General features: G+C 45.0%; 1 long non-coding RNA gene across 1 annotated transcript; it reads left to right on the plus strand.

The window, feature by feature from the left end:
• The first annotated feature begins 15539 nt into the window (after window positions 1-15539).
• On the plus strand, window positions 15540-40199 carry LOC116978724. Its single transcript, XR_004413520.1, has 3 exons — window positions 15540-15577; window positions 37821-37938; window positions 39867-40199. It is a non-coding gene; the product is annotated as an uncharacterized LOC116978724 (long non-coding RNA).
• Window positions 40200-72089: the final 31890 nt, after the last annotated feature.

Below are 72089 nucleotides of genomic sequence, written 5' to 3' on the forward strand. Positions count from 1 at the left end.
CGGATGGAAAACAGACGAGACTTAAAATTCATCTACCTGATGTTCGAGTATAAGGTAGGGCTGAGTGTGCTGAGCCATCTGCTCTAACATAGACCACTCTAATCACAAGATGCAAGACGTGAATAGGAAAATTGGGGGTGAAGGAATTAAATTCTGTAGCTGGAATGTTAAGGGAATTAATGAACCTATCAAGAGAGGCAAAGTGTTAGCTCATTTAAAATCATTGAAAACAGATATAATATTTTTCCAGGAAACACATCTTAAAAAGGAAGCACAACATAGATTGAAAGCAAAATGGATTGCTAAAGCGTACTACTCCTCATTCTCACATACATCTAGAGGGTTGCAATATTAATTCATAAAGGTATACCCTTTAAACATATATCAATGATAGAAGATATTGAAGGCAGATATATTGTAATAATAGGGGAGTTATACTCAAAAAAGGTGACTCTCCTTAATGTGTATGGACCAAATTTTGATAGCCCCCTGTTTTTAAACAGAATACTTAACAATATCCCGGAATGTACACAACAAAACTTAATAATTGGTGGAGACTTAAATAGCACACTGGATGCTTATTTGGATAGATCATCAACTCAAAGAAAACTAAAATCTCAATCAAGTGAATTTCTAAACTCGTATATTAATACTACCAACATTAAGGATGTTTGGAGAATTGAAAACCCATCGGGTCGAGAATATTCATTTTACTCACCAGTGCATAAAACTTACTCAAGGATAGACTATTTTTAGTAGACTCAAAACTTATCCCATTTACTTATAACTCACAATATCATAATATCATAATCTCAGACCATGCTCCACTAACATTTATGATTAAACTAAACAGAATGGCCGAGATACAGTCACAATGGAGACTTAATCCCCAAATCTTAAAAGAAAAGTTATGTAATGAATACCTCGTAAAACAGATTAATATGTTTTTTGAGGCTAATAATAGCCCTGAAACCTCTGCCTCCCTTCTTTGGGAAACATTTAAAGCATTTGTGCGAGGAGCATTAATCTCTTCCCAATCATTTCTTAACAAAGAGAATAGGGCCAAACAACAGAAATTGGAAATGGAAATAAGGCAATTAGACATAGAAAATGCAGCAGCACCATCCATGATAAAACACAATAAAATTGCAGTACTGAAATATAAGTTAAACAAGATATACTCAGACCAAGTTATAAAACTTTATCAACATACAAAACAATTAAATTTTGAATTTGGTGATAAACCACAAAAACGATTAGCGCGACAACTTCGTAAACTGGACGGGGAAAAAACAATTTACAAAATTAGAATAGACAAGGGAGAAACATTAACACTGCCTAAAGATATTAATGATAGATTTTTACAATACTATCAAAAATTGTACTCATCTAAAATGACAGAACAATCAGCAGGAATGGAAACATTTCTACAGAAATGTAATCTTGCGGGTTTAGATCATAGAAACATAGAAACATAGAAATTAGGTGCAGGAGTAGGCCCTTCGAGCCTGCACCGCCATTCAATATGATCATGGCTGATCATCCAACTCAGTATCCCGTACTGCCTTCTCTCCATACCCTCTGATCCCCTTAGCCACAAGGGCCACATCTAACTCCCTCTTAAATATAGCCAATGAACTGGCCTCAACTACCCTCTGTGGCAGAGAGTTCCAGAGATTCACCACTCTCTGTGTGAAAAAAGTTTTTCTCATCTCGGTTTTAAAGGCTTTCCCCCTTATCCTTAAGCTGTGACCCCTTGTCATGGACTTCCCCAACATCGGGAACAATCTTCCTGCATCTAGCCTGTCCAACCCCTTAAGAATTTTGTAAGTTTCTAAGATCAGAAAGAGAGAGAATCACTTGGTGCTGAAATTACGATAAAAGACATCGAAGAGTCAATTAAATCTTTAAAAACGGAAAGGCTGCAGGTCCTGATGGCCTAAGTTCTGAATTTTATTTAAAAAATTATGATCTGGTTTCACCACGCCTACAGATACTGTACAAATATGCTTACACTCAACAGAAACTCTCAGAAACTCTAAATGAATCTACAATCATACTCATACCAAAAACAGATAAGGATCTTGAAGACCCAAGTTCATATAGAGCAATAGCCCTCTTAAATACTGATCAGAAAATATTAACTAAAATTCTATCTCATAGATTGAGCTTAGTGATTAATAAATTAATACACCCTGACCAAACAGGTTTTATTCCAAAACGTTACTAATTTTATAAACTGAGAAGACTATTCAATATTATATACTCCAATAGAATTCCTAATGTAGATATAACCATATAACCATATAACAATTACAGCACGGAAACAGGCCATCTCGACCCCTCTAGTCCGTGCCGAACACGTATTCTCCCCTAGTCCCATATACCTGCGCTCAGACCATAACCCTCCATTCCTTTCCCGTCCATATAACTATCCAATTTATTTTTAAATGATAAAAACGAACCTGCCTCCACCACCTTCACTGGAAGCTCATTCCACACAGCCACCACTCTCTGAGTAAAGAGGTTCCCCCTCATGTTACCCCTAAACTTCTGTCCCTTAATTCTCAAGTCATGTCCCCTTGTTTGAATCTTCCCTACTCTCAGTGGGAAAAGCTTATCCACGTCAACTCTGTCTATCCCTCTCATCATTTTAAAGACCTCTATCAAGTCCCCCCTTAACCTTCTGTGCTCCAAAGAATAAAGCCCTAACTTGTTCAACCTTTCTCTGTAACTTAGTTGCTGAAACCCAGGCAACATTCTAGTAAATCTCCTCTGCACTCTCTCTATTTTGTTGACATCCTTCCTATAATTAGGCGACCAAAATTGTACCCCATACTCCAGAATTGGCCTCACCAATGCCTTGTACAATTTTAACATTACATCCCAACTTTTATACTCAATGCTCTGATTTATAAAGGCCAGCACACCAAAAGCTTTCTTTACCACCCTATCTACATGCGATTCCACTTTCAGGGAACTGTGCACAGTTATTCCCAGATCCCTCTGTTCACCTGCATTCTTCAATTCCCTATGTACCACCATGTACGTCCTATTTTGATTTGTCCTGCCAAGATGCAGCACCTCACACTTATCAGCATTAAACTCCATCTGCCATCTTTCAGCCCACTCTTCCAACTGGCATAAATCTCTCTGTAGACTTTGAAAATCTACTTCATTATCCACAACCCCACCTATCTTAGTATCATCTGCATACTTACTAATCCAATTTACCACACCATCATCCAGATCATTGATGTACATGACAAACAACAGTGGACCCAACACAGATCCCTGTGGCACCCCATTAGTCACTGGCCTCCAACCTGACAAACAACCATCCACCATTACTCTCTGGCATCTCCCATTCAGCCACTGTTGAATCCATCTTGCTACTCCACCATTAATACCCAACCATTGAACCTTCTTAACCAACCATCCATGAGGAACCTTGTCAAAGGCCTTACTGGTCCATATATACAACATCCACTGCTTCACCCTCATCAATTTCCTGAGTAACCTCTTCAAAAAATTCACGAAGATTAGTCAAACATGACCTTCCAGGCACAAATCCATGTTGACTGTTCCTAATCAGACCCTGTTTATCCAGATGCTTATATATATTATCTTTAAGTATCCTTTCCATTAATTTGCCCACCACTGACGTCAAACTAACAGGTCTATAATTGCTAGGTTTACTATTAGACCCCTTTTTAAACAATGGAACAACATGCGCAGTACACCAATCCTCCGGCACTATTCCCGTTTCTAATGACATTTGAAATATTTCTGTCATAGCCCCTGCTATTTCTACACTAACTTCCCTCAATGTCCTAGGGAATATCCTGTCTGGACCTGGAGACTTATCCACTTTTATATTTCTCAAAAGTGTCAGTACTTCCTCTTCTTTGAATCTCATAGTTTCCATAGCTACTCTACTTGTTTCCCTTACCTCACATAATTCAATATCCTTCTCCTTGGTGAATACCGAAGAAAAGAATGTGTTCAATATCTCCCCCATCTCTTTTGGCTCTGCAGATAGCTGTCCACTCTGACTCTCTAATGGACCAATTTTATCCCTCGTTATCCTTTTGCTATTAATATAGCTGTAGAAACCCTTTGGGTTTACTTTCACCTTACTTGCCAAAGCAACCTCATATCTTCTTTTAGCTTTTCTAATTTCTTTCTTAAGATTATTTTTACATTCTTTATACTCCTCAAGCACCTCATTTACTCCATGCTGCCTATATTTAATGTAGATCTCCCTCTTTTTCCGAACCGTGTCCAATTTCCCTTGAAAACCATGGCTCTTTCCGATTTTTACTATTGCCTTCCATCACAACGATGTGATGGATGTTTGTGTAAACTGTGTTGTGTCTCGGGTCTTTTTGTTTTGTAATGTATGGCTGCAGAAACGACATTTCGTTTGGACCTCAAGGGGTCCAAATGATAATAAATTGAATTGTATTGAATTGTATTGTAAATTAATAATACTTGGAATATCAGAACAAAGTTTAACACTCACAACAAGCCAAAGAAATGTCCTTGACTACAGTATAATGACTGGGAAAAAATTAATATTAAACATTTATAAAGGCCCTATAACCCCCACAATTAAAATGGGGAAATGTCAGAGACCCTATATCTAGAAAGAATTAGACTTGTCTTAATGGACAAACAAGAACTTTTTGTTAAAATATGGGCTCCATTCATTAATTATCTGAAGGGATAGACTGGCCCAGCACGAAAACCCAACTGAAACTTGAACTCAGGAGTAGATGAAAAGTTATACATTATAATCTACAAACCTATCTCCAATGACGTATTATAAGTAATCCATTCCACCTATTCTGTTTTTTTTTAATATTTGTAACTTTCTTTTCTCTTTCTCTCTTTTTCTATCTATATAAAAAAAATCACTAGAAGCAGAAGTAATCAACAATTGAAAATGTTAATAATGTATGACTGATGTATATGAAAAGTTTTTTTACTATAATATGTAACTATACTTTATAATATGTCTATTTCTAATAAAAATATTATTTTAAAAAATGTGTCTCTATTGGTTCTAAAATGCTTGCAAAAAGTGTCTCTATTGGTTCTAAAATGCTTGCAAATAGTGTCTATTGTTTCTAAAATGCTTGCAAAAAGTGTCTATTGGTTCTACAATGCTTACAAAAAGTGTATTTTTTGGTTCTACAATGCTTGCAGAAAGTGTCTTTTTTGGTTCTACAATGCTTGAAAAGAGTGTTGATTTGTTTTAAAATGCTTGCAAATAGTGTTGATTGGTTCTAAGATGCTTGCAAATAGTGTCGATTGGTTCTAAAATGCTTGCAAATAGTGTCGATTGGTTCTAAAATGCTTGCAAATAGTGTCGATTGGTTCTAAAATGCTTGCAAATAGTGTCGATTGGTTCTAAAATGCTTGCAAACAGTGTCGATTGGTTCTAAAATGCTTGCAAATAGTGTTGATTGGTTCTAAGATGCTTGCAAATAGTGTTGATTGGTTCTAAAATGCTTGCAAAGAGTGTCAATTGGTTCTAAAATGCTTGCAAATAGTGTTGATTGGTTCTAAAATGCTTGCAAAAAGTGTCTATTGGTTCTAAAATGCTTTCAAAAAGTCTCTAGTGGTTCTAAAATGCTTGCAGAAAGTGTGTCTTTTGGTTCTAAAATGCAAAAAGTGTCGATTGGTTCTAAAATGTTTGCAAAAAGTGTTGATCGGTTCTAAAATGCTTGCAAAAAGTGTCTCTATTGGTTCTACAATGCGTGCAGAAAGTGTCTTTTTTGGTTCCACAATGCATGCAGAATGTCTATTGGTTCTAAAATACTTGCAAAAAGTGTCTATTGGTTCTAAATGCTTGCAAAAAGTAGCTATTGGTTCCAAAATGGTTGCAAAAAGTGTCTCTATTGGTTCTAAAATGGTGCAAAAAGTGTCGCTATTGGTACTAAAATGGTTGCAGAAAGTGTCTCTATTGGTTCTAAAATGGTTGCAGAAAGTGTCTATTGGTTCTAAAATGCTTGCAAAAAGGGTCTCTATTGCTTCTAAAATATGTGTATGCGCGTCGTCTGTCTGTGCGTGTGTATGTGTGAGTGTCTGTGCATGTATGTGTGAGTGTCTGTGTGAGTGTCTGTGTCTGTGTGTCTGTGTATGAGTGTGTGTGTGTATGTGTGAGTGTCTGTGTATGTGTGTGAGTGTTTGTGTGCGTGTGCGTGTGCGTGTTCGTGTTCGGCTTGAAATGCTGTGAAATTGGCTTGGTGAGCTGTGAGGTTGGACTTGCGGCCTGTACTCTCCTTGGAGTGCTGTGAAGTTGGACTTGCTGCCTGCACTTCGTGATGACTTTTGAGGTACATTCTCAGATTTGTTAAAATTTGACTGAATCTCTCTATATTAAAATTGTCTTTTTTTAATATCAAAAGCAAAGTGTTATCAAGAGGCAGTGAGCAGCAGAACACAGCAAGAGACACAACAAACAATAACTTAATAAATCTCATCTTTAACATCTTTACTCAGAGAGTGGTAGCGGTGTGGAATGAGCTTCCAGTGGAAGTGGTGGCGGCAGGTTCGTTGGTATCATTTAAAAATAAATTGGATAGGCATATGGATGAGAAGGGAATGGAGGGTTATGGTATGAGTGCAGGCAGGTGGGACTAAGGAAAAAAAGTTGTTCGGCACGGACTTGTAGGGCCGAGATGGCCTGTTTCCGTGCTGTAATTATTATATGGTTAACATTTAAATTGTTGTTATATTTTAAGTCATTCACATTTTAAACTTTAATAAATCCTTTTTCCACTTGCCATGCCTTCGTGCTCTTCATCACAATAGTAACCTAATAGGCAGGAAGGGTTGTGCTGTCGGAAAGAGCCACTAAGAGTGCATGGGGGGGAGATTGAGGGGAGATGGCCAGAATGCGTGTGGGGGAGGGGAATGGCATGGAGCAGAGTGGGGGGTGAAGGGAGGACGGATGACTGAGTGAACTGCCACCACCAGCCATGAGAGACTGGGCTGCCAGTCCACCAGCCATGAGCAAGTGAAATGCCAGCCCACCAGCTGTAAGTGACTGAAGTGCCAGCCCACCACCCATGACTTAGTGAACTGCCAGCCCACCTGCCATGACTCACTGTCCAAAAATCCATTCAGTCCACAATGTCCATACTATCCCTCTGGAAACCAGTCCCTTCAGCGCACAACAGACCGAGTGACTGAGCTGCCCGGCCAGAGTGGCTGAGCTGCCCGGCCAGAGTGGCTGAGCTGCCCGGCCAGAGTGACTGAGCTGCCTGGCCAGAGTGACTGAGGTGCCCGGCTTGAGTGACTGAGCTGCCAGCCCAAGAATCCATTCAGCCCACAATGTCCATACTAGCCCTCTGGAAACCAGTCCCTTTGTCCCACATATACTGTACACATATACTAGTTGTACTTCCCCTTTTCAACTTGACACCATAATCTGCCTTCCAGATTTTGCTACCAAAGTGGATAACCTCACATTTATCCACATTAAACTGCATCTGCCATGTATCTGCCCACTCACCCAACCTGTCCACATCACCCTGCATTTTCACAGCATCCTCCTCACAGTTCACACTGCCACCCAGCTTTGCATCATCTACAAATTTGCTAATGTTACTTGTAATCCCTTCATCTAAATCATTGATGTATATTGTAAATAGCTATGGTCCCAGCACCGAGCCTTCCGGTACCCCACTAGTCACTGCCTGCCATTCTGAAAAGACCCGTTAATCACCTACTCTTTGTTGGCCCTACTAATATAATTTACATGAGAGCAACTATGATGAACAGTTTTGTCTGCGGAAATCATGTGATGGAATAGACAAAAGATAATAGGTGCAGGAGTAAGCACCCTTCGAGCCAGCACCGCCATTCTATGAGATCATAGAGGAGAGAGAAGGTAAATCAAAAATGTCATCGAAATAGAGCATTTCACAAAAGGGAAATCATATATTTATGGACAACTTCAGTCTTCATATAGAAAGGAAACAAAATGCTGAGTTCATGGGAAAATGAATTTGAAACTAAAATGAGTCTGGAAACGATGCATCCAAGACGAATGCTGGAAATTCCCAATTAAGGAAAGAAAAACAGTGTTAACATCTGATATTGACGTTCCAACAAAGGGTCTTCCTCCTCAAACATTAGTTGTGTTTCTCTTTCCACAGATGACTCTGGATATCTTGTGAAACATGACAGAATTAGCTGGTAGCTTCACAACAAAGAATCCTCTGGGAAACCATGTTTAAATGACAGGAATGTACATTGATCTTATAAGTGATAAAGTGAAATTAGAAATTTATATTGTCATTTACTGATTTATTAAAGTCTTTGATGAGGAAATTAGATGAAAGGTTATGACAGTAGGTAAACAATAGTAACTATTTAAAGGCAAGGATCAGTCCAGGATAATATCTTAGTCAGTGCAAAGTTTCCAAGATTACTGCTGATAAGAAGGTGGGTGGCAAAACACTATTTTCTGTGTGCTTAAGCAAAGCAAGAATTTCATTGTCCTATACAGGGACACATGACAATAAACTCACTTGAACTTGAACTTGAACTCACCAGATACCCAGAAAATGACATAACAGGAAAAGTTAAAACAAGAAGATAAAGAAAGAATAACATTTAATTGTTCTTCCCACAATGTACCACAACAGTTTGAGGTCTGTCCACTCCGGCCCCAACCCCCATCCTAGCCGTGTGTTCACCATCCCCCCTGACCTCCCCCTCTCTGATACCGAACGGTCTGTCCTCAGAAGCCTCACCTTTGTTCCCCTCCGTCCCCACCTCAATTAGTTCCGCGCCCGCCACGATGTGGAGCTCTTCATCCGTCGCCTCCGCATCCAAGCGTTTTTCCATGGGAAGGAGTCCTCACCCCCTAATGATGACCCCTTCTCCTGTTCCCAACGGACCATCTCCTCTTGGACCCCCCCCTCATGGCTATTCACCTGCTTTAGACCTTTTTATTTGAAACTGCCGGCGGGACATCAACTGCCTCAACTTCTCCACTCCCCTGTCTCACTCTAACCTCTCCCCCCCGAACGTACAGCGCTCCACTAACTCTGCAACAACCTAGACTGGGTGATCAAACCTGCCGACAAGGGAGGTGCCGTGGTAGTCTGGCGCACTGACCTCCACAAAGCTGAGGCCAGGCGCCATCTCTCAGACACCTCCTCCTACTTACCCTTGGACCATGACCCCAGACGAGCACCAGGCCATTATCTTTAGCACCATCACTGACTTCATCAACACCGGCTCCCTGCCTTCCCAAGCCTCCAACCTCATCGTTCCCCAGCCCCGCACGGCCCGATTTTACCTTCTCTACAAAATCCACAAACCTGACTGTCCTGGCAGACCCATTGTTTCTGCCTGTTCGTGTCCCACCGAACTTATTTCTACATACCTCGACTCCATCCTATCTCCCCCGGTCAAATCCCTCCCAACCTATGTCCAAGACGCTTCACGGGCTCTTCGTCTCTTCCATGACTTCCATTTTCCAGCCCCCATTCCCTCATCTTCACCATCTGCAGTTGTATAGGGCTCTGGTAAGACCACATCTGGAGTATTGCGTACAGTTTTTGTCTCCTAATTTGAGGAAGGACATCCTTGTGATTGAGGCAGTGCAGCGTAGGTTCATGAGATTGATCCCTGGGATAGCAGGACTGTCATATGAGGAAAGATTAAAAAGACTAGGCTTGTATTCACTGGAGTTTAGAAGGATGAGGGGGTTCTTATAGAAACATATAAAATTATAAAAGGACTGGACAAACTTGATGCAGGAAAAAGGGTCCCAATGTTGGGTGAGTCCCGAACAAGGGGACACAGTCTTAGAATAAAGGGGAGGTAATTTAAGACTGAGGTGAGAAAAAACATTTTCACCCAGAGAGTTGTGAATTTATGGAATTCCCTGCCACAGAGGGCAGTGGAGGCCAAGTCACTGGATGGATTTAAGAGAGAGTTAGATAGAGCTCAAGGGGCTAGTGGAGTCGAGGGATATGGGGAGAAGGCAGACACGGGTTATTGATTGGGGAAGATCAGCCATGATTGCAATGAATGGCGGTGCTGGCTCGAATGGCCGTATGGCCTCCTCCTGCACCTATATTCTATGTTTCTATGTTTCTGTGGATGTCCAGTCACTCTACACCTACATCCCCCACCAGGAGGGTCTTAAAGCTCTCCGTTTCTTCTTCGACCACAGAACCAACCAATCCCCGTCTACTGATACTCTCCTCCGCCTAGTGGAGCTGGTCCTTACCCTCAACAACTTTTCCTTTGATTCCTCCCATTTCCTCCAAATCCAAGGCGTAGCTATGGGCACGTGCATGGGCCCCTGCTATGCCTGCCTATTTGTAGGGTACATCAAACAATCCTTGTTTGAGGCTTACCGTGGCCCTATCCCCGAACTCTACATCCACTGCATTGATGACTGCATTGGTGCTACCTCCTGCACCGATGCACAACTCACTGACTTAATCCATTTCACCACTAACTTCCATCGGCACTCAAATTCACCTTGACCATTTCCGACATCTCCTTACCGTTTCTTGACCTCACTATCTTTAACAAACTACTGACCGACATCTACTATAAACCCACTGACTCCCGTGGCTATCTGGACTACACTTCTTCCCACCCTGCTTCCTGTAAGGATTCTATCCCCTACTCACAATTCCTCCCTCTACGCCGCATCTGCACCCAGGATGAGGTGTTCCACACCAGAGCATGGGAGATGTCCTCATTCTTTAGAGAACAGGGATCCCATCTTTGACTATAGATGAGGCTCTTACCAGGGTCTCTTCTATACCCCGTAACTCAACTCTAACTCTCCATTCCCCCCACTCGTTACAAACACAGAGTCCCCCTTGTCCTCACCTTCCACCCTACCAGCCGTCACAAACAACAGATAATCTTCCAACATTTTCGCCACTTCCAACGGGATCCCACCACTTGCCACATCTTCCCATCTCCTCCCCTTTCGATTTTCGGCAGAAACGGCTCCCTTCGTAACTCCCTGGTCAATTTGTCCCTTTCCACCCAAACCACCCCCTCCCCTGGTACTTTCCCTTGCAACTGCAGGAAATGCTACACTTGTCACTTTACCTCCCCACTTGACTCCATCCAAGGACCGAAGCAGTTGTTCCAGGTGAGGCAGATGTTCACCTGCACCTCCCCAACCTCATCTATTGCATCCGCTGCTCTAGGTGTCAGCTGCTCTACATCGGTGAAACCAAGCGTAGCTTGGTGATCGCTTCGCCCAACTCCTCTGCTCAGTTCGCAATAACCAATCTGATCTCCCGGTGGTTCAGCACTTCAACTCCCCCTCCCATTCCGAATCCGACCTTTCTGTCCTGGGCCTCCTCCATGGCCAGAGTCCCACCGCAAATTGGAGGAGCAGCACCTCATACTTCGCTGGGGGAGTTTACACCCCTGCGGTACGGATATTGACTTCTCCAATTTCAGGAAGTCCTTGCTTTCTCCCTCTTTCCCCTCCGCTTCCTAGCTGTCCCATAGCCCACTGTCTCCGCCTCTTTCTTTCTACTTCCCGCCCCCACCCCCACATCAGTCTGAAGAAGGGTCTCGACCCGAAACATCACCTATTCCTTCGCTCCATAGATGCTGCTTCACCCACTGAGTTTCTCCAACATTTTTGTCTACAACAATTTGATTAATATTTTTGGTGATATAAGTTGGTCATTCTGATCATAGCCCTACATTAATAATCCTCAAAGCAATACTCTCTTACTTTCACATCCTTTATAATGTCCCAAAGTATCCAGCAAAGTGCCTTACCTAAATTGGGCATGAACCACACTTTCTTCAAACAGTCACTGTTAGTTTACTGGGGAATCAATGTCAGATTCCAATGTCTGTCAAAATTTCAGAAGCTAACAACAATTACTTGAGATTAATTTTAAAAGAAAAATTAGTTGATGAGCGAACACAAGTCTGTGCTCTTGAACCAAAGCCTGCATTGTTCCACCATTGCCCTGGCTACCAATGCACCGTGCCATCACTACAATGCTCCTAATGAAATATGGTTGCTCTGAAGAAATAGATTGGTTACTTTGGACATACAAAGGTAGTCGACATCACGGAGCTCCCCTTCTTCTGTGTAAATTATTCTCTCCTTATTTCGTAAATTATAACTTATTTTTTCTGTCTCTTTGGTCATTTCCTCGCTTGCAGATTCCAAAGTCTTTCTGGTGGAGACAACTGGAAAAAGAAAGGCAAAAATAAACCTAATTACATTGTTTCAAGTCAGATAAGTAGTTGACCTGTAAAATATGGAAGTTAGTTACATAATATGCAACATCTTCTATGAATTGAATTTAAATGACATGGTGGTTGTCAGATGGTCATTATCTCATCTCAATTATTTACTGTAATGCACAGGAGTCACTCATTTTGAGTTTCACTTTTACAAACAGAATTACCTGTTGCCCTTTTGATTCTTTTAACCAACACTATGCCTTCCTTTGTTTCTTCAGTGGCTCCTCCCAAATCTCTTTTGTCGTCCCCTGTATATGACGTGACCTGTGATGAGACATTTTGTTGAAACTGTGATTCATAATGACACAAATAATGAGTTTCTATTTCTTCTCGATTATTTCTTCCTTCAGGCTTCAGTACCTCCTACCTGATTGTAGCAGCGAGATGAGAGAACGGCCCAGATGAATGGGAACCTTGATGCATCTCGCTGCTACAATCAGGTAGGAGGTACTGAAGGAGGTACAGACAACTAGAATGATGAGGGAGATGGTCTGAATGGCCTCAGTCCCAGATCAATATTAATGTCAGTGATCCATTCCAGAGCCCAGGGAACTCATCCACTGACACCAATCCCTGTGATGGTCTGAGAAGTAGCAGCAGCATCTTCCCCGTTCCCAGGCCCCCGAGAGGACATTTATCCGGCATCTTCTGCCCGCTCGCTCTCCATGTCAAAGCTCCCTGGAGTCTGACCTCTGCATCCCAGACATGGTCTCGTCCCCTTCAGCAGCTCCTCGCTCTCCCTTCCTGACCTCAGACACCCACTTCTACTCACCTTACCTACACTCACTTCTCCTCACCTACACACCTACACCTGGACTAAACCCCTAGCCTTGACGATACCTCACACCTCACCACGAAACCTCGCCTCGACTAAGCTTCACCTCAACTAAACCTCACACCTCACTAAACTTCACCTCACACCTAAACCTCAACTACACCTCGACTAAACGTCCTCAACTAAACCCTCAATTACCTGGACCAAACTTACCTCCGCTGAACCTCACCCCAGATAAATTTCCCACCTCACTAAACCTAGCTTTGATTAAACCCCTCGCTTCAACTAAACCGCACGTCGACTAAACTCCGCCCCGCGACTAAACTCCGCCCCGCGACTAAACTCCGCCCGCGACTAAACTCCGCCCCGCGACTAAACTCCGCCCCGCGACTAAACTCCGCCCCGCGACTAAACTCCGCCCCGCGACTAAACTCCGCCCCGCGACTAAACTCCGCCCCGCGACTAAACTCCGCCCCGCGACTACTTGCCGCCTCTGCCGCTCCCGCTATTTATAGCCCCTCCCCCTCACGTGAGCGGCGGCTCCAACCAGAGCGCGGGTCACGTGACAACTCGAGCCCGCAGATGGAAAAGGCACCAATAGCCGTCGCAAGTTTCCCGTCTCCCCCCATCCTCGCTTTCCCGCCGCCACGCCGCTGAGGGGGAGGGGCTGCGGCCGCCTCGGGCGGGGGGGGCAGGGCTTGCGGAGACGTCAACGTCAGCGTGCGTCAGCGTCTCCCCCCCCGGCTCTCTCGGGCAGTGCGCATGTGCCGCTTTCCGCGCTCGGCCCCTCCCCCCGGCGGCGGGACATCGAAGACAGCTCGAGCTCTCGGCGGCTTTTGGCTCCTTTTCCGGCCGAGGGCTCGAGCTATCCACGGGACTAATGAAATAATTAATATCCAGGGACTTGTGTGGCAGCTGCGGCAGTGGAGCATCTCCTGCAGTGGGGCATCTCCTGCAGTGGGGCAACTCCTGCAGCTGCAGGGAAAGTTCAAGCCTCAACCATCTCCTCATGCAGATTGTCCCAGATTGCAACCACCCTCTGGGTGAGTTTAATCTCATCCACGTCCGTTTTATTGTTCTGTTAGTATAGTCTGGTCTGCAGTTCCTTGTTCCATTATCTTATTCTAATTGCTGACTCCAAATACTACATTTCCTCATCTGTTTTTGCCCCATCAGAGATATTATCCCCTTTGTTCCACCAATCCACCACAACCCCTCTCTACAAGTAAAAAACAACTTGTTTTTGTTGCTGTTTCCTACTCTGGTGAAGGGTCTCTGATCTGAAACTGAACGGTTTCTTTCTCCACAAATGCTGTCTAACCTGCTGAATGTTTTTTGAATTTTCTTCCATTTTTATTTCAGATTTTCAGCATCTGCGGTGCTTTGCTTTACACGTTCATTTTGATGTTGTGACCGGCCAACAACGAATCAAAGGAGATCAGATATGTGTAGGTATGTTGCAAAGCCTACCTGAAGCGTCCTTGAAAATCTGCCATTGCGGGTGTGCGCGATTTTGGCGCCGTTTAGAGGGGGCGGGTTTAAAATGCGATTTTCTCTAAGCTGTTCCAATCGAAAATGTTCAGCCTAGTTAATTATTAACGAAAAATCGCTGGAAGACCCCGTCGCAAAAGCTATTATTAGGTTTAAAGGCCTTGAATAATAGTTATAGTAGTTTAAAAATCAATCTCTAAACCCGCGACCGCCAGCAACCGCAGGGTCTCATAAAGCAAATAGCAGAAGTTAGGTTGTATATTTTTACATTAAAAAGGGCTTCTAAAGATCCCTTTATACAAAGTTTAATATTGCGAGTAACTCAATTTGGGCCCATTATATCCCGCAGTATTTTTCTCGGCATTTGGGGCACAAATCTAGCGCAATGTGAACGTTCTAAACCAGCGCGTTCCACAGGGACCCACTGGAAAGCTGATTTAAATGGGCATTTATTTACAGCAATTAAACACTAAATTCCTTCCATTTGGCCTATAAATTAATGTAAATGAGATTTTAAAATCATGTTTTATTGTGAATTATTTGTGAATATTATTTGGACATTTAGGCTATTTAAAAATGTTAATCATTTATTAAGAAATGGATAGATGTTTAGATCTAGTAATTGAAGTCTGAAATTAGCTACAATTAGGTAACTAACTAATTATATGCTTTAATTTCAGGTCATCCAAGTAAGATTATTTTATATTTGTTTCAGAATGCTTCAATCTATGATAACTGAAAATTTCATTCAGTTCTCTTAATTTTTAAGAAAGTTATGGGCTTTTGACTGTTCACGATCACAGCTTTTTTGTTATGTCCATAGAAAATCAATAGGGAACAAGATGCTAATTTCCCAGTATGAAAATGGCCATAACTTTTTAAATACTTGAGATATGAAAGTGAATTAGGTGTCAAATTAAACTTATTTTTATGCTTTATCTGATGGGATAAATTACAGACTTGATTTTTAAAATCTCAAAATTTTGTAACATTGCTAATATGTGGTGTCGTAATCTACTGGGATTCAAGTAACTAGTAAGTGTTTCTATGGGAAGGTTCTGCCTACTCGGGATGGGACTCCTTTTTTGTTTAGTTTAGAGATACAGCACGCAAACTGGCTCTTCAACCCACCGAGTCCACGCCGACCAGCGATCCCCGCACACTAACACTATCCTACACACACTAGGGACAATTTACACAGAAACCAAGTAGACCGTGGGCCGATGGTGCTTTTTTGTTTCATTTTACATGGAAAATAGGTGCAGGAAGAGGCCATTCGACCCTGCAAGCCAGCACCGCCGTTCATTGTGATCATGGCTGATCGTCCCCAATCAATGACCCGTGCCTGCCTTCTCCCCATATCCCTTGACCCCACTAGCCCCTAGAGCACTATCTAACTCTCTCTTAAATCCATCCAGTGACTTAGCCTCCACTGCCCTCTGTGGCAGGGAATTCCATAAATTCACAACTCTCTGGGTGAAAACGTTTTTTTCTCACCTCAGTCTTAAATGACCTCCCCTTTATTCTAAGACTGTGGCCCCTGGTTCTGGACTCGCCCAACATTGGGAAATTTTTTCCTGCATCTAGCTTGTCCAGTCCTTTTGTAATTATATATGTTTCTATAAGAACCCCCTCATCCTTCTAAACTCCAGTGAATACAAGCCTAGTCTTTTCAATCTTTCCTCATATGACAGTCCCGCCATCCCAGTGATCAATCTCGTGAACCTACGCTGCACTGCCTCAATCATAAGGATGTCCTTCCTCAAATTTGGAGACCAAAACTGTACACAATACTCCAGATGTGGTCTTACCAGAGCCCTATACAACTGCAGATGGTGAAGATGAGGGAATGAGGGCTGGAAAATGGAAGTCATGGAGGAGACGAAGAGCGTGTGAGGTATCTTGGACATAGGTTGGGAGGGATTTGACCAGGTGGGATAGGATGGAGTCGAGGTATGTGGAAATAAGTTCGGTGGGACACGAACAGGCAGAAACAATGGGTCTGCCAGGACAGTCAGGTTTGTGGATTTTGTGGAGAAGGTAAAATTGGGCCGCGCGGGGCTACAATATATAATTTTTATATGTTTCTATAAGAACCCCCTCATCCTTCTAAACTCCAGTGAATACAAGCCTAGTCTTTTCAATCTTTCCTCATATGACAGTCCCGCCATCCCAGGGATCAATCTTGTGAACCTATGCTGCACTGCCTCAATCACAAGGATGTCCTTCCTCAAATTAGGAGACAAACTGTACACAATACTCTAGATGTGGTCTCACCAGAGCCCTATACAACTGCAGAAGAACCACTTTACTCCTATACTGAAATCATCTTGTTATGAAGGCCAACATTCCATTAGCTTTCTTCACTGCCTGCTGTACCTGCACGCCAACTTTCAGTGACCGGTGTACAAGGACGCCCAGGTCTCGCTGCACCTCCCCCTTACCTAACCTCACCCCATTGAGATAATAATCTGCCCCCTTGTTTTTGCCGCCAAAGTGGATAACCTCACATTTATCTATAGAAATAGAAACATAGAAAATAGGTGCAGGAATAGGCCATTCGGCCCTTTGAGCCTGCACCGCCATTCAATATGATCATAGCTGATCATCCAACTCTGTATCCTGTACCCGCCTTCTCTCCATACCCCCTGATCCCTTTAGCCACAAGGGCCACATCTAACTCCCTCTTAAATATAGCCAATTAACTGGTCTCAACTACTTTCTGTGGCAGAGAATTCCACAGATTCACCACTCTGTGAATTTTCTTTTTCTCATCGCAGTACTAAAAGACTTCCCCGTTATCCTTAAACTGTGACCCCTTGTTCTGGACTTCCCCAACATCGGGAACAATCTTCCTGCATCTAGCCTGTCCAACCCCTTAAGAATTTTGTAAGTTTCTATAAGATCCCCCCTCAATCTTCTAAATTCTAGCGAGTACAAGCCGAGTCTATCTAGTCTTTCTTCATATGAAAGTCCTGCCATCTGGATAACCTTCTCTGTACTCCCTCTATGGCAAGAATGTCTTTCCTCAGATTAGGAGACCAAAACTTTACGCAATACTCCAGGTGTGGTCTCACCAAGACCCTGTACAACTGCAGTAGAACCTCCCTGCTCCTATACTCAAATCCTTTTGCTATGAATGCTAAAATACCATTTGCTTTCTTCACTGTCTGTTGCACCTGCATGTCTACTTTCAATGACTGGTGTACAATGACACCCAGGTCTTGTTGCATTTCCCCTTTTCCTAATCGGCCACCATTCAGATAATAGTGTACTCTCCTGTTCTTGCCACCAAAGTGGATAACCTCACATTTATCCACATTATACTGCATCTGCCATGTATTTGCCCACTCACCCAACCTATCCAAGTCACCTTGCAGCCTCCTAGCATCCTCCTCACAGCTAACACTGCCCCCCAGCTTCGTGTCATCCGCAAACTTAGAGATGTTGCCCTCAATTCCCTCGTCCAAATCATTAATATATATTGTAAATACCTGGGGTCCCAGCACTGAGCCTTGCGGTACCCCACTAGTCACTGCCTGCCATTCTGAAAAGGACCCGTTTACTCCTACTCTTTGCTTGCTGTCTGCCAGCCAGTTCTTAATCCACATCAATACTGAACCCCCAATACCGTGTGCTTTAAGTTTGCATACTAATCTCTTATGTGGGACCTTGTCGAAAGCCTTCTGAAAGTCCAGATATAACACATCCACTGGTTCTCCCTTATCCACTCTACTAGTTACATCCTCGAAAAATTCTATAAGATTCGTCAGACATGATTGACCTTTCATAAATCCATGCTGACTTTAACCATATAACAATTACAGCATGGAAACGGGCCATCTCGGCCCTACAAGTCCGTGCCGAACAACTTTTTTCCCTTAGTCCCACCTGCCTGCACTCATACCATAACCCTCCATTCCCTTCTCATCCATATGCCTATCCAATTTATTTTTAAATGTTACCAACGAACCTGCCTCCACCACTTCCACTGGAAGCTCATTCCACACCACTACCACTCTCTGAGTAAAGAAGTTCCCCCTCATGTTACCCCTAAACCTCTGTCCCTTAATTCTGAAGTCATGTCCTCTTGTTCAATGATTTCACCACTTTCCAAATGTGCTGCTATCCCATCTTTAATAACTGACTAGCATTTTCCCCACTACTGATGTTAGACTAACTGGTCTGTATTTTCCCGTTTTCTCTCGCCCTCCCTTTTTAAAATGATATTATACTGCACCTGCCACGCATCAGCCCACTCACTCAACCTGTCCAGGTCACCCTGCAACCTCCTAACATCCTCTTCACAGTTCACACTGCCACCCAGCTTTGTGTCATCCGCAAACATGCTAGTGTTGCTCCTAATTCGCTCTTCCAAATCATTAATATATATGGTAAACAGTTGCGGCTCCAACTCCGAGCCTTGCGGCACTCCACTCGCCACTACCTGCCATTCTGAAAAGGACCCGTTCACTCCTCCTCTTTGCTTCCGGTATGCCAACCAATTTTCTATCCATGTCAACACCCTACCCCCAATACCAAGTGCTCTAATTTTAGTCACCAGTCTCCCTTGTGGGACCTTATCGAAGGCTTTCTGAAAGTCTAGATACCATACATCCACTGGCACCCCTTCATCCATTTTACTTGTCACATCCTCAAAATATTCCAGAAGATTAGTCAAGCATGATTTCCCTTTCATAAATCCATGTTGACTTGGACTAATCCTTTTACTGCTATCCAAATGCCCCATTATTACCTCTTTAATAATTGACACCAGCATCTTTCCCACCACCGGTCAGGCTAACTGGTCTGTAATTCCCCGTTTTCTCTCTCGCTCCTTTCTTGAAAAGTGGGATAAAATTAGCTATCCTCCAATCCACAGGAACTGATCCTGAATCTATTGAACATTGGAAAATGATCACCAATGCGTCCACTATTTCTAGAGCCACCTCCCTGAGGATCCTGGGATGCAGATCATCAGGCCCAGGGGATTTATCATCCTTCAGTCCCATTAGCCTACCCAATACTATATCTCGCCTAATGAAAATTTCTTTCAGTTCCTCTACCCCCTTAGATCCTCTGTCCTCCAGTACATTTTGTGACCCAAATTACGTATCTACCTGTATTTATAACATATTCTGTAAAAAAATTATATAAATCATTCCTGCAAACCGCCAGGAACAAAACCTACACATATTTTTAAAATATCAGAGAAACCTTAAAAGGAGGCCTAAAGAATCTGAATCCTTAGGAAAATAAAGTGACACATCAGCTTTGCTTTGGAGAAGCACAGACTGAATCTCAATAGTTTGGATATATCTAATGTAATTGAGTTTGAAATAAGCAACATATAAAAATAAAAAATAGGAAAGGTAAATTTGCACTTAATGAATAACACATTTGGAAAAATATATTCAATTTAACAAGTATTCCACCACTCCAAAGTTAAGAATACAATCTCCCTTGCAACAGATTTCATAGGCTAACGGCCAAATTGATGAGAATCAATTTTATTTGAAACACTGCATTTAATATTTCAAACAGATTTAAATTATGTTGTGGATTTTTTGTCAGAAGTTTAGGTGTCCAATCCTCATCTGACTCGCTGGATTCGTATACTTGGTTTTGACATCTTCTGCTCCGATTTGTCGTGAATTCTGGCTTTGGTACGTCTAATCCTGTGAAAAATAAAACATGCTCATCATCTTTTATGGCCACAACTTCAAGTATTTATCTTCATTGAACTAACCAGTACAAAATATCTGTGGAAACATCACTTTGCAATGTTATCGTTATGACTATTTCCACCAGAGTATTTATGTTTATTCAACTGATCATGTCTACTTGATGAAGTCACCTTACAATTATTTTTTAGAGTTAAAGAATAATCAACCAGCATGAAGAATATGACGGATGAGAATGTGTCTATTTCCAGGTCAGAAATCACAATAACCAATCTTTCAGTTTCACACATCTGTGTGGTAAGTGAAATAGATCAGAATACTTCTTTCCATTCCTCCTGGTTTAAACTAATGGTTCATTCTTGCTGCCTGTACTGACGGTGACACTTTGTGCTATGGTTGGTGTAGATGGGTTATGCATGCAACCTATAATGTAGTTACCTCATCACCACTAACCACGCCCCATCATATTAGTATAACTGTAGTATCCTCCCTTTGTTCCTCCCACTAGGTCCCAGTACGCCTGAAGGCTGGATGCAGTCAGTGCTGGGACGTGTGTGCCATGTGCTATAATAAACTACCAGTAAAGGTTACAGTGTGTCAGCTATCACTCCTTTACATGGCGTCAGAAGTTTAAAACTCGCGCTTCCCGTTTACCGGTTTTCATTTATTTTGTCCCCGTCAGTGCCCAGTGTTGGGTTTCCCTTGACATGGCATCCTCATGCCGAAAGCCATCTCCCCTTGTCTTCGACGCTGACATTGCGGAGCGATGGTCGACTTTTGTGATGGACTACACTCACTACGTCAATATTGCGCACCGGAACGACCCAGCCGCGGTCAAAACATCACTCCTGCTCAACCTGGCTGGTCCCGACGCAATGAAGAGAGCTCAAGCCTTTGTCTACGAACCAGCAGTCCTGGATGACAACGAGCAGCCGGTCGAGCCAGCTGAATCGGCCGACGACCCGGTATGTCTTTTGCGCAAGTTCGCGGAGATATGTGACCTGCCCTCCAACCGTATACTGGAGCGGAGGTACACAAAATTGCTGGAGGAACTCAGCGGGTGCAGCAGCATCTATGGAGCGAAGGAAATAGGCGACGTTTCGGGCCGAAACCCTTCTTCAGACCAGAGCGGGCCAGGTTCTTCTCACGCAAGCAACAGCCGGATGAACCTGTTGAGTGCTTCATCGCCGACCTGCGACACCTTGCCCAGCGGTACCGATTTGAAACCATGCGCGACCAGCTCACCAGAGACATTCTCGTCACTGGCATGATTGATCAGAAGCTACGTGCCGACCTGCTGCAACGGCCTGACCTAACCCTGACTCAGGCAATGCATGCGTGCCGCATTGCCGAAGTGGTCACCCCTCCGCATGGGCAGAGGGGGTCTGACAGCCGAGCCATAAATCTAACTGGTGTTGCTGGACAACGTCGTATGAGGGTCAACTTTCGCCCTCCACCGCGGCCCGTTCGTACATCCCGGGACCCGAGATCTAAAAAGTGTCCAAACTGCAATTACGTGCACTCCACAGAATCACAGTGCCCAGCCCTTGGGAAGACCTGCAATTTCTGCGGGAGAAGGAACCATTTTGCAGCTGCCTGCCGGTCCGTGGGAAAGTGCCCTCAGCTCCCAGACAACTCCTAAACAACCTTCTGCAAGTTGATAGCGAGATAGATTCTCAGTCCTCTGTTGACGCTGCCCCCGACTCTGAGCTCAGCTATTCCACGGGAGATGTAAGTATTTACACTCTCCTCCACAGCCGATCTCGCCTCCCTGATCCTTCTGTGAATATAACTGTAAACAACAAGTCCTTCTCTGCTAAGCTGGACACGGGGGCGAAAGTGAACGTAATGTCAACAAAGCTGTTCCACCAGATAAGGAAGAATGAGCTGCTGATTGTAGATCGCTCTGTTTTGCGTGCATATGGGGGAGAGGAACTAACACCTGTGGGGAGGGCGACCTTCCACTGCGTGCTGCAGAAATCTTCCCAGGACCTGTCTTTCTTTATTCTGGACAGTAACTGTGTGACGTTGCTGAGCAACCAGGCATGCCAGGATCTTGGTCTGGTGTCGTTTGACCGTACGGTCCACGAGGTGCAAGCTGTGATGGATCCACTATCCGAGTACCCAGACTTGTTTGACGACAAGTTGGGGAAGCTGCCGTTGGTGTACAAGATCGTGACTGACCCATCTGTGATCCGTCCACCCCATAGGGTGTCGTTCGCAATGAAGGGCAAGGTGGAGAGTATGCTGAAAGACATGGTCAACATGGGAGTGCTGGAGGCTGTCAGCGATCCAACCGAATGGGTCTCCACCATGGTCGCCACGTTGAAGAAAGGAAAAAATGAGATACGGGTATGCATCAACCCCAAGGACTTGAATATGGCGATTAAACGGCCCCACTACCCCATGAGGACTGTCGAAGATGTTGCCGCCCAGGTGGGACAAGCCACAGTGTTCTCCGTCCTCGATGCCAGAAGTTCGTTCTGGCAGATACCCCTGGACAAACGCTCCACGGACCTGACCACGTTCAGCACGCCCTTCGGCAGGTTTAAGTTTTTGCGGATGCCGTTCGGCATCAACTCCGCCAGCGAGGTATTTCAGCGTTCAATGGAACAATTGTTTGCAGGTCTGCCCTGCGCGATCATTGTGGACGACATACTGGTCTATGGGAGGGATGTGGCCGAACATGACCGCAACCTCCGACGGATTTTGAACCGTGCTCGGCAGATAAATTTGAAGCTTAATCGGTCAAAGTGCAAGTTCCGGGTGCCTGAGGTCACATATGTTGGCCGCATTTTCACGGCCCAAGGGTTGAAGCCAGACCCGCAAAAGACCAGTGCCATCTCAGAGCTGCCCGCCCCGACAGACGTTGTCAGTCTGCAGCGTTTCCTGGGTATGGTGAATTACCTGGGGAAGTTTATCCCCGACCTCAGCGAATTGAGCGCACCCCTGAGACAGCTCACTAAAAAGGACATTGCCTGGGCATGGTTTCCACACCACCAGCAGGCGTTCGACCTGCTAAAGACGAGGCTGGTCAGCACACCTACCCTGAAGTTCTTTGATCTACGGCGCCCGATCGTGGTCACTTGCGACGCCTATCGCCTTGGACTGGGTGCTGCCTGCCTGCAACCCCACGCTGATGACTCGCTGCTGCCCATCTCCTATGCCTCTAGGACCATGACGGACACAGAGCAGCGCTATGCTCAGATAGAGAAGGAGCTGCTGGCGGTGGTTTTCGCGTGTTCTAAGTTCAAGGACTTCCTATTTGGCACCAGGTTCACCGTTGAGACGGATCACCAGCCACTGGTAACGATACTGAACAAACCTATACACTGCTCCAGCCAGGCTACAGCGGATGATGCTGCAGCTACAGCGCTTTGACTTTAAAATCATATATAAGAGGGGCACCGAGATGCATGTGGCTGATGCGCTGTCCCGGGCCTCCTGCGACCGGCACCCCTTCGAGCAGTCGGACTTACAGGTACTGAACGTTAACTTCGTCCCTTCTCAGCAACTACAGTGCTTGGTTGCACATACCGCAAACGACCCCGACCTGCAGCAGCTTGCTGCTGTCATCAAGGGCGGGTGGCCCACCAAACGGAATTCGTTGCCTGCTAGCGTCCACCCCTATTTTTTGGTCCGCGATGAGTTGGTCCTCCGGGACGGCATTATTATCAAAGGACACAAAGTGGTCATCCCTGCCTCGCTGCATGGCTTGTATTTTGACGCCGCCCACATGGGGCATCCCGGGGCAGATGCCACTATCTCGCATGCCCAGGAACAGTACTACTGGCCGGCCATGGCTAAGTACATCCAGGCCAGGGTGGATTCCTGTCCGGACTGTAACTCTCTTGCCCCGCATCAGCAAAGACATCCGCTTTTGCAGCAGCCTGCCCCGGACATGCCCTGGTCTTCTCTGGCTGCCGATATTTTTGACTGGCGTGGGAAGCAATACCTTGTGCTAGTAGACTCTTACTCAAATTGGTTCGAGGTGGACCTCCTCCCTGCCATCACCTCCGAGATGGTGATCAGCAAACTTCGCCGTCACTTTGCCACGTTTGGTTCCCCTGTCCGGCTGCAGACAGACAACGGACGCCAGTTCACCAGCGCCGAATTTCGTGCGTTTGCTGCAAAGTGGAACTTTAATCATTTCACCAGCAGCCCGGAGTACCCGCAGAGCAATGGTCTAGCTGAACGGGCGGTCCGCAGCGCTAAGCACCTGCTTGAACAAACCCGCCTCTCGAACGGGGATTTCTATCAGGGTCTCCTGAACCTTCGGAACATTTCCAGAGACAGTACCATGGGATCCCCTGCCCAGCGACTCATGTCCCGTGTTGTCCGCCCTCCGATGCCTATTGCCCAGCAGTCCCTGATGCCCAAAGTCCTGCAGCCTGCTGATGTCCAGCAACGTATTGCCCAGAAGCACGAAATCCAGCGCCGCTCGCATGACAAATCCTGCCGCCCTCTTTCGCCACTGATGCCTGGACAGGTCGTCCGTTTGCAGACGCCCACCGGCTACTCCCGACTTGCCACCGTCGTCGGGTTTGACAGCGCGCCACGGTCCTACCTCGTGGATTTTGAAGGGACTGTATACTGACGCAGCCGCCAGCACCTGTTGGCGGTTAACGAGCCCAAACCACCTCCTGCAATTCCGTATACCCCTCCGTCGCGTGTCGAGCCTTCCTCCACTAACGTACCCTCTGCTCCCTGCATGCCACGGTCGGTCCTTTTGCCTCGGGTACCCCCCCCTGCTCCTTCCGGTTTTGCTCCTCAGGCTCTGTTGTCCCCTGCAAGGTCTTCTCTTTCTCCCAACTCTGCTCATTCTACCCCTTCTGTTTCACCTGGCTCACCTGTGCCTCTCCGTTCCCCCTCCAAGCTGGGTTCTCCGCCCACCTCTCCCCGTCCTGTTTCTGTTCCTGTCCCTCCTCCTCTTCTTTCGGGTGGGGAGGGTGAAGGTGCGGTGCGCACTCGCTCGGGTCGGATTGTAAAACCTCCGGCTCGCTACGGAGAGTATGCTTAGCTTTGCAGGTTCTGTATAACAAACCTGCCATTGTCGTAACTTGTTTAAATTGTAAGGGGAAGGATGTAGATGGGTTATGCATGCAACCTATAATGTAGTTACCTCATCACCACTAACCACGCCCCATCATATTAGTATAACTGTAGTATCCTCCCTTTGTTCCTCCCACTAGGTCCCAGTACGCCAGAAGGCTGGATGCAGTCAGTGCTGGGACGTGTGTGCCATGTGCTATAATAAACTACCAGTAAAGGTTACAGTGTGTCAGCTATCACTCCTTTACAGTTGGGTAAATGGATTGAATAATGAACAACCATGAAAATCCACCTCTTCATCAATGGTAACATTGTCCTTTGTCCAATCTCTGATTTCGGGACTGTGACTAGTTGCAACATTAAAAAGCATAACTGGGCCCCAAAGTCTATGGGTTTGTGTTATCCATGGTCACCATCTTCTGAATGACATCAAGCTTTGCTATTGATTGTAAAGTGACGGCGCTGGTGAACGGCTGCAGTCCGTTTGTTTTTACTTTTTTGTGTTGTTTATTTCATTTTGTCTAGCTAAGTTTGTGTTTTTTTAGGTTGTGTTTATGTGTGGGGGGGGGGGAGTTGAAACAGGGCTTGCTGTCTCTCCCTTCGGGGGAATGCGACTTTTTTGTCGTATCCCCCTTCTCTGCCTCCGTCTGCGCTGAAGCCTAATGGCGGAGCTGGCCACCTCGTGGCTCTGAAGGCAGCCTGTCAGGACTCGCCCTGGGCTCGCTCCCGTGAGGGCGGCCTGGCTCGGGGCTGGAACGGCGCTCCCGTGGGGGTGGCCCAGCCCGAGGGAAACGGCGCTCCCGTGAGAGCGGTCCAGCCCGAGGGTAACGGCGCTCCCGTGAGGGCGGCCTGGCGTGGGGCTGGAACGGTGCTCCAGTGGCTGAGACGGCGTTCTGGCGGCGGTGGCCTGAGTCCGGGGTTCGGCCGCGGGCCAGTGGACGACGTAGTCAACAGCTGCGTGCGCTGGACTGGAGGGCGGCAGCGGTGTTTGAACCAGCCCGTTCGCGGAGCTCGGTGAGCTGCGGGACTGATTTACCATCGCCCGGTGGGGTATTGCATCAGCGCAGAGTGAGAAGAGGAGGGAAGAGACTGCAGCCCTAACATTTTTGCCTCCATCACAGTGAGGAGGTGCTTGGTGGACTCACTGTGGTGGATGTTAATTTGTGTTTACTGCCTGTTCTGTTGTCTATTATTGTATTATTGTATGTATGACTGCAGGCACGAAATTTCGTTCAGACTGAAAGGTCTGAATGACAATAAAGGAAATTCAATTCAATTCAATTCAATTCATGTTGGTCCAATTTGAGATCACTGATGGGAATTTTTGAATATTGGTGTGGAATCTCACCAGGAGGAAATCATATAAGAACTGTATATGAATGTGCGAAGCATAAGGAATATAGTGGACGAGCTTGAAGCTCAGTTAGAAACTGGCAAGTATGATGTTGTGGGAATTACTGAGACATGGCTGCGAGAGGGGCTGTGAACTGAATATTCAAGGGTATACCTCCTATCGAAAAGACAGACAGGTGGGCAGAGGTGGTGGGGTTGCCCTGTTGATGAGGAATGAAATTCAGTCCCTTGCCAGGGGTGACATTGAAACAGAAGATGTGGAGTCAGATGGGGAAGCTGGCCAGGAATATAAAGAAGGACAGTAAAAGCTTCTTTAGATATGTTAAGGGAAAAAGAGTAGCAAAGTCAAATGTGGGTCCCTTAAAAGCAGACACGGGTGAAATTATTATGGGCAACAAGGAAATGGCAGAAGAGTTGAATAGGTACTTCGGATCTGTCTTCATGAAGGAAGACACAAACAATCTCCCAGATGTACTGGAGGACAGAGGATCTAAGGTGGTAGAGGAACTGGAAGTTGGCGTGCAGGTACAGCAGGCAGTGAAGAAATCTAATGGAATGTTGGCCTTCATAACAAGAGGATTTCAGTATAGGAGGTTCTTCTGCAGTTGTATAGGGCTCTGGTGAGACCACACCTGGAGTATTGTGTACAGTTTTGGTCTCCTAATTTGAGGATGGACATCCTTGTGATTAAAGCAGTGCAGCCTAGGTTCACGAGATTGATCCCTGGGATGGCGGGACTGTCATATGAGGAAAGATTGAAAAGACTAGGCTTGTATTCACTGGAGTTTAGAAGGATGAGGGGCAATCTTATAGAAACATATAAAATTATAAAAGGACTGGACAAGCTAGATGCAGGAAAAATGTTCCCAATGTTGGGTGAGTCCAGACCAGGGGCCACAGTCTTAGAATAAAGGGGAGGTCATTTAAGACTGAGGTGAGAAAAAGCTTTTTCACCCAGAGAGTTGTGAATTTATGGAATTATCTGCCGCAGAGGGCAGTGGAGGCCAAGTCACTGGATGGATTTAAGAGAGAGTTAGATAGAGCTCTAGGGGCTAGTGGAGTCAAGGGATATGGGGAGAAGACAGGCACGGGTTATTGATAAGGGATGATCAGCCATGATCACAATGAATGGCGGTGCTGGCTCGAAGGGCCGAATGGCCTCCTCCTGCATCTATTTTCTATGTTTCTATGTACTGGAGGACAGAGGATCTAAGGGGGAAGAGGAACTGAAAGAAATTTTCATTAGGCGAGAAATAGTATTGGGTAGGCTAATGGGACTGAAGGATGATAAATCCCCTGGGCTGATGGTCTGCATCCCAGGGTCCTCAGGGAGGTGGCTCTAGAAAAAAGTGGCTGCATTAGTGATCATTTTCCAATGTTCAATAGATTCATGATCAGTTCCTGTGGATTGGAGGATAGCTAATGTTATCCCACTATTCAAGAAAGGAGCGAGAGAGAAAATGGGGAATTGCAGACCAGTTAGCCCCACCGGTGGTGGGAAAGATGCTGGAGTCAATTATTAAAGAGGTACTAATGGGGCATTTGGATAGCAGTAAAAAGATTAGTCCAAGTCAACATGGATTTATGAAAGGGAAATCATGCTTGACTAATCTTCTGGAATTTTTTGAGGATGTGACAATTAAAATGGATGAAGGGGTGCCAGTGATTTTACTTCGGAGTCACGTGAGTGACTACGTGAAGAACCCGCTCAGTGCGCAGGCGCGGCATTACGCCAGCAGTGCAACAGCGGCTGCCACGGGAGTTAGGCTGTCCCGTTACAGGATGAACCGGACCGTCAGGTGAGTACCCTGAGGTCGGGTTTTCTTTTACAGGTGAGCCTTTTTCTGCTTGTGTTTTTTACAGGCAGAGAAAAAGGCTCTGGATAAAATTGTCCCCCGTTTTCCCGTTGGGGAGGGGGGCAGCAACAGGCGGTAGGAGCGTTACCCGGTGTTCCGTTATTCCCCGACACCGTGCCGAGGCCAGCCCGCTAGTACCTGAAGCAGCGGGCTGGACGCATAGCCACTCGAGAGGCATCCGGCAGGTGTTCCCGATGTCGGACGGGACGTCTCTCCACCTGCACGGGGGGAGAGAGAGCCGCCTGAGCCGCTGGAGCGGCTCACGGAGCAGGTGCCTGCGAGACGCCCCTCAAGCAGCCCCGCATCTACAAGGCAAAAGCTCCAGAAGAACCTGTCCCCCGCTCGACTCCAGCGGAGGAGCGTTCCATTGCAGGGGGGGCAGCAACAGGCGGTAGGAACAATTACCGGTCGCTCCGCTATCCCCATCACCGCGCCGAGCCCAGTCCCGCTAGTGCCTGAACTGCGGGCTGGATGTCTAGCCATCCGAACAGGCATCCGGCCGGTGGCGTCCGATTCGTCGGACGGGGACATGTCTCCACCTAAATGGAGGAGAGACAGCCGCTTGAGCTGCATCCAACAGCAATTGGAGCAGCTCCAGCGAGATGCGCAGAAAGAGCGCTCTCGCGGAGGGAGGTCAGGCACCCCCTCCACAGTGTTCTGTACACTGCCCTCTGCTCCCTCATTACTGGAGGCTAGCATTGGTGACCAGGGCTGGGCTGGTCTGGAACAGGGGCAGGCGGACGAATTCGGGAGTATGCCAGGGGTGCAGGAACATGAAGAGCTGTTGGGTGTGATGGCCGCTTGTAGCAACCCCACGGGCTGGAGCACCGCTGGAACCAAGAATGGCGGCCAGCATCAACCATTACTGGAAAAGGTGCTCGCTCAGGTGCTGAAACAACACAGCACCAGAAAACGGTGAGGCCCTCAAAGTAAAAAGTGTCAACAGCCAAATCTGGGGGCATGTGGGTCACACATCCAGACCCAAGAACTCAAGCTACAGCGGATCCTAAGGCTCCTGACGTCAGCCATCACAGCCTTTCCCCGTTCCGTGGAGACCACGGAGATGGATACCTGCCAGCAGGATGTGCTGGCATTAATGTGTACCACACAATTTGAGATCAACAATCTCCGGAGGGAAACATAAGACCTGCCCTCAATCCCAAATTTGCTGGCTTGTGTAAAGCCCCAGCTGCGGAGACGGACGCGCTGCTATTTGGGAAAGATTTCAATAAAAACTGAAGGAGATGCAGGAAGCATCAAAAACCTTCGGCCTAATGAGGGCAGGCCCCGGGACGAGCAAATCAAGACCTCCGATACCCAAGTGGCAGCACCCCACGGCATCCACCAGTCGACGTCCGCAATATGGGACTGGTGAACGCTTGGGGTCCGCACATTATCCCCAAAGATCTTTCAGATCAGGGCCCGCAGCGGACCCTCTGGAAAATGCACCTCCCCCCAACATCGCCAGCACGTCAGAAAAAAATCTTCAGGAAAATGAAGAAACAGAATCGCCAATAACCATGGAGGTAGGTGGGTCTGGTCCCTACCAGCATATAGAGAATAAGGGTGCTTTATTAACAGGGGGGAGATTACACTTGTTTAAAGAAGCATGGGGTATGGTCACGAGTGACAAGTATATACTCAACAACATTACAGGATATAAAATACAATTCATGTCAGAAAAAACGCCGCCAGTTCAACAATGGCCCCAAAGGGTATTTCTCCCTCCGTCAAAGAGAAACGTGAGGGACAAGCTGAACTGGTGAGACTTATCACAAAGGGGGTCATCGAAAAGACCAAACATGAACCTTTGGAAATTGTATCGAATATATTCACTAAAACCAAAAAAGATGGTGTCTGTCGCATCATCATTGACTTAACATCACTAAACAAATTTGTTAAGTATATACATTTCAAAATGGAGACATATGTTACTGCCAAACAACTGAATTCCAAAGGACACTTCATGGCAAGCATTTATCTTAAAGATGCTTACTATCTAGTACCCATATACAAGGATCATCGCAGATACCTAAAATTTATCTGGATGGTACAAAGCATTGCCCTATGGGCGAACTTCAGCCCAAGACTATTCACCAAAATATTGAACCCAGCCATGGCAATACTAAGAAAACAAAAACATATTGTCATGGCATATCTGGAGGATATTCGCATAGTAGGGAAAACGATGGAATTGGCTGTGGCAGCAGTATTAGCTACAAAACAGCTCCTCGAAACTCTGGGGTTCGTCCTACATCCAGATAAATCTAAGTTGAAGCCATCCACTATCATGGACTACCTGGGCTTCACAATTAACTCAGTCCATATGACTGTTACCTTGCCAAAGGCAAAAATGGTTGAATTAGCACAATCATGCAACAAATTAATGGTCAACGAGCGACCAACTATTCGACAAGTAGCAAGAGTAATTGGGGAAATGGTAGCAGCATTTCCGGCTACACAATTCGGACCTTTGCACTATCAAAACATTTACAGAGAGCAAAGGTACGGGCAATAAAACGACATACAGGTCACTATGATCGTGTCATGAACTTACCCACTGAAGCAATATCAGAGCTACAGTGGTGGGCAGAAAACGTTTGGCATAGTTTCAGCCGTATCTTTATCACTAACCCTACTTTAGTTATTCAAACAGATGCCAGTGCTCAAGGCTGGGGAGCGACTAACTCCATATCCAGCACAAGTGGTAGATGGACTAAACTAGAGTCATCATTACTACTTACACTGGGCATTAACTATCTAGAGATGTTGGGTGCCTTTTATGGTTTTAAAAGCATATGTATCTAATATGCAGCATTTGCATGTTCGGTTACAAATTGATAAATACTACGGTGATGGCATATATTAACCATATGGGTGGCACAAATTGGTCAACATGATTTGGCAATGGTATGTCGAAAGACATATTTGGCTATCAGCTACTTACCTACCAGGTAAGCTAAACACCCATGCCATGAGAAAATTAAACGCCTAGGTTGCAAGTTTGAACAGACCTTACCTGGAACTGGGATTGTCCAAACAAACCATCACCACCATGTCGGCATCCCTTCGAACATCCACCAAGAGGCAGTACTTAACCAGCATCAAAAAAGGGAGAAGTACTGCCAGGAAACATGGACAACATACGCAACAGCTACAGCCACCAACATACTGGAGTTCCTGGCCATCTACACCACGATGTAGGGATCAGCTACAGTGCCATCAACACAGCGCAGAGTGCTCTTTCTGCTTATCTCAAACCAGCGGCAGGACAACAGGCGATGGGATCCCATCCACTGGTGGTAAAACTGATGAAGGGCATTTACAATATCAAGCCCTAAGCCCAGGTATACCCATATTTGGGATATCAGTGTGGTCCTGACATATCTCAGGGAATGGCCACCAGCCAGATCCCCGGCGTCGAGCAAGCTACACTAAAGACGCTTAGGTTGATGGCACTTGTATCCGCTCAGAGGGTCCAGTCACTACACCTATTGCGACTGGACAACATGATCACAGCTCCAGACCAGATCTGTCGTTATCCAGCGACTGGTCAAACAGAGCAGACCAGGAACACCTAATCCAGTCGTGGCTTACCCACCAGAACCACGGTTATGTGCCATGACCCACCTACTATCCTACATAGACACAACCAGAATATTCGAGGGAGATGAAAAGCCTTGTGGGTCAGTCACAAAAACCTTATGGTGGGGTACGAGCCAAACCATTGCGAGATGGCTCAAGCAGGTGCTAGAAACTGCTGGGATAAACACTAACATGTACAAATTTTATTCCACCAGGGCAGCATCCATGTCGACGGCTAAAGAATGGACATGCCTATAGACCACATCCTGGCTACAGCAGGATGGTGGGAAGGGAAAAGACCGTTCAGAAATTTTATAATAAGCCGTTGGCAAAACCTGGTTTATTTGCAGTAAAGATTTACAAACTGCAAATATTTAATTTAAGCCCAGGGGAGCTTGTTGTTTTTGTTTAAAAAATACCATTGTGTTTTTCTACAAATAGACTCATTGGTTCATTACGATAACACTTCCTCCCTCAAGAACTTCGGCAGCGAGTGAAATGAAACTGTTACACGGTTTGAAATCACAGAGCTTTGAAATCTTCACGTAGTCACTCACGTGACTCCGAAGTAAAATAGTAAGATTAAACGAGAACTTACCAGTTTGAAGTTTGATCTGTATTTTATGAGGAGTTACGATGAGGGAATACGTGCCCTCCGCTCCCACCCTCATTATATGGATCAAACTAATAAATTGATGTCTCCTTATCTTTACTATGTTTACTTCAAAATAACTGTGTCTATCTGTGATTCCACACCGCTGCTTGGAAGTATGCCGCGCCTGCGCACTGAGCGGGTTCTTCACGTAATCCCTCATCGTAACTCCTCATAAAATACAGATCAAACTTCAAACTGGTAAGTTCTCGTTTAATCTTACTATTATAGTGTAACTAGACTTTCAGAAAGCCTTTGATAAGGTCCCGCACGGGAGACTGGTGACTAAAATTAGAGCACATGGTATTGGGGGTAGGGTGTTGACATGGATAGAAAATTGGTTGGCAGACCGGAAACAAAGAGTAGGAGTGAACGGGTCCTTTTCAGAATGGCAGGCAGTGGCGAGTGGAGTGCTGCAAGGCTTGGTGTTGGGGCTGCAACTGTTTACCATATATATTAATGATTTGGAAGAGGGAATTAGGAACAACACTAGCAAATTTGTGGATGACACAAAGCTGGGTGGCAGTGTGAACTGTGAAGAGGATGTTAGGAGGTTGCAGGGTGACCTGGACAGGTTGAGTGAGTGGGCAGATGCGTGACAGGTGCAGTGTAATATAGATAAATGTGAGGTTATCCACTTTGGCGGTAAAAACAAGGGGGCAGATTATCATCTCAATTGGGTTAGGTTAGGTAAGGGGGAGGTACAGCGAGACCTGGGATCTAAGGGGGTAGAGGAACTGAAAGAAATTTTCTAAGATTGAAAAGACTAGGCTTGTATTCACTGGAGTTTAGAAGGATGAGGGGTATCTTAGAAAAACTTATAAAAGGACTGGGCAAGCTAGATGCAGGAAAAATGTTCCCAATGTTGGGCGAGTCCAGAACCAGGGTCTACAGTCTTAGAATAAAGGGGAGGTCATTTAAGACTGAGGTGACAAAAAGCTTTTTCACCCGGAGAGTTGTGAATTTATGGAATTCCCTGCCACAGAGGGCAATGGAGGCCAAATCACTGGATGGATTTAAGAGAGAGTTAGATTGAGTTAACCATATAACCATATAACAATTACAGCACGGAAACAGGCCATCTCGACCCTTCTACTCCGTGCCGAACACGTATTCTCCACTAGTCCCATATACCTGCACTCAGACCATAACCCTCCATTCCTTTCCCGTCCATATAATTATCCAATTTATTTTTAAATGATAAAAACGAACCTGCCTCCACCACCTTCACTGGAAGCTCATTCCACACAGCCACCACTCTCTGAGTAAAGAAGTTCCCCCTCATGTTACCCCTAAACTTCTGTCCCTTAATTCTCAAGTCATGTCCCCTTGTTTGAATCTTCCCTACTCTCAGTGGGAAAAGCTTATCCACGTCACCTCTGTCTATCCCTCTCATCATTTTAAAGACCTCTATCAAGTCCCCCCTTAACCTTCTACGCTCCAAAGAATAAAGCCCTAACTTGTTCAACCTTTCTCTGTAACTTAGTTGCTGAAACCCAGGCAACATTCTAGTAAATCTCCTCTGTACTCTCTCTATTTTGTTGACATCCTTCCTATAATTAGGCGACCAGGGGCTAGTGGAGTTCTAGGGGCTAGTGGAGTCAAGGGATATGGGGAGAAGGCAGGCACGGGTTATTGATAGGGGATGATCAGCCACGATCACAATGATTGGCGGTGCTGGCTCGAAGGGCCAAATGGCCTCCCCCTGCACCTATTTTCTATGTTTCTAGTATGGTTAGAACTAAGGAATTGTAAGGGTAAAAAAACCCTAATGGGATTAATCGACAGGCCCCCAAACAGTAGGCTGGACATAGGGCGCAAGTTGAATCAGGAGTTCAAATCGGCATGTAGCAAAAGTAATGCTGTGGTTGTTATGAGATATTTCAACATGCAGGTAGACTGAGAAAATCAGGTTGGTACTGGACCCCAAGAAAGGGACTTTGTAGAGTGCCTTTGTGATGGATTCTTTGAACAGCTTGTATTGGAGCCTACCAGGGAGAAGGCAATTCTGGATTTATGTAATGAAGCGGATTTGATAAAGGACCTCGAGGTTAATGAGCCATTAGGAGGCAGTGACCATAAAAATTGTCAGGTTTAATCTACAATTGGAGAGGGAGAAGAGTAGATCAGAGGTGTCAGTGTTGCAGTTGAATAAAGGGCACCAAGGGGCCATGTGGGAGGAGCTGGCCAAAGTTAACTGGAAAGATACACTAGCAGGGATGACAGTGGAACAAAAATGGCAGTTGTTTCTAGGAATAATACAGAAGGTGCAGGATCAGTTAATTCCTAGGAGGAAGAAAGATTCCAAGGGGAGAAATGGACGACCATGGCTGACAAGGGACGTCAGGGACAGTATAAAAATTAAAGTGAAGAAGTACAACGTAGCAAAGATGAGCGGGAAGCAAGAGGATTGGGTAATGTTTAAAGAAACACAGAAGATAACCAAAAAGACAATACGGGGAGAAAAGATGAGGTACAAAGGTAAGCTAGCCAAGAATATAAAGCAGGAAAGATACACTAGCTTCTTTAGGTATGTGAAGAGGAAAAAAATAGTTAGGACCAAAGTTGGACCATTGAAGACTGAAAAAGGTGAATTTATTATGGGGAACAAGAAAATGGCAGATGAGTTGAACAGGTACTTTGGATCTGTCTTCACTAAGGAGGATACAAACAATCTTCCTGATATAGTAGTGGCCATAGGGTCTGGGGTGACAGAGGAACTGAAGGAAATCCACATTAGGCAGGATATGGTGTTGGATAGACTGATGGGATTGAAGGCTGATAAATCACCAGGACCTGATGGTCTGCATCCCAGGGTACTTAAGGAAGTGGCTCTAGAAATCGTGGATGCATTGGTGATAATTTTCCAATGTTCTATAGACTCAGGATCAGTTCCTGTGGACTGGAGGGTAGCTAATGTTATCCCACTTTTTAAGAAAGGCGGGAGAGAGAAAACAGGGAATTGTAGACCAGTTAGCCTGACAGATGGAGAAGATGCTGGAGTTAATTATAAAAGATGAGATAGCCGCACATTTGGATAGAAGCAACAGGATCAGTCCGATTCAGCATGGATTTACGAAGGGGAAATCATGCTTGACTAATCTTCTGGAATTTTTTGAAGATGTAACTAGGAAAATGGACAAGGGAGAGCCAGTGGATGTAGTGTACCTGGACTTTCAGAAAGCATTTGATAAGGTCCCACATAGGTGATTAGTGGGCAAAATTAGGGCACAAGGTATTGGGGGTAGAGTGCTGACATGGATAGAGAAGTGGTTGGCGGACAGGAAACAAAGAGTAGGGTTTAACGGGTCCCTTTCAGAAAGGCAGGCAGTGACTAGTGGGGTACTGCAAGATTCGGTGCTGGGACCGCAGCTATTAACAATATACATTAATGATTTGGATGTAGGAATTCAAAGTAACATTAGCAAATTTGCAGATGACACAAAGCTGGGTGGCAGTGTGAACTGTGAGGAGGATGCTATGAGAATGCAGGGTGACTTGGACAGGTTGGGGGAGTGGGCAGATGCATGGCAGATGAAGTTTAATGCAGGTAAATGTGAGGTTATCCACTTTGGTTACAAAAACAGGAAGGTAGACTACTATCTAAATGGCATCAAGTTGGGAAAAGGGGAAGTAAATGGGATCTGGGGGTCCTTGTACATCAGTCTATGAAAGTAAGCATGCAGGTACAGCAGGCAGTGAAGAAAGCGAATGGCATGTTGGCCTTTATAACAAGAGGAATCGAATATAGGAGCAAAGAGGTTCTGCAGTTGCACAGAGCCCTAGTGGAAGTGGTGGCGGAAGGTTCGTTGGTATCATTTAAAAATAAATTGGATAGGCATATGGATGAGAAGGGAATGGAGGGTTATGGTATGAGTGCAGGCAGGTGGGACTAAGGGAAAAAAGTTGTTCGGCACGGACTTGTAGGGCCGAGATGGCCTGTTTCCGTGCTGTAATTGTTATATGGTTATATGGTTATAGTGAGACCACACCTGGAGGATTGTGTGCAGTTCTGGTCCCCTAATTTGAGGAAGGACATTCTTTCTATTGAGGTAGTGCAGCGTAGGTTTACAAGGTAAATTCCCGGGATAGCGGGACTGTCATATGCTGCGAGAATGGAGCGGCTGGGCTTGTACACTCTGGAGTTTAGAAGGATGAGAGGGCATCTCATTGAAACATATAAGATTGTTAAGGGCTTGGACACGCTAGAGGCAGGAAACATGTTCCCGATGTTGGGGGAGTCCAGAACCAGGGGCCACAGTTTAAGAATAAGGAGTAAGCCATTTAGAACGGAGACGAGGAAACACTTTTTTCTCACAGAGTTGTGAGTCTGTGGAATTCTCTGCCTCAGAGGGCGATGGAGGCAGGTTCTCTGGATACTTTCAAGAGAGAGCTAGATGGGGCTTTTAATAATAGCGGAGTCAGGGGATACGGGGAGAAGGCAGGAACAGGGTACTGATTGGGGATGATCAGCCATGATCACATTGAATGGCGGTGCTGGCTCGAAGGGCCAAATGGCCTACTCCTGCACCTATTGTCTATTGAAATAGTAATTAGAAGCAAAACTGTACATATCCTGCTGCCAATAATCTGGGACTAATCACACGTCTGCTGGGTGTGCTCATTTCATCACGTGGCATTAAAAATAAGGCATTACAATTGAGCTGCTGCTGTTACAATGGACCAGATGTTGCAGTGGAGCAGATGCTGCAGTGGAGCAGGTTCCTGCATTGAAGCCCCTCCTGCAGTGAAGCAGCTTCTGCTGCAGTGGAGCATCTCCTGCGGCTGCAGGGAAAGTTCAAGCCTCCACCATCTCCTCGGGCAGCGTGTCCCAAATTGCAACCGCCCTCTGGGTGAGTTTAATCTCATCCACGTCCATTTTGTTGTTCTGTTGGTATAGGCTGGTCTGCAGTTCCTTGTTCTGTTATTATTGGCCAAATTAGAGAATGTCACAAAATGGAGGATATTTGCATTTGCAAGGCCTGCTTGGCCTCTTTCTGTGAAAAGTTTCAAGCTGCGAGTCACAGCTTCAAAGAGTCTGGACCCTAGATGGAAGTTAAGGATGTTTTTTGAATATTCTTCCATTTTTATTTCAGATTTTCAGCATCTGCGGTTCTTTGCTTTACACGTTCATTTTGATGTTGTGACCGGCCAACAACGAATCAAAGGAGATCAGATACGTGGTGTCGTAATCTACTGGGATTCAAGTAAATAGTAAGTGTTTCAATGGGAAGGTTCTGCCTACTCGGGATGGGACTCCATTTTAGTTTAGTTTAGAGATACAGCACGGAAACAGGCCCTTCAGCCCACCAAGTCCACGCCGACCAGCGATCCCTGCACACTAACACTACCCCACATACACACGGGACAATTTACACATATCAAGCCAATTTACCTACAAACCTGTAAGTTTTTTGAGTGGGGGAGGAAACCGAAGATCTCGAGGGAAACACACGCAGGTCATAAGTGATAGGAGAAGAATTAGGTCAATTTGGCCCATCAGGTTTACTCTCATTCAATCATGGCTGATCTCTCCCTCCTAACCTCATTCTTCTACCTTTCCCCCATAACCCCTGACACCTGTACTATTCATGAATCAGTCTCTGCTTTGAAAATGTCCACTGACTTGGCCTCCGTCTGCGGCAAAGAATTCCACAGAATCACCACCCACTAGCTAAATAAATTTCTTCTCATCTCTATCCTCATGTAACATCCTGTAATACTAAGGCAATAACCTCTAATCCTACACTTTCCCACTTGCGGAAACATCCTCTCCACATCCACTCTGCCCAAGCCTTTGGCCAAGGTCACGGGGATAACGTACAAACTCCGTACAGACAGCACCCGTAGTCGGGATCGAACCCGGGTCTCTGTTGCTAGTACCGCCCTATTTTATCTGCTCTGAACAGGAAGTTAGTTGAAAGCAGCACGTTAGGAAAAGTAATTTTCCTGAAATTAATCCAACGGTATAAAAAAAGTTTTGTAATAAATCTATTTTTTACAATATGTAATGCTATGTGTCACTGATAATCTCCTGGAAGGTGTCTCCTTAATGCTTGAACCAGTTTCTCATGCGTTAGTCAGCGGGATGAATAAGAGGTAGCTTAAGTGAACAGTAAAATATTTCAATGTTTAAAATATCACTGGTGTCACTTAGAAACCCGTTCTCAAAGGTGGAAATTTCAATGACCGGGGGGTATAACTTTAGGGTAAAAAAGAGACAAGTTTATAGGAGATGTGTGGGGAAAGATTTTTATTCCACAGTGGTGGGTGCCTGGAACACACTGCCTGGGCTGGTGATGGAAGCAGATATAATAGTGGTGTTTAAGAGGCTTTTGGAAAGGTACATGGATATGCTGGTATTGGAGGGATATGGATCTTGTTCAATTTGGCATCATGTGCGGTCGGCACAGACATTGTGGGCTGAAGGGCCTGTTCCTGCGCTGTGTTTGTTGTTGCTATAATGGAATATTGTTGTAAAGATTGATAATACGATGAGAAAGATAAAGCAAGTACAACATGTGTTTGTGCCTGGGCCAACCTGATCTCCCGGTTGCCAAACACTTTAATTCCCCTCCCCATTCCCACTCTGACTTTACTGTCCAGGGTCTCCTCTATTGTCAGAGTGAGGCAATCACCAAATTGGAGGAACAGCATCTCATATTTCGCTCGGGGCAGCTTACACCCCAGCAGTATGAATATTGATTGCTCTAACTTGAACCTTTACATCCCCTCTCTCTCCGTCCCTCCCCCACCCAAGTCATTGTACTAATCTGAAAGTTGTCTTGTTGAGTCTCATTGTCTACAACTCGTTTTCACCTAGCCCTCGGCTAACAATGGCCAGTTTCCTTTATCATCATTACTTTTTTGTATTTATATAATTCATTTGTTCTATATCTCTCTCCATCACCGTCTATATCTCTCGTTTCCCTTTCCCCTGAATCTCAGTCTGGCGATGGGTCTCGACCGAAACGTCACCCATTCCTTTTCTCCAGAGAGGTTGTCTGTCCCGCTGAGTTACTCCAGCTTTTTGTGTCTGTTTTTGGTTTAAACCAGCATCTGCAGTTCCTTCCTAAATACAACATGTGTTAATTGGGTGTAGGGTGAGATTGTGCTGAAACTGTGATGTTTAAAACTTGCAGACTGTGGAAGTCAGAGAACCAGTTGTGACTGTGAGACGTGGTGTTGTGTTGGAAGCACACAGATGGCCTGGGATGTTCATTAGATGCATCAAGAAGTTGCTATGGAGACGGTGCAGAACGTTCCCCCCCCCGGTTACGGCAAGGTTCCCTTCCTGGGAACCGTTCCCAAGTGGAACATGCGTCCGTGAACAGAGTTCCCACACGGCAGAAGATGTCTGCAGCCCCGCAGCAGCCGGTAAATCCATCCCACCGTCTCCCAGACACTCGCTCATGTGTATGGGCTGTACTTTAGTGTGTCCGTAAGCTGGGGACGATCTACACCTCAAACAAGTCAACTCGAGGCTGGACAACGCTTAAAGATAAAGACGGAACAAAGAAATAATGACAGAAAATGCTCAAAATACTCAGCCGGTCGGGCAGCATCTTGTGGAGAAAGAAACAGTTCATGTTTCACGGTCCTGTAGAAACAGGCCCTTCGACCCAACCTGTCCATGCTGACCAAGATGCCTCCTCGAAGCTGATCCTATTTGCCCACGTTTGGCCCATAGCCCTCTGACCTTTCTTCCTCATGTTGAAACACTTCTGAAAAATGTCTTCTCAGATCAATGACCGTTCATCAGAACTGATGCAGTCACATAATGTGGCCAGTTCTGATACAAAATGGAAAGGCTGGTTATCTGAAATTGCCCATATTAATGATAACTTCAAGGGCTGCACCACACCGAAACGTGGTGCTGTTCCACAAGATTTTGTCGGATTCGTTGGAACAATTGGAACGGCTTCATTTGGGGCGGCACGGTGGTGCAGCGGTAGAGTTGCCGCCTTTTAGCACCAGAGACCCAGGTTCGATCCTGACCATGGGTGCTGTATGTATAGAGTTTGTACGTTCTCCCCGTGACCTGAGTGGGTTTACGCCGAGATCTTCAGTTTCCTCTCACACTCCAAAGATGTACAGGTTTATGTGTTAATTGTCTTGGTATAATTGTAATTTGTCCCTAGTGTGTGTGGGATAGTGTTAATTTGTGGGGATCGCTGGTCAGTGCAGACTCGATGGACTCTCTAAACTAAACTAAACAATGTATTTAAAAAAAAAAAAAATTGTTTATTAGAAGTGAGTACAATGCATTGGCACAAAAATTATGTTAACATATTACATTCTCTGTACAACTTCCCTTTTTTTTTTAAAGAGAGAAGTGAGAAAAGAGAGAAGAAAAAGAGGTTGTGAAAAGTGAAGAATAGACTAGTGAGCGTGGGTGAAAAACAGATAAAGAAAAAGTGAAAGAGAAGGAATAAGTGAAGAAGGAAAGCAGGAGGGAGATTATTCAATCGCCACAATGAGATGATTTTTTTATATTCTAAATCATCTTTCACCCATACCTGAAACTTTTAGTTTTCATGATACTATGTCACCACATGAATCCAAGAAATCAATAAATGGAGACCAACTCCTTAAGAATTGGTCTTGTTTGTCTATTTAGAGGAGTCTCATTTCTTCCAAATGTGCTGTGTCCTACATGATAAATGGTAGGGAATTGAAGAATACAGTTGAACAGAGGGATCTGGGAATAACCGTGCATAGTCCCTTGAAGGTGGAATCTCATATAGATAGGGTGGTAAAGAAAGCTTTTGGTATGCTAGCCTTTATAAATCAGAGCATTGAGTATAGAAGCTGGGATGTAATGTTAAAATTGTACAAGGCATTGATGAGACCAAATCTGGAGTATGGTGTACAATTTTGGTCGCCCAATTATAGGAAGGATGTCAACAAAATAGAGAGAGTACAGAGGAGATTTACTAGAATGTTGCCTGGGTTTCAACAACTAAGTTACAGAGATAGGTTGAATAAGTTAGGTCTTTATTCTCTGGAGCGCAGAAGGTTAAGGGGGGACTTGATAGAGGTCTTTAAAATGATGAGAGGGATAGACAGAGTTGATGAGATCAAGCTTTTCCCTTTGAGAATAGGGAAGATTCAAACAAGAGGACATGACTTCAGAATTAAGGGACAGAAGTTTAGGGGTAACATGAGGGGGAACTTCTTTACTCAGAGAGTGGTAGCGGTGTGGAATGAGCTTCCAGTGGAAGTGGTGGCGGCAGGTTCGTTGGTATCATTTAAAAATAAATTGGATAGGCATATGGATGAGAAGGGAATGGAGGGTTATGGTATGAGTGCAGGCAGGTGGGACTAAGGGAAAAAAGTTGTTCGGCACGGACTTGTACGGCCGAGATGGCCTGTTTCCGTGCTGTAATTGTTATATGGTTATATGGTTATATATTATTAATCCACATTTAAAATGTTGGTATATTAGCATTTTTTCCAAAATTTAAGTATGTTTTTTTGCTGTTATTAACCCATAATTGAAAAATGAGTTTTGGTGTTTATTTTATTTATTCCCATCTCCACTTACTCCAAATATAATCATTTCAGTATTAGGTTCCATTTTTGTCTTAAATAGCTTTGAGAATATATCAAATATGTCACACCAAAATTTATAAAGTTTCGAACAAGAGACAAATGAGTGCGTAATATTGGCATTTTGAGAAAGACATTTATCACAAATGGGAGAAATATTTGAATAAAATTTATTCAACCTGGTTTTGGAATAATATAATCTATGTCATATTTTAAATTGAATTAAATTATGTCTAGCGTTGATCGAACATTTATGTATGTATCAAATATTTTTCCCATGTTCCTTTTGAGATTTTTATCATTAATTATTTTTCCCAGTCTTCTCTAATTGCCTCTGTTGATGGTTATTCTATGTTTAAAATACTGTTATACAAGTATGATATTAATTTTTTGGACTCCGCCTTGATATTCATTACTTGTTCCAGTGGGTCTAAAATTATACTTTGGAATCTTAAACTAAACAATGTAGGTGGACTAATAATAAAACATAGAATAGCCTGGAAAATCTGCCATCCAGCACCAAACTCCCAAGGGTACCAGATTTGTGAGTTATAATGAACTCTGAGAACCAGTGTGGATCCGCTGGTGTTTCTGGAGGGCCCCTCAGTATGTGAAGCTCTTCCCACAGTGTGAATATTTGTACGGCCTCCCTCCGGTGTGGGTCCGCTGGTCTTGGTGGAGGGTCCCTGCCCATGTGAAGCTCTTCCCACAGTGTGAACATTTACACGGCCTCTCTCCGGTGTGGGTCCGCTGGTGTAGGTGGAAGGGCCCTGCCCGTGTAAAACACTTCCCACATTCTCCACTTTCGTGCCGTCTATCCTTTGTCCGTGCTTGAAGATCACCTGATTTCCCAATTCCACTCCTTCCGTCAGATGGTGTGAACGGACTCTGCCCACGTTTACATTGTGAATCTGGGTTCACACCGGAGGCAGAAGGTTGTCCAGCTGACATTGGTCTGGATACTTCAGGATGCCTTCTTAATTGTTGTATAAGGAACTCCGTGTGGTAAATGCAACAGTGCAGTCAGGGAAGGGATGACAGTCAATATTTCCCCGGTGCTGGAAGGCAACAAGGTCCTGTTTCTCCTCCTTTCACAGTTCACAAAACACGAACACAGAGGCAAAGGTGAAGTGGACAACAGTGGTTAACACTCATCACTTGTAGACAGAATGTGAAGTATATCAGTAAAGTCAGTTGAAAGGCAGGAGATGTTCCCAGCCACGGCCAAAATCCAATCTTAAATATGCTGTCCCGAGAAGGAGACACAGAAGATGCTGTTGTGTTAATTACAGGGAGGTAAAGACAGAGCAGAAGCCAATAGAAGTTATGTTATCAAAGAACAGGAATGTCCAATATCCTCAGACATATTCTCAAAGTAAACCAGTGGAGTGAAATGTTCGGGCCTAAGAAAGCACAAACCTACTTAGATTTCATGTGGGAAGAAAACTCATGTCAGCGTGCATCACGAGAAAAGGGCAAAGAGGAAAAATGTGAAGAATATTTTCTCCAAACCAATGGCGAGCAAGGCTTCATAGTTCCTCTTCACGTTCTTATAACAGAGATTTTCCCAGTCACTTATCTCTTCCCACTCTTCTTTGGGAAAAATAGCCAGCAATGTCCTTGAAGCTGTCTGCATCCTGGAACAACAAACATTGTACCTGATACACTTTGGTGGAAAATAGTAAGATTAAACGAGAACTTACCAGTTCGAAGTTTGATCGTCATTTTATGAGGAGCTACGTTGAGGGATTACGTGAAGAACCCGCCAGGACGCATGCGTGTCATTCTTCAAAGCAGCGGTGTGAAATCACAGATAACAGTAATGACTGAACATAGTAAGATTAGAGAAGAGGATACCAGTTGAACTTTATGATCAAGGGTGGGAGCAGAGGGCACGTAACGAGCCCATGCATCACATCTGCCTAATTGACTAAGGGAGGAATTGTGTTAACATATTTAAACATGAATCCGACATTGAAAACCCATGATAAATTTATTAACAACAAATTATAGCCCCTATTTCATGGGGTGAAATCATAATACAGAACTTAAAATTGTTTCTGCAAAAGTTTCAGGTTTAACCACTGGTTTATAGTAGAATTGTTGGAACGTTTTTTCCCTAGACCATCCTGCTGTCTCCAGGATTTGGTCCATCGGTGCGTCCAATTCCATAGCTACCGATGTAGCTGCAGCCCTGGTGGAATGAGATTTGAATATGTTAGTATCCACCCCAGCTGTTGTTAAAATCTGGAAATAGTTTGAACCAACACCTTTTTGTGGGGTTGTTTGTGGCTGATTAGTAGTGCCCTCATTGCCTCTGATATATTTGGTGTTCTCTATGTATAACAATAAATGTCTGATTATACAGAGATGATCATCTATAGGGTAAGCCCTAACTTCTATTTTGAGGCCTGATGATGCCTCTGATCTGTTCTGTTTGACTAATTTGTGAATATGAAAATTTATATTTCTTGTTGAAGAAGTCATATTGTCCAGCCTTAACTTATGTAAAGACTGTACCCTTTGTGCTGAGACCAAAGCCAATCAGCATTACTGTTTTATGCGTCAATTTTGTGCAGGGACAGAGCTGTTGCTGGAGACCAGTTCCTTAGCAACGTTAGGACAATACTCACATCCCATATATGAGAGTACCTGGTTCTTGGGGGATTGGTATTAAAAATTCCCCTCATAAGTTTGGCTACCAGGGGGTGAGTCCCAACAGAATGATGCTCTGATCCTCGCCACAGATATGCTGAAAGGCCACTTCTGGTGCAGTTAATGGCACTATAACTGAGCCCCTCATCATAATGGAAGCCTGCCAGGAATTCCAGAACAGACGTTATGTTAATCGTGCTGTAAGTGATGTTGTTTATGAAACAATATATCTCCCATTTCCTGATGTATACCAGATATTGTTTTTTGGTGGACTGCCTATGGGCCGCTGAGATAATGTTCAATGTTCGGTCCGTCAGTCCCAGTTCCAGTAGAGGTTTCTTTAGACTCTACAAATTAATAAGTTTGTCGTATTATGACATGGATGGCTATGCCCCGTTACGCGATGAACCAACAAGTCTGGTCGCTTCAGGATGGTGATACATGGTTCTAAGACCATGTCGAGAATCACAGGGAACCATGGTTGAGTAGGCCAATCGGGCACTACCAAAATACCAGATGCCGAGTCTTGTTGTATTTTGCGTAATACCCGACTGATGAGGCAGAAAGGAGGGATAGCATAGGAAAACAATTTCCCCCAATTCAGCGAAAAGGCACCAATCGCTGATGCCCCAGGGTCTGGTTCCCAAGAAACATAGTTTGGTAACTGGTGATTGAGTCTAGATGCAAATAGATCGATATCTGGTGTTCCGTATCGAGCTACAATATCAGAAAATACCTTTTGATCCAACATCCATTCGATGTTTTCATTGAATTTGCGTGACCTGTTGTCTGCCACTGAATTGAGGTTACCTGGTAGGTAAGTAGCTGATATCCAAATATTTTTCTGAATACACCATTGCCAAATTGTATTAGCCAGATTGTCACATGATGTTGATTTGATTCCACCCATATGGTTAATATATGCCACCACGGTGGTATTGTCAATCTATAGTCTAACATGCTGGTGATTCATTCCAGAACAGTATGATTTTAAGCCATAGAACGCACCCTACATTTCCAGGTAGTTTATGCCAAGTGTCTGAAGTAATGATGCCTCCTGTGCAGTCCATCTACCTCCACAGCTAGAGATGGAGTTGGTAGCACCCCAACCAAGCGCACTGGCATCAGTTTGTAGCACCACTGAGGGGCTGCTGACAATGATAGGGCTGGAACAATGCCGAATGTTATCCCTCCACCATTTTAATTCCATAATTGCTTTGATTGGTAGCTTCATTGGTCTGTCGAAATGACGAGCATTAATTTTGAGTGCTTGTATTTTTGCCCTTTGTAAATTTTGGTAATACAAAGGTCCAAATTGTGTGGCTGAAAAAGCAGCCACTATTTTGCCAATTACCCTTGCTACCAATCTAATAGATGGTTCACTGATGTCAATGAGGTTGTTGCAGGCCTCAGTTAAGACTGTAGCCTTGTCCTTTGGTAAAGTCACCGACATGTGAACTGAGTCAATTGTGAACCCCAAATAATCCATTATGGTGCAAGGCGTTAGTTTAGATTTAACTGGATGGATGATAAACCCCAATTTCTCAAAAAATTGTTTGGTGGCTGATACAGCTAGTTTAGCTAATTCCAAAGTTTTGCCCACAATTAATATATCATCCAGGTAGGCCAAGTCAAGTCAAGTCAAGTTTATTTGTCACATACACATACGAGATGTGCAGTGAAATGAAAGTGGCAATGCTCGCGGAGTTTTGTGCAAAAAGACAAACAACCAAACAACCAAACAAAGTATAAACACAATCATAACACACATATACCTTTACATAATAAAATAATGGAAGAAAAAACGTTCAGTAGAGTTAGTCCCTGGTGAGATAGGCGTTTACAGTCCGAATGGCCTCTGGGAAGAAACTCCTTCTCAACCTCTCTGTTCTCACCGCATGGCAACGGAGGCGTTTGCCTGACCGTTGCAGCTGGAACAGTCCGTTGCAGGGGTGGATGGGGTCTCTCATGATATTGTTGGCTCTGGAGTTGCACCTCCTGATGTATAATTCCTGCAGGGGGGCAAGTGAAGTTCCCATAGTGCGTTCGGCCGAACGCACTACTCTCTGCAGAGCCTTCTTGTCCTTGGCAGAGCAATTCCCAAACCAGATGGTAATGTTCCCGGACAAGATGCTTTCCACCGCCGCTGCGTAGAAGCACTGGAGGATCCTCGGAGACATTATGAATTTCCTCAATTGCCTGAGGTGGTAAAGGCGCTGCCTTGCCTTACTCATGAGTGCTGAGGCATGTGATGCCCATGCCATATCCCCGGAGATGTGGACTCCCAGATATTTAAAACAGTTCACCCTATCCACAGGATCCCCATTTATCCTCAATGGAGTGTACGTCCTCGGATGATGTGCCCTCCTAAAGTCCATGATCAGCTCCTTCGTTTTTTTGATGTTCAAGAGGAGGCTGTTATCCTGGCACCAGAGTGCTAGATCAGCCACCTCCTCCCGGTAGGCCTTCTCATCGTTGTCTGAGATCAGGCCCACCACCACAGTGTCATCAGCAAACTTAATTATTGAGTTGGAGCTGAACCTAGCCACACAGTCATGTGTGTACAGGGAGTACAATAGGGGGCTGAGGACGCAACCCTGGGGCAATCCTGTGCTCAGGGTGAGGGACTTCAATGTATTCCCTCCCATCTTGACTACATGGGGCCTGGCGGTGAGAAAGTCCAGGACCCAGGCACACAGGGAGGTGTTGAGCCCCAATTCCATTAGTTCCCCGGCCAGTCTGGTGGGGACTATCGTGTTGAAGGCTGAACTGTAGTCTATGAACAGCATCCTCACGTAGCCCCCCTTCTGGCTGTCCAGATGGGAGAGAGCGGTGTGCAAGACCTGGGAGACCGCATCGTCCGTGGATCTGTTCGGACGGTATGCGAACTGCAACGGGTCCATGTTCCGAGGGAGGAAGGCGCAGATGTTTTTGTTTCCGAAGAAACGCTAGGGCTGGTTTCAAAATTTTGGGAAACAGCCTGGAGGCTGATGTTAAGCCATTATGTAGAGCTCTATACTGCCCAAATGTATTCAATTTGGTCAAATCTATGATGATGCGACAACCACCATCTTTTTTGTTTTTGGTAAAGATATTAGACACAAATTCCAGAGAATCGTGTTGGGTTTTTTCAATAACCCCCTTAGCGTGGAGTCTCACCAGTTCAGCATGTGCTTCCAATTTTTCTTTTTGTGAAAGTACGAACGTTCAGTTCGGTACATGCTGAACTGGGGGGTTATTTTTGTGCACAAATTCAATGGTATATCACTGGATACTGTTTAGGATATAAGTGTCTGTTGTTAATGCACTCCATGCCTCCCAAAAGAAGTGTAATCTCACACCGATATGTGTATTATCCACATTTTCTATAATTTGTAAGGGACCAGACCCACCTACCTCCATGGTTACCAGTGGAAAGTTTACTTCTTCCTGTGTAGTCTTCGAGGAGGTTGAGGCGCCGGTGTCTGGGTTTCGGGTTTGTGCATTTTCCACGAAGGCCGGTCTGGGCCATGGCCTAAAAAAGACCGCTGTCCTGTATGTCCGGCCTTTGAGCTTTCACCAGCTTCTGATTGTCTTGCTCTGCTGGTGGGTGCGTAAGGGTGCTGTCTTTGAGTGTAGGAGGTCCTTCCTGTTGTAGCCTTTATGAGCCCCATGGTTTTTGCCTCCTCATCGAGCTCCTTAACCTGTTTGGACAGGTTGCCCCCAAATAATAATATTGATGGCTTTGTGCCTCCAGGTTTGCACAGGCCTGCGAACTTTGGATTTAAGGCAGGTCGGATGGCATTCTTTCTGATACTATTGATCTCATACTGCGTATTGCAGAAGAGTGCCAGTACATCCTGTTGTTCTTGCGACATTTCTTTCTCATCCACTGTGCGAGCGAATGCTGTGATCCCTGCTGTTAGTAATTTTAGTACTTTCTGGAGTTTTACATCCAGGCTTCTAACTCCTCCGACGTGTTTCCAAATACAATTGTTCACCACTGGAACATTCAGGGATACACAATTTCCTGGTGCCAAATAAGTTCAACTTCAAGTGAGTTTATTGTCATGTGTCCCTGTATAGGACAATTAAATTCTTGCTTTGCTTAAGCACACAGAAAATAGTAGGCATTTACTACAAAACAGATAAATATGTCCATATACCATGATATAAATATATACACACATGAATAAATAAACTGGTAAAGTGCAAATTACAGAAAGTGGTTATTAATAATCAGAGTTTTGTCTGAGCCAGGTTTAATAGCCTGATGGCTGTGGGGAAGTAGCTATTCCTGAACCTGGTTGTTGCAGTCTTCAGGCTCCTGTACCTTCTACCTGAAGGTAGCAGGGAGATGAGTGTGTGGCCAGGATGGTGTGGGTCTTTGATGATACTGCCAGCCTTTTTGAGGCAGCGACTGCGATAAATCCCCTCAATGGAAGGAAGGTGAGAGTCGATGATGGACTGGGCAGTGTTTACTGCTTTTTGTAGTCTTTTCCTCTCCAGGGCGCTCAAATTGCCGAACCAAGCCACGATGCAACCGGTCAGTATGCTCTCGACTGTGCACCTGTAGAAGTTAGAGAGAGTCTTCCTTGACAATCCGACTCTCCATAATCTTCTTAGGAAGTAGAGGCGCTGATGAGCTTTTTTGATAATTGCGTTAGTGTTCTCGGACCAGGAAAGATCTTCAGAGATGTGCACGCCCAGGAATTTGAAGTTCTTGACCCTTTCAACCATCGACCCGTTGATATAAATGGGGCTGTGGGTCCCCCTCCTACTCCTTCCAAAGTCCACAATCAATTCCTTGGTTTTGCTGGTGTTGAGGGCCAGGTTATTGCGCTGGCACCATATGGACAGTTGCTCGATCTCTCTTCTGTATTCTGACTCATCCCCATCAGTGATACGCCCCACAATAGTGGTGTCGTCAGCGAACTTGATGATGGAGTTCGCACTGTGGTTCACTACGCAGTCATGGGTATAGAGTGAGTACATCAGGGGGCTGAGCACGCAGCCTTGAGGTGCTCCCGTGCTGATTGTTATCGAGGCTGACACATTTCCACCAATACGAACAAACTGTGGCCTGTGGATGAGGAAGTCGAGGATCCAGTTGCAGAGGGATGCGCAGAGACCCAGTTCTGCGAGTTTGCTAACCAGTTTGGAAGGGATGATTGTGTTAAATGCCGAGCTATAATCAATGAATAACAGCCTGACATATGAGTTTTTGTTGTCCAAGTGGTCCAGAGCGGAGTGGAGGGCCAGCGAGATCGCATCCACCGTTCACCTCACCGGCGTTAGTGCCACTGGTCGATAGTCATTGAGGCAAGTCACCTTACTCTTCTTGGGCACCGGTATAATTGATGCCCTTTTAAAGCAGGTGGGGACCTCAGACCTCAGAAGTGAGAGGTTGAAAATGTCCGTAAAAACTCCCGCCAGTTGGTCCGCACAGGTTTTTAGAACACGACCGGGTATACCATCAGGACCAGGTGCTTTTCAGGGGTTCACCCCTCTGAAGGATTTCCTGACATCGGCCTCTGTGACTGAGACTGAAATGCCATCACAGCAAATGGGGAATCGGGAAGGCACATCAGTATTCTCCCTGTCAAAGCGTAAGTAAAACGCATTGAGCTCGTCAGGGAGTGATGTTACACCGACATTCGAGCTGCCTCCTGGTTTTGCCTTGTAGGAGGTGATTGCATTCAGACCCTGCCACAGCTGCCGAACATCTGTCTCGTCCTCCAGTTTGGAGCAGAAGTCCCTTTTGGCCTTTTTGATGGCCTTACCAAGGTCGTATCTGGTCTTCATGTAGGCCACTCTATCATTGGAGGTGAATGCCCTGTGTCTGGACTTCAGGAGAGTGCGGATCTCAAAGTTCATCCAAGGTTTCTGATTGGGAAACACTCGGAAGGTTTTTGTAGGGATGCAGTCCTCCACACATTTCTTTATGAAGTCTGTAACGACTGTTGCATGTTCGTTCAAGTCCGTTGCCGAGTCCTTGAACATTGCCCAGTCTACAGACTCCAAACAGTCCTGGAGTTGTTCTTCTGCTCCCCCCCCCCCCCCCTCCCCCCGACCAGCTCTGTACTGTCCTCACTTTGGCAGTGGTGTCCATCACAGCCTGTTCCTGTAGTTGCTTGAATGATAGGAAATCAATGCTGGATGCTAGTTTTTGTTCTAGATTTTTCCAGTCTGATCTGGCTGTATGTATTTGGACACCATGTCCAGTAGGTTTTCTCCTTCCTGCACCTTCCTGCACACTTGTTGTTTGTTCAGCAAACCCCTCTTCAGGGTCAGCCCAGAATTGACCCCCAGTACACCCCTCTGTCGAGGGAGATGCACTGTGCAGCCCTAAGTAAGTAAGTAAACTTTATTTATATAGCACATTTTCAGTCAACTTGCATTGACCCCAAAGTGCTTCACATAATTTAAATAATACGTTCCATTGCAAACCATAGAAAAAGGTTTTTAAAAAAAAGAATAAAAATGGACACAACATATTATAGAGTTCAACACAAACGTCCCCCCACAGCAGAATCAAAACATTTCCACTGTGGGGGAAAGGCACCAGAAAGTTAAGTCCTCTTCCTCTGTGAAACACCCGAGGTCGGGGCCCATCTGTGGCCGTGCAGCCAGTCCGTTGATTTTCAGGGCCCTCTTGCCGTAAAGATGGAACATCGGCGTCGGGTGGAACATACCTCAGCTTGGAAAAGTCTGGAGCGGCCGTCCCCTTCCCGGAGACCGCAGCATTCGTAGTCCTCAGGCCGCGCCGGCTGGAGCTCTGACCCCGGCGAACTCGATCCCTGGCTCTACGGCGCTCCAAATCCAACGCCCGCAGCCACAGCTCCGCGATGTTGGAAGTCGGCGGCCAAAGCGCTCCGGAGCTTACCGCACGGCGACCCGGTATGGTATCGCCTGCTCCGTGTTGGTATCCCAGCGCTGCGCCACCGCCGGTCCCGACAGGAAAACGGCGCTCCACTTTCTGGGTAGGCCGCGAGGACGGAGCGAAGAAACAGCACGGAGGGATGCTGCCTCTCCGACCAGGTAGGGGACTAAGAATAAAGTTTCCCCCTTCCCCACCCCCCACATAGAAGACCTCCACTAACATTTTTTAACATGACTTAAAATAAAATAAAATAAAGAAAGGTGTAGAGACGGACTGCGGGCAGGCTGCCATACACAGACGGCGCCCACTCCCGCACATCCGCAATTGTAGGTGCTGCGTAAGGTGCTGCTGTGGGTGTTTTATATAACCCATGGTGACTAGACTCCATCTCCCGGAGTCTGTCACGTTGGAGCATCTGCTCCATAAGCCACTCCATTCGGCTCTAGCACTCACGGTCGCTGGCCGCTCGCGGCATCTTCTCAAAGTCGGACTCATCAGAGTCAATGCTCTGTTAGTTTTCCGTTTTGCCTTCCTGCCCGGCTGCGGTGTTGTTCTGGCCGGCGCGGGGGTGAAGTCGGGCACAGCTGATCCCACTACTGGTGATTCTAGTGCCATCAGCCGCTGCTGGCTGCCCGCAACTCCGCAGTCCTCCCCAGCCAGCTTTGTCGCAGCTCTAGTCGACTTTTTGGTTTTATCCAGCGTTTTCCCACCTGCGAAACAGTACGGGAAATAACAATGACCGCAGAGTAACTCGCTTACCTGTCGGTCTTGGCTTTTAAACTTGCCGCTACGGGGGAACGTCGTTCCACCCCGCCTGTCGTTTCGCAATGCGTGTAGCGATATGACACGCATGCGTCCTGGCGGGTTCTTCACGTAGTCACTCACGTGACTCCGAAGTAAAATAGTAAGATTAAACGAGAACTTACCAGTTCGAAGTTTGATCGTTATTTTATGAAGAGTACGTTGAGGGAATACGTGAAGAGCCCCGCCAGGACGCATGCATGTCATTCTTCTAAGCAGCGGTGTGAAATCACAGATAACTGTAATGACTGAACACAGTAAGATTAGAGAAGAAATACCAGTTGAGTATATGACCATGGGTGGGAGCGGAGGGCACGTATTCCCTCAACGTACTCCTCATAAAATAACGATCAAACTTCGAACTGGTAAGTTCTCGTTTAATCTTAATATTTTACTTCGGAGTCACGTGAGTGACTACGTGAAGATTTCAAAGCTTTGTGATTTCATGCCGTGGAAACGAGTCCATGCATCACATCTGCCTTAATGACTGTGAGAGGAATTGTGTCAACATAATTTAGACATGAATCCGACATTGAAATCCATGAAACATTTATTAACACCAAATTATAGCCCCTATTTATGGGGTAAATTAAATTACAGAACTTAAAATTGTTTCTGCAAACGTTCCAGGTTTAATGCCTGGTTTATGATAAAATAGTTGGAATGTTTTTTCCCCTGACCACCCTGCTGTCTTGAGGATTTGGTCCATTGGTACATCCAACTGCACAGCTGCCGATGTAGCTGCAGCCCTGGTGGAATGAGATTTAAAAATATTAGTATCCACCCCAGCCTGTGTTAGAACCTGTTTCAGCCATCTTGAGATGGTCTGGACCGTCACTTTTTTGTGTGGTTGCTTGTGGCTGATTAAAAGTGCCTTCTCATTGCCTCTGATGATTTTCGTGTTCTCCATGTATAACAACAAATGTCTTACTATACAGAGACGATCATCTGTTGGGTAAGATCTAAATTCTATATTGAGGCCTGCTGATCCCTGTCTGTTCTGCTTAACTAATTCATAAATATGAAACACAATATTTCCAGATGAAGAAGTCATGTTGTCCAGTCTTAATTTATGTAACGACTGTTCCCTTTGTGCCGTGACCAAAGCCATTAGCATGACTGTTTTCAGTGTCAGTCTATGTAGGGACAGATCTGTTGCTGGAGACCAATTCCTTAGCATCGTCAGGACAATACTCACATCCCATATTTGAGAGTACCTGGTTCTTGGGGGATTGGTATTAAAAATTCCCCTCATAAGTTTTGTTACCAGGGGGTGAGTCCCAACAGAATGACGCTCTGTTCCTTGCCATAGATAAGTTGATAGGGCACTTCTGGCGCAGTTGATGGCACTATAACTGAGTCCCTCATCATAATGGAGGCCTGCCAGGAATTCCAGAACAGATGGGATGTTCATTGATCTGTAGGTGATGCTGTTTCTGTGACAATACATCTCCCATTTCCTGATATAGACCAGATACTGTTTTTTGGTGGACTGTCTGTGGGCTGCTGAAATTATGTTCACTGTTCGGTCCGTCAGTCCCAGTTGTAGTAGAGGTATTTTTAGACTCTACAAATTAATAAATTCATATAGTTATGACATGGGTGGCTATCCCTTGTTACGGGATGAACCAATAAATCTGGTCTATTCGGGATGGTGATACATGGTTCTAATACCATGTTGAGTATCACAGGGAACCATGGTTGAGTAGGCCAATCGGGTACTACCAAAATACCAGACGCAGAGTCTTGCTGTATTTTCCTTAATACCCGACTGATGAGGCAGAAAGGAAGGAATGCATAAATAAACAATTTCTCCCCAATGCAGCGAAAATGCATCTGTCGCCGCTGCCCCAGGGTCTGGTTCCCACGAAACATAGTTTGATAACTGGTGATTAAGTCTGGATGCGAATAGATCGATATCTGGTGTTCCATACCGTGCTGTAATATCAGCAAATACTTTTTTATTCAACATCCATTCGGTGTTTTCATTAAATTTGCGTGACCTGGTGTCTGCCACTGAATTTAATTTACCAGGTAGGTAAGTAGCTGATATCCAAATATGTCTCTGGATACACCATTGCCAAATTGTACTAGCCAGATTGTCACTTGATGTCGATTTGTTTCCACCCATGTGGTTGATATATGCTACCATGGTGGTATTGTAAATCTGTAGTCTAACATGCTGGTGATATAACCCAGAACAATATGACTTTAGACCATGGAATGCACCCAACATTTCCAGGTAGTTTATGCCCAGTGTTTGTAATAATGATGCCTCCTGTGCAGTCCATCTACCTCCACAGCAGGAGATGGAATTGGTGGCACCCCAACCAAGTGCACTGGCATCAGTTTGTAGCACCATAGAAAGGTTGCTGATAATGATTGGATTGAAACAAAGCCGAATGTTATCTTTCCACCATTTTAGTTCCATTATAGCTTTGATTGGTAGCTTCATTGGTCTGTCAAAATGACCAGCATTAATTTTGAGTGCTTGTATTTTTGCTCTCTGTAAATTTTGGTAATGTAAAGGTCCGAATTGTGTGGCTGGAAAAGCAGCCACCATTTTGCCAATTAATTTTGCTACCAGTCTGATGGACGGTTTACTGATGTCAATGAGGTTATTGCAAGCCTCTATTAAGTCTATAGCCTTTCCCTTTGGCAAAGTCACCGACATGTGAACTGAGTCAATGGTGAACCCCAAATAGTCCATAGTAGTGGAAGGCGTTAATTTAGATTTAACTGGATGGATAATAAACCCCAGTTTTTCAAATAACTGTTTTGTGGCTGTTACGGTTTGTTTGGCCAATTCCAAAGTTTGCCCACAATAAGTATGTCATCTAGATATGCCATGACCATGTGTTTTCGTTTCCGTTGAAACGCTAGGGCTGGTTTCAAAATTTTTGTGAACAGCCTGGGGGCTGATGTTAACGCATTTGGCAGCGCTCTATACTGCCAAGGCTGTCCCATCCAGTTGAATTTTAAGTAACATCTGTGGTCACCTCGTATAGGCACTGAATAGTAAGCATCTTTTAAATCAATGCTAGCCATGAAGTAACCTTTGGAAATCAATTGTTTTGCCGTAACAAAGGTTTCCATTTTTAAATGAATATATTGTACAAATGTATTCAATTCGGTCAAATCTATGATGATGCGAAAACCACCATCTTTTTTGTTTTTGGTAAAGGTCAAGAGGGAGCAGCTGTTGTGAGTCAGATACCGGCTGATTTCTCCCAGCAGTTTCTATTGTATTGTACTTGTATCGGATCCAGGGTAAGGCGGGAGAATGACAGCCAGAGCAGTGTACTGTTCTGGATGTCAGATGTGGGAGGTCATGGTGTCGGATGGCCCTCCAGACGTCCACATCTGCACCAGGTGCATCGAGATGGGGCTCCTAAGGGACCGTATTAGGATCCTGGAGCAGCAGCTCGATGACCTCTGTCTGGTCAGGGAGAGTGAGGAGTTCATAGAGGGGAGTTATAGGGAGGTGGTCACTCCAAAACCACGGGAGAGAGACATGTGGGTCACGCTAAGGAAGGGCAAGGGGCAGAGGCAGGGACGGGTGAGTACTCCAATGTCGGTACACCTTGCAAATAAGTACTCCTGTTTGAGTACGGATGGGGGTGACAGCCTGCCCGAGGGTAGCGACAGCGGACGGGCCTCCAGCACAGAGACCGGCCCTGTTGCTCCGAAAGGTAGGGACAAAAAGAAGAGGGCAATAGTAATTGGGGACTCTATTGTTAGGGGGTCGGATAGGCGATTCTGTGGACGCAGTCGGGAGACCAGGATGGTGGTCTGCCTCCCTGGTGCCAAGGTCTCGGACGTGCCTCAACGCATCCAAGATATCCTGAAATCAGAGGGAGAGGAGCCTGAGGTCGTGGTACATATAGGTACCAATGACATAGGTTAAAAAAAAGGGAAGAGGTCCTGAAGGGAGGATTTAGGGAGTTGGGAGGAGAGTTAAGGAAAAGGACCAAAAAGGTAACAATCTCAAGATTACTGCCTGTGCCACGCGACAGTGAGAGTAGGAATGGAGCGAGGTGGAGGATAAATGCGTGGCTGAAAGACTGGTGCAGAGGGCAGGGATTCAAGTTTCTGGATCATTGGGACTTCTTTTGGGGAAGGTGGGACCTGTACAGAAAGGCTGGGTTGCACTTGAACCCGAGGGGGACCAATATCCTGGCGGGGAAATTTGCAAAGGCTACTGGGGAGACTTTAAACTAGAATGGTTGAGGCGAGGGACTCAAATAGAGAAAGCTAGTAGACAGAATGGGAGGCAGGAAGCAGAAAAGGGAAGCACTCGGACACAAGAGGAGAAAGAAAAAAAAGGAAATAAACAGAATAAGAGGCAGGGGGTTTCTTAAATGTGCATATTTTAATGCTAGGAGCATTGTAAGACAGGTGGATGAGCTTAGCGTCTGGATAGACACCTGGAAGTATGATGTTGTGGCGATCAGTGAAACATGGTTGCAGGAGGGCTGTGATTGGAAACTAAATATTACAGGATTTCGTTGCTTCAGGTGTGATAGAATTGGAGAGACAAGAGGTGGAGGTGTTACAAGTGCGAAAGGTGTAGCAACACTTATAGGGGTGTATTATAGATCGCCAAATGGGGATCGAGAATTGGAGAGCAAATATGTAAGGAGATAGCAGATATTAGTAGTAAGCACAAGGTAGTGATTGTGGGAGATTTCAACTTTCCACACATAGACTGGGAAACACATTCTGTAAATGGGCTGGATGGTTTGGAGTTTGTAAAATGTGTGCAGGATAGTTTTTTGTAGCAATACATAGAGGTACCTACCAGAGGAGGGGCAGTGCTGGACCTCCTGTTAGGAAATCAGACGGGACAGGTGGCGGAGGTATGCGTTGGGGAGCACTTCGGGTCCAGTGATCACAAAACCATTAGTTTCAATATAATTATGGAGAGGGTCAGAACTGGACCTAGGGTTGAGATTTTTGATTGGAGAAAGGCTAACTTTGATGAGATGCGAAATGATTTAAAAGGAGTGAACTGGGACATTTTGTTTTATGGGAAAGATGTAGAAGAGAAATGGTGGACATTTAAAGGGGAAATTTTAAGTACAGAATCTTTATGTTCCTGTTCGGTTCAAAGGAAACAGTAAAAATTGGAAAGAGCCCTGGTTTTCAAGGGAAATTGGACATCTTGTTCAGAAAAAGAGGGAGATCTACAATAATTATAGGCAGCATGAAGTAAATGAGGTGCTTGAGGAGTATAAGGAATGTAAAAAGAATCTTAAGAAAGAAATTAGAAAAGCTAAAAGAAGATATGAGGTTGCTTTGGCAAGTAAGGTGAAAGTAAATCCAAAGGGTTTCTACAGCTATATTAATAGCAAAAGGATAACGAGGGATAAAATTGGTCCATTGGAGAAACAGAGTGGACAGCTATCTGCAGAGCCAAAAGAGATGGGGGAGATATTGAACAATTTCTTTTCTTCGGTATTCACCAAGGAGAAGGATATTGAATTATGTGAGGTAAGGGAAACTAGTAGAGGAGCTATGGATACTATGAGTTTCAAAGTAAAAGAAGTACTGACACTTTTGAAAAATATAAAAGTGGATAATTCTCCAGGTCCTGACATAATATTCCCTAGGACATTGAGGGAAGTTAGTGTAGAAATAGCCGGGGCTATGACAGAAATATTTAAAATGTAATTAGAAATGGGAATAGTCCCCGAGGAGTGGCGTACTGCGCATGTTGGTCCATTGTTTAAAAAGGGTTCTAAGTGTAAACATAGCAATTATAGACCTGTTAGTTTGACTTCAGTGGTGGGCAAATTAATGGAAAAGATACTTAGAGATAATATATATAAGCATCTGGATAAACAGGGTCTGATTAGGAACAGTCAACATGGATTTGTGCCTGGAAGGTCATGTTTGACTAATCTACTTGAATTATTTGAAGAGGTTACTAGGGAAATTGACGAGGGTAAAGCAGTGGATGTTATCTATATGGACTTTAGTAAGGCCTTTGACAAGGTTTCTCATGGAAGGTTGGTTAAGAAAATTCAACTGTTGGGTATAAATGCAGGAGTAGCAAGATGGATTCAACAGTGGCTGAATGGGAGAAGCCTGAGGGTAGTGGTGGATGGCTGTTTGTCAGGTTGGAGGCCAGTGACTAGTGGGGTGCCACAGGGATCTGTGTTGGGTCCACTGTTGTTTGTCATGTACATCAATGATCTGGATGATGGTGTGGTAAATTGGATTAGTAAGTATGCAGATGATACCAAGATAGGGGATGTTGTGGATAATGAAGAGGATTTCCAAAGTCTACAGAGTGATTTAGGCAATTTGGAAGAATGGGCTGAAAGATGGCAGATGGAGTTTAATGCTGATAAATGTGAGGTGCTACACCTTGGCAGCACAAACCAAAATAGGACGTACATGGTAAATGGTAGGGAATTGAAGAATACAGTTGAACAGAGGGATCTGGGAATAACCGTGCATAGTTCCTTGAAGGTGGAATCTCATATAGATAGGGTGGTAAAGAAAGTTTTTGGTATGCTAGCCTTTATAAATCAGAGCATTGAGTATAGAAGCTGGGATGTAATGTTAAAATTGTACAAGGCATTGGTGAGACCAAATCTGGAGTATGGTGTACAATTTTGGTCGCCCAATTATAGGAAGGATGTCAACAAAATAGAGAGAGTACAGAGGAGATTTACTAGAATGTTGCCTGGGTATCAACAACTAAGTTACAGAGAAAGGTTGAATAAGTTAGGTCTTTATTCTCTGGAGCGCAGAAGGTTAAGGGGGGACTTGATAGAGGTCTTTAAAATGATGAGAGGGATAGACAGAGTTGATGTGGACAAGCTTTTCCCTTTGAGAATAGGGAAGATTCAAACAAGAGGACATGACTTCAGAATTAAGGGACAGAAGTTTAGGGGTAACATGAGGGGGAACCTCTTTACTCAGAGAGTGGTAGCGGTGTGGAATGAGCTTCCAGTGGAAGTGGTGGAGGCAGGTTCGTTGGTATAATTTAAAAATAAATTGGATAGGCATATGGATATGGAGGGTTATGGTATGAGTGCAGGCAGGTGGGTCTAAGGGAAAAATGTTGTTCGGCACGGACTTGTAGGGCCGAGATGGCCTGTTTCCGTGCTGTAATTGTCATATGGTTATATGGTTATATATTGGACACGAATTCTAGTGATTCGTGTTGGGATTTTTCAATTACCCCTTTTGCGTTAAGCCGCTCCAGTTCAGCATGCGCTTCTGATTTTTCTTTACCTGAAAGTACGAACATTCGGTTCGGTACATGCTGAACTGGAGGGCTGTATTTGTGTATAAATTCTATGGTATATCCCTGGATACTGCTTAAAATATAAGTGTCGGTAGTTAACATACTCCATGCATCCAGAAAGAAGTGTAATCCCCCCCCAACCTCCATGCTCCCTGCAATTTGTAGGGAACCAGACCCACCTACCTCCATAGTTACCAGTGGCAGGTTTACTTATTTTTGTAAATCCTTCGTTGATGTTGAGTCTGGGTTTGTGGTTGGGTTGGTGTTGGAAGTTTGCGTATCTTCCAAAAAGGCCCGCCTGGGCCATGGCCTAAAAAAGACTAAGTCTGTACCGGACCTTTGAGCTTTCACCAGAATGTCTTGTTCTACTGGTGGGTGCGTAAGGGTGCTGTTTATGGCCGTAGTAGGTTTTTGATGAAGTCGCATTTATGAGCCCCAGGGTTTTTGCCTCCTCATCGAGCTCCTTGACTTGCTTCGATAGGTTACCTCCAAATAGTAAAATTGGTGGTTTTACGTTTCCAGGTTTGCACAGACCTGTGAATTTCGGGTTTAGGGCAGGTCGGATGGCACTCTTCCTGATGCTGTTTATTTCATATTGTGTGTTGCAAAGCAGTGCCAGTGCATCCTGTTGGTCCTGCGACATGTCCTCCTCATCTACTGTGCGGGAGAAAGCTGTTATTCCCGCTGTTAGGAGCTTTAGTACCTTTTGGAGTTTGACATCCATGCCTCTAACTCCTGCTCCGATATGTTTCCATATGCAATTATTTACAACAGGAACATTCAGGGATATACAGTTACCCGGTGTCCCAAGTGTCTTGCCGTGGTGTCCAATACAGCCTGTTCCTGTAGCTGGTTAAAGGACATATAATCTATACTGGCAGCTAGCTTTTGTTCCAGGTTTTGGCCAGTCTGGTCTGGCTGTATGAAGTTGGACACCATGTCCAGTAGATTTTCACGTTCCTGCACCCCTTGCACACTTGATTTCTCTTCTGCAAACCCCTCTTCAGGATCAGCCCAGAACTGACCCCCAGTACTCCCCTCTGACGAGGGAGAAGCACTGTGCAGTCCTACAAGAGGTGCTGCTGTGGGTTTAACATAGTGCCCACAGTGACTAGACTCCATCTCCCGGAGCCTGTCACGTTGGAGCAACTGCTCCACATACCGCTCCATCAGGCTCCAGCGCTCACGGTCGCTGGCCGCTCGCGGCTGCTCTAAGTCGGACTCATCTAAGTCAACGACTTTGTTGGTTTTTTGTTTTGCCTTACCGCCCGGCCGCGGAGTGGATCTGGTCAGTGCGGAGGCGAAGTCGGGCACAGCTGTTCCCATTACGGGTGATTCATGTGCCGCTGGCCGCTGCTGGCTGCCCGCAACTCCGCGGTCCTCCCCCGCCAGCTTTGTTGCAGCTCTCATTGTTTTCTTGGACTTGTCCATTGACTCCCCACCTGTAAATCAGTATGGGAACAACACAAAAGACCGCAGAGTATCTTTTACCTGCAGGTTCCGGCTTTTAAAACTGCCGCTGCAGGGAACGTCGTTCCACCCCGCCTGACTGTTTCGCAATGCGTGTAGCGATATGACACGCATGCGTCCTGGCGGGTTCTTCACGTAGTCACTCACGTGACTCCGAAGTAAAATCAGTGGGCGGTTGAGCTCAGTTGTTGGTGAACGACGGCCTCATTCCCCCCACCCCTCTCTCCTCATCGACCCCCTCGACCCCAGGCTCCAGTACGGGTCACGTTGCAGGCAGAGGAGATGAGATTAATTTGGCATCATGTTCAGCACAGACTTTATGGGCCAAAGGGCCTGTTCCTATGCTGTTCTGTTAAAGTTGGTGAGATTTGAGTAGAATAATAATTCAAAGAGTCAAAGGTCTCATTGAACAAACATTTACTATGTCACCCGGGTGAAAATAGAACACCGCCAGTAGTGTGCACTTAGATGCACACTCGCAAGCTGCCACAACTCTACTGACTATACAGAGAAATTACATGTATCTTTGTACTGATAAAACAACATTAGTCACAAGCTTCATAGGCATAAGTGAACAAAGGGCTCAGTTACATACAATGAAATCCTTCAAACTAACATTAAAGAGATATGGGAGTATAGAGATACATGGCCCAGCTGCATAGGCAAGAAAGCACTATTGTATTCATTGCAACCTCCAGACAGGACACTGATATGGCAAAGAAACGAGATGCTAGGGAACGGCCGTTATCTCTGTTCCCTTTAGTTAGTGTAGGTCATTTTATTACAAGCTCTGTGTTGAGCATTCACAGGCTTTTGCAGCCTTCTAAATTGGCCAATATTTTAAACTGTTACCAGCATGCTGTGTACAAAATGGAGGTTAATAGCAAATGTAACTAAATATGCTAAATAAGATGGAGAATAACCGCACTAACTTTCACATTCCCCCCCTTTTGATTGTCTCAATCAATTAATCAAATAATGCAGCAAGAAGCCAGTCTTGGCGAATACATGGTGCCAGGCAGTAAAGCAATACAGCAACGATTATAATTATCAGAATAATAATCCCATAATTCCACACAAGACCCCAAAAGGAGCCCCATCCTTTAAACCAACTCTACATTCCCTGGTCATGATCACCAACCAGACTTTCCCCTACACCTTGGATCTCAGCTATCTCCTTGATATGGGCTGCCAGATCAATAATATTGGAGGACTCATCAGGAATATATGTACAGCAGTCTTGCCCAATGATAGCAAAGGTGTCTCCCTTCTCGGCCAGAATGAAATCTAAGGCCGTACGATTCTGTAGCACCACTATCCTCATAGCAACCGTTTCGGCTGTCAGTGCCCCAATCTGGGCCTGCATCTCCATCAGGGCAACTGCTGTTTTGTTAGCCAATTCCTCCAATAGCCCAGTAAGGCGGTCAACCTTAAATGCATTACGATTTGTTCCATACCAGGGGAGCATAGTCATGCCAATGTTCTCAACTGGTGATAGGTGCCACTTTAGTCGAGATCCAGATGTAAGGTTGACGTGTGTTATGGTCAGTTATTTGTTTAAAATGGTGCATTGCAGGGACAACATAAGCCAAATAACAGCACCCTGTCCAATAATGGGGCCATATACCTGTCTTGTCCAATTCTCATCAGTAGGTGGCATCCCTGGTAACCATTGATAGACCCATGACCCACATATAAAATATAGAATAGAATAGAATGCTATTTATTGTCATTCAAACCTAGGTTTGAACGAAATATCATTTCTACAGTTTTTTACATTACAAAACAATCCAAGACCCACACTTAACACAGTTTACATAAACATCCATCACAGTGAGTCTCCAACATCTCCTCACTGTGATGGAAGGCAAAGTCTTTATCTCTTCCCTTTGTTCCTTCTCCCGTGGTTCAGCAGTCCAACTGCAGTGTCGAGGCAATCTGGGGCTCCGATGTTAAAGCCCCCGGCGGGCGATGGTAAGTCCTGAGGCCGTTTAAGCCACGCCGGGCGATGTTAGGCCCCGGCTCCATGTCCTTTAAACCCGCGGTTCCAGCGGGAGAAGTCGCCGTTGCAGAGCTCGGAAAAGCAGTCTCCCACCAGGGACCTGCGAGCTCCCGATGTTCCTGTCCACCGGGTCTGCGGCCGGTGCCTCCGAACTCCAAAGTCGGGTCGCAGCCGCACGCCACCACAGCTCTTCCCGCTCCGAAGTTGGCCAGCTCCGCGATCTCAGTTCCGCCGGCTCTGCAACTGGAGCCCTCAGGTTAGTCCCGGCCGGAGGTCGCCGCCGGCTCCACGATGTTAGGCCCAACGACATCCGAGACCCGACAGGGAATAGTCGGGTCCCCGCACAGGGAAGAGATTTAAAACGGTTTCCCCCACAGCACCCCCACCACCCCCCACCTATACACAGCTAAGAAATAATAATAAAAACTAACTCAAGACATACATTTAACAAGACAAAAATAAAAAAGACAGACGACTGTAGTCGAGCCGCTGCCGTTAGGCGCCGCCACTCCCACAAATATGTGTCGTTGACAGGTCAGGGTGGGCCGGAGATGGCACTAGTGTCCATAATAAGGCATGAGCTATTTCCCAGGAAAACCCCTGTACCTTGGTGATAACAATGACAGGTGGCATTGACTGGCCTCTGGGAGAACTCCATTACCTTTAGTCATGGGAGTTGGGCCACATCTGTCACATGGATTTTCCAGTCGGACTTAAAGGGTGGGATGTACCACCCCCGAAAGTTATCATATTTTGGGGATCTGTCCCTGTTTTTTCGACACTTAGTTCCATTAGCGGTAGAGGAAAATCAAAGTAGAGCATTATTTTCTGTGACATTAAGGGGAATAGGGACCATGGGCATTCCTCCCCTTCCATCCCATGGCATTACTGCACAAACCCAACAGGGCTGACTAGCAGGTGTAAAGCGTCGTGCGTATGCATGGGCTGCCTTAAGATACACATTCTTTTCCCATGGTTCAATAGATATGATCAAAGAGCCGGTGATAATGAATAATATCCAGAACGGCCTTTATTCACGGCCCAGTGCCGCTGCCTATTTGCAGTCAGAGTGATGCACCCACCGAGGGTGTCCTTCTACATTAGCCACTGTAGGAGTAGTGAGAAGTACAAGGTATGGACCTCTCCAGAGATTGCCCAGTCTCTTCCAATCACAGTTGCGTATCAGCAGGTAATCGCCAGCTTGTAGCAGTCCCTCTTTAGGTGGTTCGTCCCAGGACCGCTGCGTCTCTCGTACCTGTGAATGTAAAACTGACAAAGAATCCGTTAGTAGTTGCATGTATGTCAACAACCGTTCATCCAGGGCATGGATATCCAAGGTGGTTTCTGCAACTTCTTCAGCCCCCCAGGGAGTTCTGAGGGGCCTCCCGTACATTATCTCAGCAGGGGTTAATTTTGTGGTAGAATGTGGTGCGATTCGCATAGAGAATAGGGCCATAGGCAAAACCTGTACCCAATTCAGTTTTGCCTCTTCAGTTAATTTAGAAAGCTTGCTTTTTTTGTTTTTTTTGTTGTTTATTTTATTAAAAGTTAGTACAATACAAAACAATACAGTGGGACCTTATTTTAGGTGCCAACTATGTCATAATGTAATTATACATTCTATGTACAACCTCTAGTTTTATGTTTTTGAAAAGAAAATAAGAAAGACAAGAAGGGGAAAAAAAATAAAAAATTGGAGAAGAGAAAAAGAGGAAAAATAGATAGTAGAAAATAGAAAAACGTGAAGTGTGTGTATAAGAAAAGAAAAAGCGGAAAGTAGAAATAGGAGCAAAAGACCCTTAAAAGAGAAATTTTCAAATCTTTATTCAGAGATGTAAATCTATCCACGAATTGACCTGAAATCAGCAATCTTTACGGTACCGCTGCATCACATGATTCCAAACAGTCGAGAAAAGGGGACCAACTCCTTAAGAATTGGTCATATTTATCTATTAGTTGGAGTCTCATTTCTTCAAGTCGTGCTATGTCCGTCATATTCCTAATCCACATTTTAACAGTTGGAATAGCTGTATTTTTCCAAAATTTAAGTATCAATTTCTTTCCAATTATTAACCCATAATTAAAAAAAACTTTTTGGTCCTTATTTAAATTGATATCTTCTACTATTATTCCAAATATAATCCATTCCGTATTAGGTTCTATTCTTGACTTGAAAAGTTTTGTAAATATATCGCTCCAAAATGTATTCAACTTTATACATCCTACAAATGAATGTGTTATATTGGCATTTTGAAACAAACATTTATCGCATCTGGGAGAGAGGTTTGGGTAAAATTTATTTAACCTCGTTTTTGAATAATATAGTCTATGTAATAATTTAAATTGAATTAAATTATGACTTTCATTAATGGAACAATTATGTGTGTTCATCAGATACTTTTCCCATCTATCCTTCGGGATCATTCTCATTAGTTCATATTCCCAATCTTCTGTTAGTGCCTCTGTTGAGGGTAGTTCTCTATTTAATATCTATATTACTAAAACTCTGTTCTTGACCGGTTTTGGTGACCTGTGCTGCGATTTCCGAGAGAACGCCACCACCTACGGCCGTCATTTTTGACCACCTCGCTCAGAGCCCCCCTCCGCCGTATGTGTGCCGAGGGTTTTTCCCGTCGATGAAATATGACAGAGATATTAATGTTTTTACAAAATTCCCCATTCTCTCTGCTGCCCCCGCTGGAGGCAGGGGAAGGGACTATAAAATCTGGAAGTGGTGTGCCTCAATTAATATCTGCAAGCTGGAGCTCTGTCAATTAGTCTCTGTCACTCTGAGCTCTGAATTAGACACTGAACAAATGTCTACAGCACTGTGAGTACCCTTAATTTGGTTTGAAAATGAAATTATAGTTAGTTTGAAGTAAAAAAGCACTGCCTGCAAATGGTTGCTTGGGTTGAATTAAAAAGGCACTCTCCCTCTCTCTCTCGCTCCCTATCCCTCTCTCTTTCTCTCTTTCTCTCTCTCTCCCCCCCCCCTCTCTCTTCTCTCCCCCTCTCCCCTCTCTCCCCTCTCTCCCCCTCTCTCCCTCTCCCCTCCTCTCTCCCCCCCTTCCCCTCTCCCCCCTTCCCCTCTCCCCCTCTCCTCTCCCCCCACCATCCTCCCCCCCTCTCCTCTCCCCCCCTCTCCTCCCCTCTCCTCTCCCCCCTCTCCTCTCCCCCTCTCCTCTCCCCCCTCCCCTCTCCTCTCCCCCCCTCCTCTCCCCCCCTCCTCTCCCCCCTCTCCTCTCTCCTCTCTCCCCCCCTCTCCTCTCCCCCCCTCTCCTCTCTCCCTCTCCTCTCCCCCCTCTCCTCTCTCGTCCACCTCTCCTCTCCCCCTCCTCTTTCTCTCTCCCCCTCCTCCTCTCTCCCCCCTCTCCTCTCTCCCCCCTCTCTCCTCTCCCCCTCTCCTCTCCCCCTCTCCTCTCCCCCCCTCTCCTCTCCCCCCCTCTCCTCTCCCCCCTCTCCTCTCCCCCCTCTCTCCTCTCCTCTCCCCCCCTCTCTCCTCTCCTCTCCCCCCTCTCTCCTCTCCCCCCTCTCCTCTCCCCCCTCTCCTCTCCCCCCTCTCCTCTCCCCCCTCTCCTCTCCCCCCCTCCTCTCCCCCCCTCTCTCTCTCTCTCCCCTCTTTTTCCTCCCATCCATCCCCTCCCCCACCGTCCCGCCCCTAAACCCCCCTCCCCTCCACACACCCCTACCCCCTTCCCTCCAGCCTCCCTCGCCCTCCCTGCTCCCCACCTCTCCCCCTCCCCTCATCTCACCCCCCCTCTCAGCACACTCTCTCTCCCCCCTCTCTCTCTCCCGCTCTCTCTCTCTCTCCCCTCCCACCCTTCCTCCCTCCCCTAAACCCCCTCCCCTCCACACCCCCTACGCTCTTCCCTCCACCCTCTCCCCACCTCTCCCCCTCACCACCCTCTCAGCACCCCGTCTCTCTACCCCTCACTCTCACCCTCTCTCTCTCCTCCCCTCCCCCCCCAATACAGTTGAACAGAGGGATCTGGGAATAACCGTGCATAGTTCCTTGAAGGTGGAATCTCATATAGATAGGGTGGTAAAGAAAGCTTTTGGTATGCTAGCCTTTATAAATCAGAGCATTGAGTATAGAAGCTGGGATGTAATGTTAAAATTGTACAAGGCATTGGTGAGACCAAATCTGGAGTATGGTGTACAATTTTGGTCGCCCAATTATAGGAAGGATGTCAACAAAACAGAGAGAGTACAGAGGAGATTTACTAGAATGTTGCCTGGGTTTCAACAACTAAGTTACAGAGATAGGTTGAATAAGTTAGGTCTTTATTCTCTGGAGCGCAGAAGGTTAAGGGGGGACTTGATAGAGGTCTTTAAAATGATGAGAGGGATAGACAGAGTTGATGTGATCAAGCTTTTCCCTTTGAGAATAGGAAAGATTCAAACAAGAGGACATGACTTCAGAATTAAGGGACAAAAGTTTAGGGGTAACATGAGGGGGAACTTCTTTACTCAGAGAGTGGTAGCGGTGTGGAATGAGCTTCCAGTGGAAGTGGTGGCGGCAGGTTCGTTGGTATCATTTAAAAATAAATTGGATAGGCATATGGATGAGAAGGGAATGCAATTCCCTACCATTTATCATGTACGTCCTAATTTGATTTGTCCTGCCAAGGTGTAACACCTCACATTTATCAGCATTAAACTCCATCTGCCATCTTTCAGCCCATTTTTCCAAATGGCCTAAATCACTCTGTAGACTTTGGAAATCCTCTTCATTATCCACAACACCCCCTATCTTGGTATCATCTGCATACTTACTAATCCAATTTACCACCCCTTCATCCAGATCATTGATGTACATGACAAACAACAAAGGACCCAACACAGATCCCTGAGGCACCCCACTAGTCACCTGCCTCCAACCCGACAAACAGCCATCCACCATTACCCTCTGGCTTCTCCCATTCAGCCACTGCTGAATCCATCTTGCTATTCCTGCATTTATACCCAACAGTTTAACCTTCTTAACCAACCTTCCATGAGGAACCTTGTCAAAGGCCTTACTAAAGTCCATATAGACAACATCCACTGCTTTACCCTCGTCAATTTCCCTAGTAACCTCTTCAAAAAATTCAAGAAGATTAGTCAAACATGACCTTCCAGGCACAAATCCATGTTGACTGTTCCTAATCAGACCCTGTTTATCCAGATGCTTATATATATTATCTCTAAGTATCTTTTCCATTAATTTTCCCACCACTGAAGTCAAACTAACAGGTCTATAATTGCTAGGTTTACTCTTAGAACCCTTTTTAAACAATGGAACAACATGCGCAGTACGCCAATCCTCGGGGACTATTCCCGTTTCTAATGACATTTGAAATATTTCTGTCATAGCCCCGGCTATTTCTACACTAACTTCCCTCAATGTCCTAGGGAATATCCTGTCAGGACCTGGAGACTTATCCACTTTTATATTTTTCAAAAGTGTCAGTACTTCTTTTACTTTGAAACTCATAGTATCCATAGCTCCTCTACTAGTTTCCCTTACCTCACATAATTCAATATCCTTCTCCTTGGTGAATACCGAAGAAAAGAAATTGTTCAATATCTCCCCCATCTCTTTTGGCTCTGCAGATAGCTGCCCACTCTGTTTCTCCAATGGACCAATTTTATCCCTCGTTATCCTTTTGCTATTAATATAGCTGTAGAAACCCTTTGGATTTACTTTCACCTTACTTGCCAAAGCAACCTCATATCTTCTTTTAGCTTTTCTAATTTCTTTCTTAAGATTCTTTTTACATTCCTTATACTCCACAAGCACCTCATTTACTTCATGCTGCCTATAATTATTGTAGATCTCCCTCTTTTTCCGAACAAGATGTCCAATTTCCCTTGAAAACCAGGGCTCTTTCCAATTTTTACTGTTTCCTTTCAACCGAACAGGAACATAAAGATTCAGTACTCTTAAAATTTCCCCTTTAAATGTCCACCATTTCTCTTCTACATCTTTCCCATAAAACAAAATGTCCCAGTCCACTCCTTTTAAATCATCTCGCATCTCATCAAAGTTAGCCTTTCTCCAATCAAAAATCTCAACCCTAGGTCCAGTTCTGACCCTCTCCATAATTATATTGAAACTAATGGTATTGTGATCACTGGACCCGAAGTGCTCCCCAACGCATACCTCCGCCACCTGTCCCGTCTCTTTTCCTTACAGGAGGTCCAGCACTGCCCCTCCTCTAGTAGGTACCTCTATGTATTGCTGCAAAAAACTATCCTGCACACATTTTACAAACTCCAAACCATCCAGCCCATTTACAGAATGTGTTTCCCAGTCTATGTGTGGAAAGTTGAAATCTCCCACAATCACTACCTTGTGCTTACTACTAATATCTGCTATCTCCTTACATATTTGCTCTGCCAATTCTCGTTTTCCAACTTCTATACTCAATGCTCTGATTTATAAAGGCCAGCACACCAAAAGCTTTCTTTACCACCCTATCTACATGAGATTCCACTTTCAGGGAACTGTGCACAGTTATTCCCAGATCCCTCTGTTCACCTGCATTCTTCAATTCCCTACCATTTAACATGTACGTCCTATTTTGATTTGTCCTGCCAAGATGTAGCACCTCACACTTATCAGCATTAAACTCCATCTCCATCTATTGAAACCACAACGCTTGGATCTGAATCCCAACTCACCTGCTGCTGCTAAGAATTGGAAGCGCTGGCTTCGTATACTAAATAACTTATGTGATGAGTGTGGTAATGATGCACCAGACAGACTCAAGACATTAATAAGCTTCATCTCGTATATGATTACATAGAGGTATGTACAACATGATTCTGCTATTGATGTACTAAGCAAACTCTTCGTTAAGACATGCAACATGATATTCGCTCGACACCTCCTTGCTACTCGGAAACAAAAACCTGGTGAGTCACAATGAATTTTTACAAGAACTTCAAAGACTTAGTAAAGACTGTGCCTTCAAAGCAGTTACGGCTGATCAATATCGACAGGAAGTTATTCGAGACTCTTTTATCAATGGTTTGGCATCACCTTTAACGACAGAGACTATTAGAAAACAAAACCTTGGATTTACAGTCATCTTACAATCAAGCTTACTCTTTAGACTTGGCTAATTCAGATGCTTATGGCTCATCTAATGTGAATTCTGCTGCAACTACTACAAAAGATTTCACCCAAGTACTAATATGGAGCAAACTGAAACAATTTCACCTAATAAAGATGCCCTTGCTGCAGCATAAGAGAACACTTGCCTCTCGAGTAGGACATATCTCTCTCTTATGAATATGGGAAATTATATCACTACTGCAGAGTTTCTTTTGGGGTAACTAATGGCGTGGCTGTTTTTCAGAGAGAGATGGACAAACTTGTTGAACAGGAAAATCTTAAAGATACTTTCCCTTATCTTGATAATATAACTATTGCAGGAAAAGACCAAACTGAACATGATGAAAATGTACAACGGTTTTTAGATGTTGTACATTCTAAAAATCGAACATTAAATGAGGCTAAGTCAATAACATCAGTGTCATCAATTAATATTCTTGGTTATTGGGATGGAAATGATATAATCAAGCTTGATCTAGAAAGACTCCGCCCACTCCAAGAGATACCTGTTCCAGCAACATTAAACTCTCTACGAAGGGTTCTTGGGATGTTTGCATATTATGCTAAATGGATACCAAAAGTTTCTGACAAAATTCAACCTTTTGTTGCTCCGGATACATTAACTCGAGCATTTTGTGCCTCTGTTCATTCTTCTGCACTCACTGATCTTCACAATGGGCTGTGTCATCCTGGAGTCACTCGTTTGTTACACTATGTTCGTTCCAAAAACTTACCTTTCTCTACAGAAGATGTGAAGATGACGTGTGCTTCATGTAGAATCTATGCTGAATTAAAACTAAGGTTCTTCCGTCCTAAAGCTACTCAACCTAACGAACGTTTGAGTATTGACTTCAAAGGGCCTTTACCATCCTCCTCTCGAAATGTTTATATACTTACCTTAGTTGATGAATATTCGAGGTTTTCATTTGCCTTTCCTTGTCCAAATATGTCAGCTGCTATGGTTATCAAATGTTTAGATCAACTGTTTTCATTCTGTGGATTTCCAAGTTACATACATTCTGATAGATGCAACTCATTCATGTCAAAAGGTTTAAAAAACTACCATTCTAATAGAGGAATTGCAACAAGTAAAACAACACCATATCATCCTATTGGAAATGGTCAGGTTAAGAGGTATAACGGAATCATTTGGAAAGCAGTCAAACTGGCTTTAAATTCAAATGATATACCAGATCAGCATTGCGAATGTGTTCTATCAGATGCATTACTCCATCAGATCTCTACTGTCAACTGCTACCAATACTACTCCACACAAGCGGTTCTTTAACTTCAAACGGCGTTCTTCTAGTGGTACTTCTCTGCCATCATGGTTGACGAGCCCTGGGCCTGTGTTGCTTCGTCGTTATGTCCGATTAAATAAGAATGAGCCTTTAGTTGATGAAGTTGAACTGACTAATGTCAACCCTTCTTATGCAACTATCAAGTATCAGGATGGATGTCAGTCAACTGTCTCACTTCGTGACCTTGCACCATGTCCGTCTTCTCCATCAGCTCCGTCACTTCTTGATAACACTAATCGAGAACTTCCTCCAACACTCCCAACTATGGAAACTTTTACAAGAAATTCTAAAATTGTAAATCTAAATAACAATGTGAGTGAAGTTGATGACCAAGCAATATATGTACCACCAGCTATTGA

Source organism: Amblyraja radiata, chromosome 11 (genome assembly GCF_010909765.2).
Source record: "Amblyraja radiata isolate CabotCenter1 chromosome 11, sAmbRad1.1.pri, whole genome shotgun sequence".
NCBI classification, from domain to species: Eukaryota; Metazoa; Chordata; class Chondrichthyes; order Rajiformes; family Rajidae; genus Amblyraja; species Amblyraja radiata.